The sequence below is a fragment of the Lycium barbarum genome, chromosome 9 (genome assembly GCF_019175385.1).
Source record: "Lycium barbarum isolate Lr01 chromosome 9, ASM1917538v2, whole genome shotgun sequence".
NCBI classification, from domain to species: Eukaryota; Viridiplantae; Streptophyta; class Magnoliopsida; order Solanales; family Solanaceae; genus Lycium; species Lycium barbarum.
The window spans coordinates 101,927,862-101,999,950 of NC_083345.1; the positions used below are offsets into that span (position 1 = coordinate 101,927,862).

The 72,089-nt window shown below is 37.0% G+C and overlaps 4 protein-coding genes and 2 long non-coding RNA genes across 12 annotated transcripts in view; 2 read left to right on the top strand and 4 right to left on the bottom strand.

The window, feature by feature from the left end:
• Positions 1-22,232: 22,232 nt before the first annotated feature.
• LOC132611311 (protein TIFY 5A-like) lies at positions 22,233-24,032 on the bottom strand. The gene is made up of 3 exons (XM_060325739.1): positions 23,602-24,032; positions 23,397-23,496; positions 22,233-22,707 (listed from the first exon to the last, which is right to left on the bottom strand). The coding sequence occupies exons 1-3, from the start codon at positions 23,694-23,696 to the stop codon at positions 22,519-22,521; spliced, it is 384 nt and encodes a 127-aa protein (XP_060181722.1). The 5' UTR covers positions 23,697-24,032; the 3' UTR covers positions 22,233-22,518.
• A 24,597-nt stretch (positions 24,033-48,629) lies between these two features.
• Positions 48,630-50,069, bottom strand: LOC132609195 (protein TIFY 5A-like). The gene is made up of 3 exons (XM_060323068.1): positions 49,857-50,069; positions 49,674-49,767; positions 48,630-48,978 (listed from the first exon to the last, which is right to left on the bottom strand). The coding sequence occupies exons 1-3, from the start codon at positions 49,946-49,948 to the stop codon at positions 48,790-48,792; spliced, it is 375 nt and encodes a 124-aa protein (XP_060179051.1). The 5' UTR covers positions 49,949-50,069; the 3' UTR covers positions 48,630-48,789.
• Positions 50,070-51,872: 1,803 nt separating this feature from the next.
• LOC132609196 (uncharacterized) lies at positions 51,873-56,031 on the bottom strand. 7 transcript variants are annotated; one of them, XR_009570760.1, is made up of 4 exons: positions 55,242-55,662; positions 55,029-55,131; positions 53,755-54,816; positions 51,873-53,219 (listed from the first exon to the last, which is right to left on the bottom strand). It is a non-coding gene; the product is annotated as an uncharacterized LOC132609196 (long non-coding RNA). The 7 variants fall into 7 exon arrangements; XR_009570758.1 differs by having other exon boundaries at positions 53,755-55,131; positions 55,242-55,659; XR_009570757.1 differs by having other exon boundaries at positions 55,029-55,659.
• A 7,489-nt stretch (positions 56,032-63,520) lies between these two features.
• On the top strand, positions 63,521-63,961 carry LOC132612084 (uncharacterized). The gene has a single exon (XM_060326427.1). The coding sequence runs from the start codon at positions 63,521-63,523 to the stop codon at positions 63,959-63,961; it is 441 nt and encodes a 146-aa protein (XP_060182410.1).
• A 323-nt stretch (positions 63,962-64,284) lies between these two features.
• On the top strand, positions 64,285-65,643 carry LOC132612085 (uncharacterized). The gene is made up of 3 exons (XM_060326428.1): positions 64,285-64,524; positions 64,972-65,166; positions 65,248-65,643. The coding sequence occupies exons 1-3, from the start codon at positions 64,285-64,287 to the stop codon at positions 65,641-65,643; spliced, it is 831 nt and encodes a 276-aa protein (XP_060182411.1).
• A 4,946-nt stretch (positions 65,644-70,589) lies between these two features.
• LOC132609198 (uncharacterized) overlaps positions 70,590-72,089 on the bottom strand; it is a 5,653-nt gene continuing 4,153 nt past the window's right edge. Inside the window, exon 2 of the long non-coding RNA XR_009570761.1 lies at positions 70,590-72,031. This is a non-coding gene — a long non-coding RNA (uncharacterized LOC132609198). The remainder of the gene's footprint in view (positions 72,032-72,089) is intronic.

The following is a 72,089-nucleotide window of genomic DNA, read 5'->3' on the forward strand; positions in this document are numbered from 1 at the left end:
TCCCTCCGTTTGCTTTTACTTGTTTGATATTTTAAAAATATTTTTTCCATTTATTTGTTCATTTGCTAAAATTAAGAGAGATTTATTTTTTCAATTGTAAACCCTTGTCATGTAATTATTTCTCACAATTTATTAGAATACTACTAAAAAGTTAGATTTCCAAATCCAAATTAATATGTACAACTTAGTAAAATAAGTACTTAGAAACTTATCATTGTGGAAGCCCCCAAAGAACTGAAAATATTTTTTTAAAAAAAGGATAAAATATATGCAATCTATAAGGTTTCGAACCCCTGACCACGGTTCACTTAACCGCACACCGGACCAGGCAAGCTAGATGCTCTTTTCGTTTAGCTATATCAGCTTATATTATTTGTACGGATTTTCTAATGTTTTCATACTAATTAAATATGCAGATTTAGTAAATATTTCCGGTGAAGGGGTGTCGGATGACACCCCTAGAGCCTACGTGTGTTCAACCCTGTTAGGGTGGGTGGCGTCCACTAGGGGTATTAGAAAAAGTGAAAGCAAACGTTTTTAATAGTACAACTGTATATGCTAGTTGATGAAAGGGAGAGAGAGTATGTTAGTTGATAAATAGAAGCTTTGAACACGAAACTCACAATTCTAAGTTTTTTTTGCGTGAGTTGCCCTTCTTTTGGCGTGGTCTTTAAATTTTGCCCCTCATATTTGTGGTCTTTACATTTTGCCCCCCATATTGCTGGTCTTTAATTTTTACCCTTCGCGTTGTAACCCTGAGATTCGCGCAGAAATCACGAGGTTCTGGGTTTGAACCCCCGCTCAAGCATAAATTAAAAAAAAATCGCAAGGTATGGTTTGGATCGCGTGTATGCCGAACCCGGCATACACTTGTTAAGGAATAACCAAAGTTATGCCGGACCCGACATACTCATACCTTATGGGCAGACTTGGCATAAGTATGCCGGGTCCAGCATAACTTTGGTTATTCCTTAACAAGTGTATGCCGGGTCCGGCATACTTATGGGCAGACTTTTAGTTAATTAAGCCTTAACTAAAAGTCTTTTCCTAGTTATGCCGGACAGACTTTTAGTTAAGGCATAACTAAAAGTATGCCCCCATAAGGCATAACTAAAAGTATGTCTTTCCTTAAGATATAGACTTTGCCTTATAAAGCAAATTTTTAGTTATGCCTTAAGGAAAAGTTCCGCCTTCTGGGGCATACTTTTAGTTATGATATCCATCTTTTTTTTTTCTAAATTACTTGATCAAATTGTCGATCTTCATTAACCTTTTCAGAGAGGATAAGGGTCCAGTCCTTTGGGTTTGAAAAAAATCAAATGAAAACGACATTAAAAACCTTTTTAATTTTTTTGAATAAGCTCATGATTGCACATGTTGTGTTTTAACTTATTTTCTTTACTAAATAATTATGAAGGTGTCAAGTAATATGAAAAATGTACGTTCAAGTGGTTAAGACTTATACTAAAGACCCTAAGTATCATAGCTAGGACTAAGCACAAAGATACAAAGTACAATTTTACTATAAACATCACAGCACATAAAGAAATCACTTTATAGTATATCTCAACGCACAAGATGGTAGTTGATCCCTTAACAAAACCAATACCTAGGGATGTGTTTATTGAACATGTCAAATCTCTAGGCTTGCCCAGGATATTGTAGAATGTTGTCAACATCTTGAATATGATATATGCATGTTTTCTAAATGGATGCACAAGTTATTTTTCATGATTATTTTATACATTGTTATTGATTGTCACATACACAATATTAGAGTACACCATACAAGTTGAAAAGTTTGACTTTCTCACACGAGCAACTGTCTTAGGCGCTTATGGAAAGCGAGCCAAGATAAGAATTGGTATTCTTAGTGTTAAAAGGCAATTAACAGGCGCCACTGAGCCTCACGCTTTGTCCTATGGGGACGTCGGCAATACCAAAGTCGACGCATTGAATAGAGAATCACAGACAACAGTCCACTACGATCAACGAGAATAAGGATGATATCAATGAAACTAGGGAGGAGAACAAAGAGAAGGATATAGAGGGGGAGGAAAACATGGAGAGCAAAAAAGCTGAGATCACTGGAAGAAGTACTAGGAAAGAAAAAGAGGACAAATGGAACCAGATTGACAAAAGTAAGGAGAAGAAGGAAATGGAAACCAACCAAAAAGAGCATACCAAAAATTAATCCAAAGAAAAAATAAGAAACAGGAGGAGGAGGAAGGAAAGGTTGAAGTGGAGAAACAGCAGGAAGGCAAATAACATGCAATTTAAGGCTGGATCCTCACAACAAAATAAGAAGGAATTGGTGAAACGTAAGAAAAAAGAAGAAGTACAGAAGAAGAAAATGCCAAAAAAGAAGAACATAGTGATGGTTTCAGCAGCTATACCCTAAAATAGGAAAAAAAAAACAAAGGAAGATTGCTAAAAATGAGGAAGAAAAGAAGAGTTCAAGTGATGAGAAGAACTCTACTGATCTGAAGAAGGATACTATAAACCAATCCAGTAATGATGAGAATAAGGACGAGAAGAAGGATCATGAAGAACAAAGTTAGGAAATGCAAGAAGAATCTATCCATATATGTAACACTAAAGATAAGGATAGGGAAGGGCTCGATGAATGTGAAGATTGTAACAATATTCAGAACAACTCCAAAGATGAAGAGCAAAACACTGCTCAAAACAATAAGACAGTGAACATTGGGGAGAACAACGAGGATGGAGATGATGAGGAAGAACAATCAAGCTGCTTACCATCAGAGATAAAAATATGAAAGGTATTGAATTATTTGTGGAACTAAACTGTTCATGTGAACAGATTCCTGAAGACACTCAAATTCAAGAAGACGGTCAAAGAGAAATGGATCAACAAAGAGAAGAGGACTCTTTAGAATCAATGACATAGAGTAAGAGCAGTGATTAGAGTCAAAACAAAGATGAAAATACTAGCAGAAGAAGGAGCAGAAGCAAACATAGAAGCAAAGGAAGGAAGCATAAACAAAAATATACCACCGATGTCAGTGACGTGAGCAATGGAAAATCAATTTTCTTTTCAACATATGAATGAGGAAAACCAGACTATAACAAGAGGAACGGGCAGAAGTAAGAAAAGGGAGAAGACTGATAAAGATAAGGCTAACTCTTCCCTACAAAGAAGAGACGGGAGGAAAATCTCACCATCTCCTAGTTTCTGATAATTAGTACAATGTTTTGAAATATTAGGGGGGTTAGATCAAAGAAAGCAATTCACAGGCTTAAAAAAATGCTAACATCAACAAGATGGTTTTCGTAATCATACTTGAACCTTTTGTTGACAAAATGAAGACAGATGGTTACAGGAGATTTCTGGGATATCACTATTGTGTTGCCAACTCTAATGGTAAAATATGGTGTTTTTGGAATTATATAGATCACTCAGAAATTATAGAAGAAAGTGAACAATACATCACTCTCAAGATGAAGACTTATGCTGCAGACAAAGGACCTTATATTACTGCAGTATGCTAAATGCATTGCTAGAGAAAGAAGGGGTCTTTGGGACAGCATTGACAACCTGAACAACTCCTGGGATGGACCATAGTGCATTAGAGGGGATTTCAATGTAATTATGGACCCTGAAGATAAGTGTGGTGGTAAACCTTACAGAGCTAGTAAAACTTTTGACTTTATCAGTATAATGAAGGCTTGCGGCTTTACAGTTATTGTTTTTTCTGGTCCAATGTTTACTTGGTGTAACAATAGGAGACCAAGAAAGAGGATATGGAAAAGAATTGATAGTCTTGGTCGGTGATCAATGTGTTCAAAACTTCAAGAATAATTTTGTTAAACATTTGGCTAGAATAAGATCAGATCATAGACCTTTTTTGATGAATTCTCATAATGACCAGCAGCAACATATCAAATATTTTAGGTTGCTGAATTTTCGGACCACTCAACCAGATTTTTTGGAGGTAGTACAAAAATTTTGGGAGACTAGAATTGAGGACAATCCTATGTGGCAACTTCAGTCCAAACTGAAACTGTTGAGCAGGAGATTGAGTCGATGGTCTAAAGAGAACATAGGTGATATACATGAAGAGGTGAACAATTGGGATCTCATCTTAGAGGATATGGACCTTCAAAACAATATTGAGCAGGACAGATAAGAACTCAACAATGTGTATGCTGAATATGTTAGGTGGTTGGGGCTAAGAGATAATCTTCTGAGACAAAAAACTCAGATCAACTAGTTTAAGGAGGGTGATTACAATTCCAGATACTTTCACAGCATATTAAGAGACAGAAAAAGAAGACTTCATATCTCCACAGGATCAAGAATCATAGAGGGAATTGGATTCAAGGTGAGAAGAAAATTTCTAGAGCTGCGATCAAAAATTTCAAAGGCTTCTTCAACCTGAATCAACAAATAAATAATCACAGAATTCTCAACGGTATTCCTATCATTGTCAATGATGAGGATAATACGTATCTCACTATTATGTAATAGAAGGAGAAAATAAAAGATGATATATTCAGCATGAGTGCAGAGAGGAGAATTGTGATGAAACTTGCTATTGAAAAATCTTATGACAGACTCTCCTGGCCTTTCTTATTCAAGGTTTTGCAGAGATTTGATTTTAGTGAGGATTGGATTGATATGATTAGAAGAATTTTTTCTAATGCATATTCCATCCTTATTAGTGGTATCGGACATGGATTCTTCCACTCTTCTCAAGGGATCAACCAAGGTGATCCAGTCTCCCAAGCTCTATTTATTTTAGCAACTGAGGTATTGTCTAGGTCACTGAATAATATCATCAATCATAACAATTTTATTCCTTTATGAACAAGATGGGTCCTCATATTAATCATTTAGCTTATGTAGATGACATAGTCATCTTCACAAGTGAGAACTCTAAGTCTTTTAAGCTTATTATGAGGCAAGTAAGGAAATATAAAAAAGCTTCTGGTCAAAAGGTTAATGAGAGTAAGAGCTTCTTTGTCACTGGACCTAAGACCAGTCCTTACAGAATTAATAGGCTGAGGCAATGTACTGGTTACTTGGAAAAGTCTTTTCCATTTACTTATCTGGGCTGCCCAATTTATTCAAGAAGAAAGCAAATAAAGTACTTTGATGGCATGGTGGCTAGAGTAGTAAAAAGGATGAATGAATGGCAAGGGAAGATGCTCACAATTCGTGGGAGAGCTGTTTTGATCAAGAGTGTCCTACAGTCCTTGCCTACTTACACCTTATCTGCTCTTAATCCTCCTAAGGGAACTATTAATCTTATTGAAAAGCATAAGGCAAGATTTTACCGGGGTTTATCTGCAGAAAAAATAAAATATCATTGGAGTTCTTGGGCTAATCTAGGCTATCCCAGAGATGAAGGTGGTATTGGGATTATAAGCTTATTTGATATCTCCAACATCTTATCTATCAAAGGATGGTGGAGATTGAGAATTAAATATTTTTATGGGTTGATTTCATGAAAAGAAGTGCTGTGCTAACAAGAACATTGCTCAGAAGAAATGGATATCAGAAAATTTCAAGGTTGAAAAAATCTGGTTTGGGCCAGAAATAAAGCAGAAGATCATATCAGATGGAATGTCAATGCTAGTAATTGCAACTTTTGGTGGGATATTTGGACCAAACATGTCCTATTGGCTCTGATCCCCTCCATATATTGTGATGGTTTACTAGCTAAATTTATTGCTAAAGACTTCATTCTTAACATATCTTGGGATGAAAGGACTCTTTCTTGTATCCTTCCTCCTAATATTATCCAAGGCATCAAGGGCATAGAGATTGGACCTGAAAATTAAGATGACGATCCAGTATCGAACTGCACAGAAGATGGTATTTATTCTAACAAAATAGTCTAGCATCTTATCAGAAATAATAGGCAGAAGGATGATTTATTGAACAACATTTAGCATAAATCTATCCCTTTGAAGGTGTCGTTCTTGATATGGAGACTATATCATGGAAAGCTACCTTTCAATGAGGCAATTAACATATTAGGCATCTACTCCAATGTCACGACCCATTTTATTTAGGCTGTGTGGGCACTTACCTTCCCACCTCCGTAAGCGAACTCTTAACCCAACAATGAATAAATACACGAAAGAATGAATTTCAAACAGCGGAATATAACAAATACGTAAGTCTCACGATATATCTATAAATAAGCAGTAGAAAGTGCGGAAGACAATAAACACCCCCAGGGTCTAGTCTGAATAATACAAGAGCCTCTAAGGAGATTAATACAATCTGGAATACTAATACATAAATGTCTATGTCTCTGAAATAAAAATAGGACATATGATAGGAAAGTCTTCAAGGTCAGCGGACACTATACTCACCCTGGAAACTCGAGAGAAAGCTAAAGCGTCGATCAGCCACGGGTCACGAAAGTGAATTCGACCTGGTACTCTGCATTCATAAAAGAATGCAGCAAGTGCAGGTCAGTACAAACAACAATACTGGTAGGCATCATCGGCCTACTAAGCATAGTTAACACAATTCAAATAATAAAGCGGATAAACAAGTAAACCAACCAAGCATAAGACAATATAATCGCAACCGAGTATCTGTCATCGCCTATGTAAAGTATCTAAACCCAAATATGTCAAGTCTGAATATATCCGATCCAATCCAATCATCACAATCCTATCCAATCATCACAGCCCAATCACCAAGCATCTCAATCAAGTCATAATGTAATGCAGTGCAATAATGGTATGAATGCAATGCAATACCATGCAAATGAGGTGTACACATGTACTCCGAATGAAAATATCGACGTCTCGGTAGCAAACCCAGCGTGACTCGTGAAGTCTAAGTGCCACCCGTCCCGGATCTTTTCCCAACAGACAGACAGGACCCCGGATATTTGCCTACCGGGGGATTCTCACCGGCACCACCCTGGAGGACACGCGGAGTCTATGCACTAACAACGATTCTAGGATATCATCGGAATTGGCCATGTAACAATGATGTCGGAATAGATCATCGGACATCGGCCATCTCACAATCACTCAAGTAAAAGAGTCTGTCAAATATCAGTTTCATACAATTAACGATTCTAGAATTGATCTTCGGACATCGGCCTTTCACAATCACTCAAGTAAAAGGGTTTATCAAATATCAGTTTACTCACTCAATGATACCGGATTATCACTCGGTATCAGCCATACATCATGAATGTGAGAGAATGCGTGCAATGCGTATGTCAATTATCAACAATCAGGTTCAATATCACAAGTACCAACAATGGGGTACGCCAGCAATGTATCATATCACAATACCAACAGTGGTGTGCCAACAACATATCAATATCACATGTACCAACAGTGGGTATGCCAATCAACATATCCAAGTACGAATACCAACAACGGGTATGTCAATTCTATCCCAATAAAGACGATAACACAGAATTCAATATCTTCCAGCTACTCATGGCATCAAGCCAGCATAATAGAACAATTAAAGTACACATAACAGGGTGGCTAGTCCCAACACACATATCAGGGCCCAACCTAAGGCAATATCCAACCCGACTTCATACCCGAAGGTTCACATACTGTCTCCGACATTATAATCTAAATATGTGTTGCGCTATATGAAGTCTCACCTAAGGTAAGCCATAACCTACCTGGATTGTCGAACCGCAACACCAACAACTCACTCTTTTCCCTTGCCCTTCCGCTGAACCTCAGAATAAAAGTAGTCTAAGCATAATTGAATTCTATATTAGAAATCATGAAGAATGATACTAATATTGCTATTATTTTAATTTGGTCAATTTTAACCCTAGAAATTAGGTAAACGGGCCCACAAGAGCAAAACGGAAAATTCGGGGACAAAATACCAAATTAAGTACTAGGTAATCATAACCCAACCACTAATTATTGATTTAACTCAAGGATTAGCCTAATTTCTGATTTCAAGCAAAACCCCCAAATTGGGTATAAACCCTAAGGGCTCGTTTGGTTGGAAACAACTTATCCCGGGATAAGTTATCCCGGGATTAGTTATTCCACCCTCAAGGTGGGATAAAACAGCACTCTAATCCCGGGATAACAAATCCCGGGATTAGTTATCCCGAGTTTTTTTTTCCCAACCAAACGTGGGATAAAGTGGTACTAATTTTTATCTCAGGACTATTTTTCTCTATCCATCATACCAAAGAGCCCTAAGTCTTCAATTTCGAAATTCAACGCTAAAGTGGAAGATATATGCTTAATAAGCTTAGATTAGTTAATATCTAACATAAACATCACCAATTTGTCATTAATAATCCTAGGGACAATGTTCTTCCAAAACCCTCTTTGGATTCCCATCACCATGGGTTTATTAAGGGAAAAGGGGAATCTAACATGATAATGGATTAAAGGAAGAATGAAGAAATGGGCAAGATTTACCTCCAAGACTTTCTTCCAAATATCCCTAAGAACGGTTTCTTCAAGCTCAAATATCGAAATAGGACATAATGAGGGTCTAGGGGCCTTTAACACTTTATTAATGACACTAACTGCCCGTCACCCGCTTTAGCTGTACTGGGACCGCCCCAGCGCTACCGCTTCAGCGATCGAGGCCAAAATCCTCTTCACCGCTTCAGCGGCAGGGCTACTGCTCCATCGGTGCCGCTAGTGCCGCCAAAGCGGACACCAGACACCAGAAACTTAACTCAAGTTTCACCTTTCGATCCGATTTTTTGACTAATTCCCGAGGCCATCTGCTCGCATACCAAACACATAGACCCACATAAAAACGCGCTACGAACGCGTCCATGGCCTCAGAATTCCCAACGGAGGTCTCGTTGATAGACTCAACCCTCAATGCTTTAATCCCAAATTCTCAACCCAAGTCCCGAAATGCATCTAAGTGCATTGGGAACGAAAACGGAACCAAATACACACACATGTTCAAAACGACCATCTGGACCTCTCGGAATTGACGGAATTCCGATAAAGGTTCGTTTGCCCAAAAGTCAACTTTGGATCAACCATTTTTCACTTTAAGCCTATTTTTCCCAAAAGTTGCCCAAATCCGCTCCAGACACCTCGGGAAGCGTGTCAACAAATCCCCTCGGGTCAAAAGTGAGCTAATCGATGTTCGATAACGGGCGAAAATGCCTACAAGACTATAACGACTAAACGGGTCGTTACATCCAATGATGTATGCTTTTGTTGTATAAATCCTGTGATTGACTATATTACTCACGGTTTTACTCATGGTGAAGTTGCTAAGTATCTATGGGGATACATTCGGGCCTCTCTTTGAATAATCTACCAACCAAGTCCTATCAAAAGAGCTATTCAGAACCGGTGGAATCAGAAGACTAACAACAGTGTTCATAAGCTGATTATTCATGTTGCCCCAATTTGTTGAGAAATATAGAAACAATGAACTTCTTGCAAGTTTGGAGATCAATTGGAGATAAACAAGAAGAATATGAAGTATCATATTATTTGGAACATCATGACTGCCATGGTGTTCCCTAGTTGTAACATTACAGGGAATTGGCCTTCTGTTTGTGAGAAAATTGAAAGACTTCAGCCTGTGATCAATATCAAACAAGTTCCATGGAAATTTCTATATCATGGAGTGTTCAAGGTTAATGTGGATGGGAGGTACATCAAAGACCAAGGCTGGTATAGGAAGGATCATAAGGGACAATAATGGGGATTTTTATAAAGCATATTCCAAACCTATAGAATGTTGCAGCAACAACTACTCTGAAGCAAGAGTAGATAACTTTGCAGTCCATTGATGTATCAAAAATGGATTCAACAGAACTATTATTGAAATGGATTCCAAGGTAATTAGTGATATGCTAAAAAAGAAGACTACTACTAACATGAAGCTCAAAAATATCATTCAAAGCACCAACAGAGGCAATGAAAACAGTGGAGTTCATTCATTGTTACAAAGAGGCAAATAGAATTGCTGATTATTTTGCCAAACTAGCTTCTACCAGTGGAAACGAAGCATTTTATACCTCTTATCAACAACTGCCATAAGAGGTTAAAGGTTTAATTCAACTAGATAAATGGCATTTTCCATCCATGAGGGTAGATATGACAAATGTAATACTCCCTCTGTTTTAATTTATGTGAACCTATTTCCTTTCTAATCTGTGCCAAAATGAATGACCTCTTTCCTAATTTGGAAACAAATTCACTTTATGAAATGATTTATAGCCACACAAATATTCAAAACTTATTTTGAACCACAAGTTTCAAAAGTCTTTCCTCTTTCTTAAATGTCGTGCCCAGTCAAATGAGTTCACATAGATTGAAACGGATGGAGTATCTTTTTAAGTTGAAAGTAAATAATTACTAATTAGGGAAGGGTATGGCATAGGCTTAATCCTTCCTCTGTTTTTTTGGAAATATATGTGCAGATATCCTTTGGTTAGAGGTTTTAGTCCATGTTCCCCTGTAGCATATGTAATTTTTTGCATTAATAGACATGTTTGGAGTCAAATCTAATCCCCACACCAAAGGATCACAACCTAAGGTGATGGCTTATATATAAGAGGGACTAGAATGAAATCCAAAAGTATCAAGTACGAGGATCAAATTATAGATTCCCAGCATCCATAATACCTAGTAGCCAGATATGAGATCTCCTCTAAAAGTCCAGTTGAGTGATAGAATTATGTCAAGTAAATGATTTACTTGGACCAAGATCTGTATGGTATAGAAAAAAGTCAACATACAGTCTGACAGAGTCTTCAGTGGTGCCCTTATGACTTTGACAATATCATGAACGGACCTTGCTTCATTGTCGTGTGAGACCTAGAAAGGAATAAAATCCTTCCACTGCTGCCATTCTGACTTTGACAATATCATAAGGTGATGGGTTGCTATATGCTACTTTAGTATACATCCAAAGGTTATGATAATACACTTTAAAGGATTACTGCTAAGAATGCAGTTAAGTCTAATTGAAGTGTTAACTAGGTGAAAAGAAGACCATGTCAAATATATGAGTCCGGAGCCTAAAGGGTATAAAAATACACGGTTTTATCAAAAGGGAACGTCTAAAAACCAAAAAAAAAAATTAACCTTGTCAGACGATTGAAGCAAAAACAAAAAAAAAAAAAAACAATTACATGTATAACGTGGACTGATCCACGTTATACAATTTATATTGTATAACGTGGATCAATCCACGTTATACAAGTAAAAAAAAATTCCGTTTTCCAAACACTCACTCGGTAAGACGTTGCCTAGATTTAAATCATATTCGGTTATATTTTTAATAAAAGAAATTTATTGATTTTTTTAATTTTTAAAGCATGATTAACTCAAATAAATATTTTAACACATGCAAATAATTAAATGTGTTATATATGCGAACAAAAATAAAAAATTAAATATAAGTTAAATAAACGTCACACATTAACTGAGTAATAAATGTTAAATTACATACTAACTATTAAACTGCACAAGACATGTTATATATTCTTGGAAGAGTACATAAGGAAACAACAATTGTACAAGTTAAGAAAAAACATAAAAACCAACAAGTAACAACAACTATTGATTTCTATTGGGGCAGCGATTCTTGTTATGACCTGTTTGTTTGCACTTACTACACTTTCTAGCCATGCGAGCAAGAGCTATATCCATTTCATTCCTCCTTCTAGTTGTACTCCGCGCTCCTGAAGTTCGCTCGTATTCAGTGTTTGTAATTAAACTGAAGGGAGAAAGTGGCCAATATGCCTCATCACCCAACGGTGAAAAATTTTCACTGTACGTTTGCTTATAAAACCTGCAACTGTAGTACTTGCTAACATACGTCTTTGGTTGAATTCCGCGAATATCACAAAATTTAATTGCATGTGAACATGGCATATGGTAGTTTCTCCACTTTCCACACGAACACTTTTTCCCTTCGGTAGAGACTTTATGTATATTTCCGCCCTTACCTTCGTGTGCAAATGTCAGAATCTCAAAGACCCCTTCAGTTGCATTGTATTGCTGCATGTCAGTATGCTTTAGGGACCTCTCCCAGTATTCATCAAACTTCTTTTCAACAGCGCGCGGCCAAAACTTTTTATCCGCAATCAACAAATCAGCAAGGGTGCTTCTCTCAACAAACCGATCAACAAGATTTTTAAACGTATAACGGACCATGGCAGTAACGGGAAATCCACGAGCTTTCTTCAATAAACCGTTGTAAGACTCGGAGACATTCGTTGTCATAGCCCCCCACCTATGACCGTTGTCCTTATGCAATGTCCATTTTTCCTCCGGAAGAGCTTTTAACCACAAATACGCTGGAGATGACATTGTTTTGATTTGTTCCATCCTCATTTTATACTTCTTCTTCTGGTGCTCTGTAGCCGCCAACCACATTAGCTTCTCAAGGTCACTGCTGAGGAACTTTTTATTGAGGTTGTTTTTCAAATGCCGAACGCAAAACCTATGGTATGTGGATGGTGGTTGTAACCAATCATGTGTTTGGACACATTGCAAGATGCCCTGATGACGGTCAGAAATAAGTCCAATTCCTTGTCTCTCACGAACAATATGTCTCCACAACAACACAAGGAACCACGTCCAGGACTCAAAGCTCTCACGTGCAACAATAGCATATGCAAGTGGAAAAATGTTATTGTTTGCATCAATTCCAACAGCAATTAGCAGTTTCATCTTATACTTACCGTACAGATGAGTACCGTCTATTGAGATGACAGGCCTGCAACTTTTGAATCCATCGATGCTTGGTTTATAAGCCCAGAACAGAAACTTGAAGATGTGTTCACCTTGCATTGTAGTTGATTGGTGCTCCCACTCAACAATGGTCCCCGGATTGAAATATTTTAAGGCAGCCATGTATCGGGGCAATGTCTTGAAAGAGGTTTCACAATCACCAAATACCATTTCAATAGCTTTCTTACGCCCCTTTTGTGCTTTTCTATAACTAGGAGTAAACAAATGCAATCCTTTTATTTTTTTCTGAACTGACTTAATACTGATGTATGGATCGACCATAATATATGGTATCAACATAGTAGCAATTAGGTGACTGTTCAAATTGGAATGATCCGTTTTGTAATCATCCGTCAGACAACTGTGGTGGAGATCCGCTTTGCCTGCCTTCCACATACTACTTGAAATTTCTCTAAAACGGATCATCCACTCACACCCCCAACATATGACGCTTGCAAATAACCCTCCAAAATTTACCTTTGGACTGATCACAAATGAACTCTTTCTTTTCTTTGAGACAATATTGTCTCACTGCGCCTTTCATTTCCTGCTTGTTCTGAAATAACATACCTAATTGCATAGTACCAGGAAAATTATCAACCCCTTAAAAATGGTCCAACAAATAAAGATAATATTCATTGTCACCATACTAACCTGATCTGATAAATTCAGGTTTTTTACAATCCCAAAGTGCAGATCGAATTGGACCGTCATCTCTCATGAAGGCAAAATCATCCGGGCCTTCTTCTGTGTTGTCCAAATATGGAATCACATTAGAATGGTAGCTAACATTACCATCACTCGGAGTAGTAATGTCTTCATAAGAATGACCATCACCATCAGATGAGTGATCATCGTCTGTTTCTGTGTGATCTAATGGGATATCACTATCTGACTTATCGGAGTGATCATTAGCTACGTCGTTATTGATCACAATTTGTGTGAGCTGAGTCAATACGGGGTTTTCTTCAAAATCGTCACACCTAAATTAACCCCAAGGACAAATTAAAAATAAAAAATAATCAAAATAACATGCTGATTCCAAAATGAAAAATAAAAATAAAGTTATATTATAAAAATAGTACATGAGAACTAAATAACATGTTGTATTCTTTTTATTTTCCATGGATGAACAATGAAAGAGGTTAGTTAGAATTTGCAGTATAATAATTTACATAGTTATCCTGAAAGTTATATTATAAAAATGGTACATGAGAACTAAATAACATGTTGTATTCTTGTGATGGTTAAACGCACAAAGACATTGAATAGAACGTAAATGAGAAAGTTTTCATAAATCATCTGTCACGACCCAACCCCGTGGGCCGCGACCAGTGCCCTAACTGGGCACCTATACGTACCCGATACCCAAATTAGCATATTATCAGAATAATAATATAATAATAACATTAGTGGATGCTACAGAATTTAGCAGAAGAGCAGACTTGGCACACAGAAGCCGATAAGGCTGTCATATAACAAAACATCCCAAACATATGTACATAACCCACACAGATGTATCCACAGACCTCTACAGAACATATCGCAATCATAAGACGGGACAGGGCCCCGTCATACCCTGAACAAAGTACATATCCAGATAGCAGTGACAGACTGTACCAAAAGATGGGCTCTGTAGAAGAGAGCGCCCCAAAATAGCAGAAATGGGATCCTAAACGTGCGGATCAGCAAACCTGTCGTCCGTACCTGCGCGGCATGAAAACGCAGCCCCCGAAGAAAGGGGGTCAGTACGAAATATGTACTGAATATGTAAAGCGGAATCACAGAAGTCAAATCATAATGATTACAGAAAATGGGTACAAAATCCAGAGTGTCAAATGCATATTTCCAAATCAGACAGAATGTGTACAGAAACATATGTCATATCATATCATATCATATCCGGTCCCTGCCACGGGACTCGGCAGATAGAATGTGGCCACCCTCCCGACGCTGGTGCCACTATACAGAGGAATCAGAAAAAGGGGCGTGGCCCCGTATCATATAATGTCATATCAAAATGGCCATAACAGATCAGATCAGAATAGGCGGACATGGCACATCATACTCCACAGACCCATGTACGCGTATACCTGCCCCCTCACATCGGGACGCGGCGAACAATGCAGAGAATTACGCTTGACAACATATCCTGGCCCGGGCTCAGTGTGGGAAACATTGGGACATCCACGAATGGAGTAGTGAGAGACTAATGCAATTTAAAAATATCATAAATAGTTTCAAAGACTCGATGAAGCGTATCAAAGCCAAACAAATCCAATGGAGTCGGACGGAATCAGAACTAATACAATTCGGATATCATAATAATTTACAGGAATATAACCTTCCTGAAGTCATTCCGAGTGTCAAAATAATTTATAAGATTTAATAGAATATTTAAAATAATATTCTTTAAGCGATTAGTAAGGTAATCAAAACATTTCTTTCAAAAATCGCTTAAAAAGTAAGCTTTAGCATATTAGGGGCAAAACCGGAAATAGTGGGCCCGCCTCGGGACAAATAAGGCGGCGGGCTCAAATTATGCCCTCTAAGCTTATGGTATCACCTAAAAAGGTTATACAGACATTCTATGACTTTCCAAGTAATTTGGAGCAAAGTTGCATAATTTCAAGAAATAGCGTATCAAAGATGGTTCAATTCTACTGAAGGAAAAACTGAAATTTTGTCTTGCGGATTCCGAGGGCCAAGAGGTCCTTCGAGGCCCGGATCCGACTCTAACACACTAAGGGCATGCCAAGGGAAGAATTGGGTTTGCTTTACATACCTTTCACGCTCCTTAAGCCTTTCCAAACTCACTTCCCGTTTCGTCGAAAAACTGCAATTGGTCAAGTTTACCAATTGTGAGTTATTAATGCCATTATTACAACTTTAATCATATTTGGCTACCGAAATTTCGGCAGCACTTCCCCTATACATATGGCACCCCGAGAATTCAACTCGGCTAGAAATCATCAACAACAACCCAAACGACGACATTAACATCAACAAAGAACATTAAGAACACAAATATCCTTCAACAAGACATTTTTCTCACAAGTTGACATAACCTTCATTTCAATCCAAACTTTCACTAATATCAATAATTTCACATTCATCAACAATCAAGATCATCACCATATAGTTCTAGATACATTTCATATCGATTGCCTTAAGATATACACTTGATATACATAATATACAATTGTCCGCCAAAGTCTTAACTTATGCAAAACATCAAATCTTTGGCATGCAATTCCATAACAAGTTTCCAACTTCCAAATTCATCAATGATTATCACCATTAACAACCAAACAACTTCATTTCCTTAATGTCGGAAAATCATACTAAAACGACATAAGTTTCTACATTCCAATTCAATACAAACTTATATCATTCTAACTTCATTTCTATGCCAAGCATTACAACAACACTCCAATACACTAAACAAACTTAATCAATTCCACTCCATAGCCAACATACCACACGGCCATATGCTTATTTTTCCATATCAACTAAATTCATCCAACTTTCAATTCCCACATGCATTTCATCACAATCATAACTAGAATATAACATAAATTCAATACAATTTGGCTATACAACATGCATATACACACGGCTACAAGCCATATACCAAACCCACATTGCAAACTTCCATTTCTTCATACAATCAACACATTTCCATATACTACAACACAATCAAAACTTCACAACACAATAAAAAGGTAGAAATTCATACCTTTTCTTCAAGTTTCCTTCACTTGGAGACGTAGTCACTTTGATGATTCTAATGCTCCCCACTCCAATCCAACTATACCAAGTTACAAAGGAACCTTGACTTAGTAGGAAATCAACAAGAAATAAATTTTTGAAGCAAGATTTTTGGTACCTATTTTTTCCTAGCAAACCCGAAACCCTCTTTTTTCTCCTCTTCTATTTTTTGTTCTTGGTTATCTCCTTTCATACTTATCATAGTCTTCAATTATATAAGTATTGAAGTGCTTGGTCACATGACCAAGCACATGACCCATAAAATGGGCTTGGACCAAGCCAAAGTGGCCGGCCAAGCACCCCATTTTGGGCCTCACTTTGCTTCAATTATTTTTTGAGCCCAATACTTATGGATCACATTTTGTAATTCCCGAAACTAATTTCCAAAATTCCAAAATTACCCTTAACCTTGTCCCACACTTTCATGACTCTATTCTTTCATGCATAACTCCTATGTTCAACAAAATATCAAATTGATCTTATATCTCAAGAATCCAATGTAATTCAAGTCTTTCCAAACGTGTGAAAACACGGGTCATAACATCATCGTTATATTTACCTTTCTGTAAATTACTCTACTTGAGTAGGGTGATATCGAACTATACTCCCGCCACCTAATTTAGTTGTATCTGGAGCACTACTCGGTCCAGGAATATCACGGCTCTGCATAGTCCAACCAAAGTTATGTGACTGGCTACCAACTCCTACCATTATTTCTTGTTGAAGTGTACCTCTTTGAAGCCCAATATTCATAGCGATAAGATACGTAGTACCCCGAATATCAAACTCATCGTCAGTGGGTGCTTCAATATTAGTAGAGCGTTCAACAGTTGCATACATGTCAAGTGAGGTTATACTGATATGATTGCTAAATATATCAGGACTTCGAAGAAATAATGATAAGGAGTCATCGTCCGAAATAAGAGTTTCCTCATAAATGGGAAATCCCCTAGCCGTAATTGATGTTGGATATCGTACAGTGATAACCACCGAAAGGTTAGGATCAGATATGGCCATTTTACTTATGAAAACATGTTGTAGACGATCGTATTTGAGGGAAATTGGAAACCTTTGTACGGCTTCCGGACGACGGTTATATCTAACTGAACCTTCTTCGTACACAACTTCCCCACCCCAATATAAATTAACTCTTACATAATTTTCCGCCATATTATTTTCAACAGAATACAAAAGTAAAAATTAATAGAGAGTGCAAGAGAGAAGTTGAGAGTTCGTAAAAAATGAAGTCTACAATAGAGAAGTGTAGAATTCAGTGAAACATACAAATCTGCGATTTTATATAAAACTAATGATTCACGGATTTTACTATTTGATTTTACGCAAAACACGCTTGATTTGACGATTGCATGGCAGATTCGACGACTTCATGCATTCTGCGATTTTACACAAAAAATTTTACAAATTATTGATCGTTTTTACTTTTACAGCAGCATGCGTGATTTGACGACTGTAACGATTCTCTGGCGTAAAAAAAATTTCGCCAATCAATTATTGCGCGAACAAATTATCGGAGGAAAAACGTTGGCAGCCAACGTTGCAACAAAATATGAATTGTTGCAAAACGTTGGCTGGCCGACGTTTTGCAATTCATATTGTTGCAAATACCTGGCCATCTATTAGGTTGTCCAATACATCCCTACATATGGGTAAAACATCACGTGCCTCATTTTCGTGGGATTTACGATGAGTCCACCTTCGTGCAAGAGCCGTGTGTGGCGGAAGAGCCCTCCGTGGTGGCTGCATCAGTATAATGCGCTCCCAAGCCCAACCCTATATTAAAAAATTAAAATAAATACATAAAAACCTTATAACTATCAAATAGGACAACCAAATAAAATTATATAATTTTAAAGGTCACGTACCTGCAATAAGGAAATGAATCCACACACATCCTTGGCTTTCCTCAACGAAGCGCGGCATAAACAAGTATATAAATATGACAGTGCAGCCGCTCCCCAAGCTTGTCCACTCATTTCTCTAAGGTCACGCATGTCAAGCAAATAATCTAAATTAAGTAAGTCACCGGACTTATCCGGAAATATCGTGCCGCCACAAAGCCATAGCAAGTATAACCTAACCCGCTGTTGCACATCAATTTCTGGGGTCTGATCTGTAATGTCATCTAAGCCTCTAATATATTCAATTAATTTATGTACTTCTAACCTACTAAGACCATTAAAACAATCCAGACCGGGTGCCCAACCAGTAAGCTCATGGATCAATTGTTGCCACCCACCAATATCTATATATCTAGCATTAAGATTATTCAAGGGATAACCATCAACAACCAAGCCAAACATGACCTCGATATCTTGTAATGTGATGGTCGCCTCACCTGTACGCAGATGAAAGGTGTGCATCTCAGGACGCCATCTCTCTATAAGTGCAGTGATGACTGCCCAATCATATGATACACATCCTACCTCTATTACTCCCCTAAATCCACACAGGCCAAAGTAGTCAAGGATGCGAGGATGAAAAGGATGACGCCTCACATGCTTCCAAAATTCAGTATCCGCGCGCCGAGGAAACAAGCATCCGGTCGGTCCTCTCAAGGAACCATCCCACACATCCTCTGATCGATGCTTCTCCTGGAGTGTTAACACATCGTACACTTCTGGCCCCGGATGTACGCATACCCATGGAAACTCCATACCTTATATATAAAAAAAAAAATGAAGTCCAGATCAAGCTATTTGGAGTAACTCACTATTAAAAAAAATATATTATTCCAATTTTAGCAGAACAAATATGCACTGGCTAGATAAAGCCAACTTCCATACGCCTTATTTAGAAACCACTGATAGTGGACCACATTAATACCTATAAGGTATAGACAAAATAATTGTCTACCCACTTAGACTTAGGTCCCATATAATAAAGCATTATCATGACATTTTAAGTATTATTTTTTTTGGCCTACTGAGGCATCAATTAAGTTTCACTTTTCTGGCTATATAAATATCACATTAAAGGTACAATGAAATATATTGTATAACAATCCATAACAAAATATATTGTATAATAATCCATAACAAAATATATTGAATAACGTGGAACTGTCCACGTTTCACAATTATACCAAACTTCCGAGCATAGGGAAGAAATTACAGGTTTTACAACAACAACAGCCCAGTGAAATCCCACATCTTGGGGTCTGGGGAGGGTATAATGTACGCAGACCTTACTCCTACCAAGGTAGGATGGCTGTTTCCGAGAGACCCTCGGCTCAATAGAAGCATAAAAAGGGGGTCAGATAAGGTTAAAAGATTTAACACGATATTGCAATGAAATAATGCAAGCGACACAGTAAAACAGGATAATCAAGGAATTCAAAGCGATATGGAAATGCAAATCACGAAAGCGGCACAGATAAAATAGAGTAATCAAAGTACAGAAAGTAGCAAATAATAACATAAATCAAAGCACAAGAAATTATAATGCGCTAATGCGCCTACTAATAAGGAAAGATAACGAGACTTATATACTAGCCTTCTACCCTAATGTGGGTCCTCCACACCTTCCTATCTAAAGTCATGTCCTCGGTAAGCTGTAACTGCGTCATGTCCTGTCTAATCACCTCTCCCCAATATTTCTTTGGCCTACCCCTACCTCTTCTGAAACCATCCATGGCTAACCTCTCACACCTCCGCACTGGGGCATCTATGTCTCTCCTCTTCACATTCCCAAACCATCTCAGTCGCATTTCCCGCATCTTGTCTTCCACCGAGGCCACTCCCACCTTATCCTGAATAGCCTCATTTCTAATCCTGTCGCTCCTAGTGTGCCCACACATCCATCACAACATTCTCATCTCGGTTTTGCAGTCATAAATTACTATGGTAATGCATAAATACATCAAACAAAGCAACATTCACAAAATGGGAGGAAAAAAAAATCGATCGTTTATGACACATTTCACAATTCTTTTCTCCTGTACCGAAAATGTCATCATCGGTCCATTATTGGCAATATCCACAGTTCCACAATGTTTTAAGATAGTGATCTATACTTGTAAAACGTGGATTGATCCACGTTATACAATATATTTTGTATAACGTGGATCAGTCCACGTTTTACAAACATCCACAAAACTAACAAAAATAACAGCAAAATAACAATCCATAGATCTTTTATAAAAGAATCCACAAAAGTAACAGCAACATAACAACAAATTTTATTCAGATATTTTATATAACAATTCACAAAAATAACAGGAACATAACAATAAATTTCTTCAAAAGTGCTACTAAACAAATCGGACCTTTTATATAATAATGCTTCTAACAATCATATTTTAAGTTCAAATTAAAATAACACAAATAACACAAACGTATTAAAATAACACAAATAAAAAATAACAATTAAGATATATAAGACAAACAGATCTACATCTACTATAAATATACAATATTATATGAGTTAGAAAAAATACCTTAATTTAAATAGCAATAATAGATAAAGATGAAGAAGTTGCTCCAAAAATTAGACTGTATTGCAGGGTTTAAAAAAAATAGAGGAGAAGGAAAAGGAGAAGGAGATGGAGGTTCTGCAAAATATTTGCAATGGAGGAGAATGGAAGAGAATGGAATGAAGCGGCGGAAGAAATATTTTAGGACAGATGAAATATTTTAGGGCAGAACGGATCAGTCCAAGTTAACAAATAACATGTATAACGTGGACTGATCCACGTTATACAATATAAATTGTATAACGTGGATCAGTCCACGTTATACATGTAAAAAATTTTTTTTTTTTTTTTTTTTTTTTTGCTTCAATCGTCTGACAAGGGTAAAAAAATTTTTGGGGTATATCGTGGATCAGCCCACGATATACCCCTTTTGGTATAATAATTTTTAGACGTTCCCTTTTGGTAAAAACCGTGTATTTTTATACCCTTTAGGCTCCGGACTCTCAAATATATATAAAGCGTATTTTAGACGGCATTCTATATAAGTATGGTTTGAAATGAGAATGGCGAAAGAGTCACAGAAACCATATTTATAAAGACAAGTCTAGGGCATGCATATGAGACACTTATTAGTAAAATATTATAAGGATATAAATGATCAAAGGATAGCAGACCCATATTTAGTGCTAAGTGGTCATGGCAACACACTTGGTAAGTGGTCATGGCAACACACTATGTAAGAAATTCAAAACAATGTTTGCTTTCAAAAGATTTACGTGATTCATCTTATTATATGTGAGTAGGAGATGTTAGAACTCTTTAATGGAATTGAAGTTATGTCACATTAAGGGAATATAACTCTTGAATGAAGGAGTTAGAATATCACATTTCTTACCTATAAAAAGGAGTGGTTTGAGTCATTCTCTACACGTCCGAAAACCTTTAGGATAAAGAGTGTATCCTACAAGACTCCATAATAATCTTGTAGGGAATCACTAAGGTAATTGATGATGGTAACACATCGATCCTAGTAGAATGTATGTTTAATTCCGCATTAATCTCTGATCTCGTGTTTATACTTCACATGTGAATAAACTGGACATGTTTAAAACAAAACGCCTCTGCCCCTTAATCTTATTTGCCTCTTACACTCGCACTCGACAGTTCCTCACTCTCCAACCCTTCCAATGGGGAACCATGCGCCATTCATGATCCGAGGTTTAGTCAGATTGCAATAACAATATTTAAAACCCATTTCCTCACTGAGTAACAGTAAAAAAGAAAACTACTCCTACTATTTTGTCCGGAGAAGGAATGAGATAAGAATAATTAACAAATTTAACCAAGCTCAGATTATTTATTGCTTTGTACCACAATACATTTCAGACCTTAGATCTGGTTCTATTAAGTTAAAGAGAGAAACATGAGAAAAGATTGTATTGCCAAAACTGTAAAAATAAGTGATCCACTAGTATTGTAATCCATCTAGAAACTATTAGTAATAATTTCTAGTTCTCACAGAAACTATTCAATTGGCAACACCAAAATACAATTTATATATACAAAAGGAACTAAACTAAGGCGAAGTCCATCAAAAACCGCTAGTGATGATATGGCAAAGTTGTTTGAATTCTATTTTTTCTCTTTTGTAGAAATCTTTGTAGAGATCTCTTCATGAAAAGGCCAGTTTGAGGTTGTAACAATGGTGATGACGGCTTTGATATTGGTGATGGAGTCTTCTTTGTTTTCTCCTCTATTTCTCTACTTGCAAGATATATTATAGCTTTCGCCTGGATTGAGAAAAAGAAATAAATGAGGATTCTGAACAAAACAACTCAATTAATATCATATTTCATCTTTTTAAACCAAATTCATATACTTTGTTGTCAACCCGGACCACCTACCCCCTGCCCCAAAGAAAAAAGAATGAAAGAAAGAAAGAGAAGAGGACATCGTATCTTTTCCTTCTTGGGTATTAATGCTTTGTGAAAAAAATTCATGAAATTATATTTCAATTCAATAATCTTTTACCAAATTGAATCACTTTCTATGGAACATGAAGATACCAGGAAGGAAGTTGCATGAATGGTGAAAGTCGTACTTTTTATGGTCAGAATCTCTGTGATCAAAATAGTATCTTCTGCCTTTTAGTTTGTTACTAATATATATATATATATATATATTCTCGTCGCCCACCCTTCTTGACCAGAATAGAAAAAGGATAGGGCATTCATTCTTTCTGGGGTCCAAAATCAGAGCTTTACGAGAATTGCTTAGAAATTTCATTTCAATATATTTTCTTATCAAACGAGATCACCAACCATGAAAATACTAAGAAGTTGTATGATCGATCACTAGTAACAATGGTACCAAAAGACAAAATTCTACATAACATTTGCAATTCAGTGAGCAAAGGGAGCATAGCACAATAAAGAAAGATACAGAAATTTAAAGTAGAAAAAACTGAAGATAGACATACCTGATGCTCGGTAGCATCTGAAACCACATGTTTGCCATTGTAAAATATGGTTAGCTGCTGTTGTGCTAGCTGCTCTAATTCTTTGCTTTCTTTGTCCTCCCTATAGTAAATTAAAGAAAAACAAACATATACTCAATACCTTATACATATTACTAATATATACAAGGACTATTATGTGAATGGAAATAGAGAGAAAGAGACTTACATTGAGAAGTAGGGAGTAGTGCAAATATTCTTCGGAGAAAAAGCAGAGAGAGAAGGAGGCCTAAGCCTGAGTTCCAAGTTACAATTTCTTCTCATTTTCTTCAAAATCTTGGAATGAATGAATGGAACAGGGAGAGAAAGAATCAACAAACAAATATTTGGTGATAATCAAGATTGAGTCAGAAGTTGGATCAAGTTGTGATAGGAAGAGAGAATGAAGAGAAATGAGGCTTCGAATGAAATATATGAATCCGCCACTTTTGTAGCACAAAAAAAAAAAGTTAAACCAAACTAGCGCAAAAAAAAAAAGAAAAAAAAAACATTACTAGGTTTCACGCACTAATTGTCCAAACTTCAAAAATGCAACTTGGGCCTTTCATGCACGAATTTCGTGCGTGAAGGAGGGCAACAAAAAGCCGCCCCCTCATTCCCCGCCACAGACCTGACAGTGACACCCCCACCCGCCATTAATGACGATTTCAGGTGGTCCCCAACCCCCAAAACGCTATTTTCTTATTGTTTTTCAATCCAAAACTCAATATTCTTGGTATATTAAAGTGTAGGAACAAGTTTTTAAGGTTAGATTTTGGAATAGAGCGGCGCGGAGCTCATTTTGAAAACTCAAAAAACACCTTCATTCCAGGTATTTTACTGCGAATTTTTTATTACATTGCTAAATATATTATTACCTTACGTATGGTGGGAGGGATCTGTGGTGGATTGCGCATTTTTTTGCGCGTTGTTGGGCAGTCCGCACCCACTGCGACTGCCCCCTTTTATTTTTTTTTTAATTTGTTTATCTATTATCAATTAGTTAATTATTTATTGCTTGTTTATTTAGTATTTGTTAATTGTTCGATTAGCGACTTAAGTATTTATTAATTGTTAGACTAGCTATTTCAATTGTTAGATTGGCTAATTATTTATTTAGTTTTTGCTAAGCCAATTGTTTATTTGTTAATAATTTCATAATTGTTTCATTAGTTAATTAATTGTTTATTTGTTAAATATATGATAATAATTTATTAATTTTTTGATTAGTTACTTAATTGTTTATTTATTAAATATATGATAATAACTTGTTAATTATTTGATTAGTTAGTTAATTTTTTATTTATTAATTATTTATAGGGAAAATACATTAACCCCCCCCCCCCCCCAACGTATAGCCAGATTAATTATGACGCACCCAACCTTTGCGGGCGACCTATTACCCCCCCCCCCCCCCCAGTCTTAATTTTTCAATATTTTAGTGACCTTTTAGCGCTCATTTTTTGTGACCCCCAATTTTTTATCTTACGTGTTGTACACGCACCTTTTAATTTTCCAATTCAGCATTATTTTTTTAACTCCCTCTTCATTTCACCCTTAAACGTAAACAAAATTAAACTTAAAATCCGCTCCCCCCCTCTCTCTCTCTCTCATCGATTTTTACAGATTTTGCACTGTTTACCTTGATAATATTCAACCGATCTTCCACCACATACATTAATTCGCGTAATACATAGTGATTTCTAGGGTCGTTTTTGCATTCCCAAGTTTGGTGAAGTTTGTTTTGCTGAAGAAGGCTATCATTCGTGAGGTAAATGTAGGGTTTTGACACATTTAATTATTTGCTTGCATTCTAGGGTTTAGAATCGGGTGTTTGTTAATGTAGGGTCATTTGTTAGGGTTTTGACAAATTTAATTATTTGCTTGCATTCTAGGGTTTTGAATCGGGTGTTTGTTAATGTAGGGTTTTTTTAGTAGAATGAGGTAAATGAACGAGTAACTTTTGCTGCTGATTTTGTTAAAAAAACATATGTTTCCCTTTGATGTTGCTTGTTGGTGAGAAGTTTTGTTGATTTGTAATTTAAGGGTTTTGTTAAGTATTGTTGTTTTGTAACTGTCAGGTATGGCCGATTTTATTTATGTTACGTTGAGATGGTTTTATGGTGGGGTATTTGATTTAAGTAGTGGTGTGCCAAGATATGAGGGTGGTAATTGTACAGAATTCTTAGATGTTGATGTTGATACATTGTCATATTTTGAGCTTAGGGACTACATAAAGGAATTAGGATATAGTCTAAGTTGTGGTTTTAAGGTGAAGCCCCCTAATAGTGACATTCTTGTAGATGTACTTACTGACAAGGATATTTTGGACCTTTCTCTAAGTTTGAAAGATGGGGACATTGTGGAGATTTATGTCTGCCACATGGTAGATGAACCAGATGTGCCCCCATTGCCTTTGGAATATATTGTTCCCAACAACCAAACAAAAAGTGATGCTTTTAATAAAGTTGGTGAGGGTATTCAATGTGAACCAAATGTTTGTCAAAGCAACCCTAATGAGAACCCAGCCACTGAAAATACACCACTTGAAACTGCAGCAACTACTACTTCACCCTCTTAATTTCCCACTAATTCTTCAACCCCACAAACAGAAGCTGCTGAAAATTCACCCAAACAAACTGAACCTGAAGATGGTGAAAATGCAAAGCAAGTAAGTAGTGACCATGTTGACTCTCAATCAACAGATTCTGATGTTGAATCAGATGTTGAATGCGATGTAGAATCAGACCATGTGGCAGTATTTGATGGTCCAGATGGTGATGATGGATCTGATGTACATGAGGAAGTTAGAACATTTAGGGCTGAAAGGAGGGCTTATAAGAGAAGGAATAGAAGAGAGAAAAAGGAGCAACCTAACATTGATGATGTACCTTTAGGTAAAGTTGAACAAGACATAGGATTTGATGAAACAGAACCTAATGAAAGAGGTTTGGAAGGAAGGGTAGGTGGTGATGAACCCTTTTACTTTAGTTCTGATGCATATAGTTGTACATCTGATGAGGATGATGCTGAGGAGGGGGTAACCTTGAAACCTAGAAGGGAAAGTAAATACATAAGGTTTGACCTTACATGTAAGAAGGTAGTATGGCAACTTGGTATGATTTTTCAGAGTGTTAATGAGTTTAGAGATGCTGTGACTAGATATTCACTTCAGAAGCATATTCAGTTAGATAAGTTTGTCAATGAGCCTTCAAGGGTGAGGGTCACATGTAGGGATGGTTGTCCTTGGTTAATTTATGCTAAACTGGACAATTCAACCAAGAATTTTCAAATCAAAACATACTATCCTAAACATAGATGTGTTCAGACCACAAGGAACTATATGTGCAATTCTAAGTACCTAGCCACCCACTACAAAGATAGAATTACTGAACAACCAAACATCAGAATTTGCAAACTCCAAGAGGCAATTAGGAAGGAACTTGGTGTACATGTTGGCAGGTCCACTGTTAGGAGAGCTAGATCTAAGGTTTTACTAGAGATCATGGGTGATCAAGAAAAAGAGTTTGGAAGAATACTTGATTACAGAGATGAAGTGTTGAAAACAAATCCAGGAAGTACTTGTGTGGTGAAAGTGTCTACTACAGAATTTGATGAAGATAGTAGGCCTTGCTTCTTAGGTTTTTACATCTGTTTTGATGCCTTGAAAAAGTCATTTTTGAGTGGTTGTAGAAGATGCATTGGGTTAGATGGTTGTTTCTTAAAGGATTGTAGCAAGGGTCAACTGCTAGTTGCTGTGGCTAAGGATGGCAACAACCAGATGTTGCCAATTGCTTGGGCTGTTGTGGAGTGTGAGAACAAAACCACATGGACTTGGTTTTTGAAATATTGATTGAAGACTTGAACTTAGGCTATGGGACTGGTTACACAGTCATTTCAGATATGCAGAAGGTACTAAACTGTTGATTTTATATTGTTTATGTTGTTACACTTTGCTGATTTTATACTGTTCCTTTTCAGGGGCTTCTTGCCACTATAAAAGAGCTCCTACCAGAAGTGGAGCAAAGGCAATGTGTTAGACATATCCTTGCAAACTGGTCAAAAGATTGGGGAGGCCTTGAAAGGAGCTGATTTTTTAGAAATGTGCTAGAAGCACATTTGAGGCACATTTGAGGAGAAATTTGGACAAATTAGAGCTGCTTGGTGGTGAGAGATTGTTGAGGATTTACTCTACTACAAGGAACACACTTTTTGTAAGGTATACTTTAATACTGAAACTAAGTGTGACATCATTGATAATAATATGGCTGAAAGCTTTAATGCTTGGATCTTGCCTGCAAGACACAAGACCATCATAACCATGCTAGAAGAGATTAGGATAAAGGTAATAAATAGGATAAGCGTGATGAGGTCTTTTGCAAACACTTGGGTCACAAGAATATCTCCAATGGCATTAAGGACATTAGAAGAAAACATGGGGAAGTCAATGAACTGTAATATTGTGTTTAATGGTGAGCATGGGTTTGAGATTCTTGATGGTCCATATCAGCACACTGTTGATATTGTCAATGAGAAATGTAGTTGTAGGTCATGGCAGCTCAAAGGAATACCATGTCCACATGCCATTTGTGCCATGTTGTACAAGAAGTATGAATCTATTAAATATGTCCATGAATACTATAGCAAGAAGAACTGGTTCAAAACCTATTGTCACTACATTCAACCAATGAAAAATATGGCAATGTGGCCTAGGTCTGCTAATCCTGCTATTGCACCACCAATCATCAGAAAAATGCCAGGCAGGCCCTCAAAAGCAAGAAAGAAAGAGGCCAGTAAAGCAAAAACAATTTGGGAAAATGCCAAGAACAGGCATGTTGATGACTTGCAGCCAATGTGGAGGTAAAAACCACAATAAAAGAGGCTGTCAGAGGGTATGTCCTTCCTACAATTTTGTTGACTTTGCACTGCACTATTGAATTTTTATGACTTTGCATTTTACTTGTAGAGGGGAACATGGGCTGCTTTTGCTACTTCTCAAGCTAGTACTACTTCTCAAACATTTGATGCTTCTCAAACATTTGCTGCTCTCGAGCCAGTACTGCCTCTCAAAATAATGATGCCTCTCAAACCTTTGCTGCTTCTCAGAACAATGCTGCTTCTCAAACAACTGTTGCTTCAAACAATGTCCCAAGGCCAAGGGGGAGACCAAGAAAAACACATGTGGTACTTGAAACTCCTCCAAGACCAAGGGGTAGGCCAAGAAAAGATCCTAATGTGCCTAGTGCTCCTCCAAGAATAAGGGGAAGGCCAAGAAAAGAACCTGCAGTTGTTACTCCAAAGCCTAGAGGAAGGCCAAGAAAAGAACCTGCAGTTGCTACTCTAAAGCCTAGAGGAAGGCCAAGAAAGGTAACAGAGGTTGTTGCTAGTCCTGCACCTGCTGTTCTCAAAAGAGTTGATTCTGAGGGTCCCCATTCTTACCCAAATAAAAGATCTAAAACAGTTGGTATGGGAGTCTTTGTTGCTGAAAGTGGTTATACATCCCTGAATGTAAGTTTAATATTTTCTTTACAATGGCATTGGCATGTGAAGTTGTGAAGTGACTAATTTTTAAATTTGTTTATTGCAGCATGGTATGCCTACTAGTAGAGTGCTGAATTTTGGTGGTAAACATCAAGCAAGTCAGCCTATAAGTTCTGCTGAAGTCACAGGAGACCTTGGTCACAAGGCACGGCAAGGGATGAGGTACAAAGGAAAACCATGCTGCTCAAGAAGCATGCTTGATGAGATTAGAAGGGACAAACTCAACAAGGCCACTAGCAGCAAAGAAAAGAGGCCATGGAAGTGATGACCATTACTTAGATTACTAGAATTAAGTTGTTTTTTGGATATTAAACACTTTGTATGAATTCGGCAGTTTGGAAGACTTGAATTAGCAGTTACAATGACTTAATGTTTTCTGCTTAATTAAGTGTTAGAATGACTTATTAATCATACTTGTTTGTGTCCATTGTTTGTGCTCTGTTAGCTGTGGTACTGTGATTTGGGCAGTGTGTACATTGAGCACTAAAGTTAAATGTGCAGTCTGTGCACTGTGCCGTGTGTGTACATATAAATATGGGCAGATTTCTGTGGCGGCTTGAATTCAGGTACATTGACTGAAATGAATTCAGTCAGTCTGCATTGGACGATTCAATTCAATCTAATTGAATTCATGCACATTGACTGGTAGTTGGGAAGGCTAATGAGAATTGTAACCATTCAATATCATCAGCCTATAAATAGCCTATTAAGCTGTCCATTTCAACTCATCCCTACACCATTCCTTCTTATTCAAACAACGAATTTCATAGCAAAATGCCTCTAGGTGAAGATGAACTGATTTACTTCGAGAAGAAACTAACCAAATCATACGTTGACAACGATGACTTTGTAAGTGTTATTTTGCAAACTTATTTCAATTGATGTGTTTACTTATTCATAATGCCTCGTGCATTTTGTGCAGATCCTACCTTCTAACATACAAGATTTTCTTCCAAACACAACTACACAAGCTGTTGTTTTCTACGAGCTGCGTGAATACAATATGATGTATAAGGTTGGCGCGCATACCCGCCTCTGCCAAGGGTGGAAGGATTTCATTGATGCATACCTTCTAAGGGAGGGACACGTCTTATGCTTTAATGGTTGTGAACATAATGAGAAAGTAACCTTCTTTGTTAATATCAAGAGGGAGGTTATCGAAATAGATTAGGTTTCTCCCTATTATGTAAAGTTTATGAATTATCATCAATTAAATCTATATCTATGAACTTTATCTTTATCTATGGTTTTTCTTCTCAAGTTGAATAAAGATAACTTTTTAATTGAACATCCATGACAAGAAACTTCTTCAAATTACATACATAAAGTGAATAACAATCACTTAAACATCCTTCAACATACAAACATGTAATCCTACTATGGCAATCGACATTGGTAATGCTTGTTCAAAAACACCCAATAAACCAAATAACAACACCAAAGAAACACAAAAACAAAATCTTGTTAATAGTAATGCATCTACCCCTCTTATCTTGTTCAAGCTTCATCACTTTCATCTCTTCTTCAAGCTTTGACACTTTCATCTCTTCTTCAACCTTTAACACTTTCATCTCTTTATTTATAGTGATATTCTCATTACCGATGGCCATTTCACTATTGTCATTACCAATATCTCCATCAATGCAAGAAGACTCCCCTTCTTCCATTTCATTTGTCAAACCAACTTCTTCCGCCATTTTCTTCTTCAATTCCACTATTTGCTCTTCCATTTTCTTCTTCAATTCCACTGCTTGCTCTTCCATTTTCTTAATCAATTTGTGAATAACAAACTTAGACCTTTCATCAATAGGATCATCCCTCCATTCAAAGAACTTACATTTCTTAGCCTATAAAATAAATTCAACTCATGTTAGGCACACTGTAATGTGTGGCAGAAATAAGGCACGCAACATAAAAAAATATATTTATAATCATACCCCATAGAATGGGCATGTCCAAAATCTTCTTCCGGGATTATTGGGAGACCAAGAAATCTGCATTTTTAATAATACTCCGTGCTGGCATTGCACTTGACGCTTCATCTTTGGATCGTCATTTTGACTACAAAGATTGTTCAACTCCGATTTGAACTCTTTCATTAAGAACCCTAGAAAAAAAAATTAAGTGAAATATTTCTTGGTCTATAAATAAAAGATGAGAATAATAATGAGTTTGGAGAAAATATTACTTACCACTAGAATGCATGGCACATATTTCAATTTTTTTTTCTTCAAGCTTTGGCAAAAATGGAGTCAAGAAAATGAAGAAGAAGGAAGAGAAAATAAAGGGGGAGGGGGGTGGGGCGGGTTTTTCCCGTTATTTTTATCCACGTGGCAAAAAATAACAGGTCAAATTCCCCCCTCAGCGCTAAAATGTCACTAAAATACTGAAAAATCAAGACTAGGGGGGGGGGTAATAGGTCGCCCGCAAAGGTTGGGTGCGTCATAATTATTCTGGCTATACGTTGGGGAGGTTTTAATGTATTTTCCCTTATTTATACTAATTGTATGCTAACTAATTGTTAATTATTTGACTTATTAATTTTTAATCTTTATATTTTAGGATTGAAAACCCTTAGTTTAGGATTCATAACCCGTAGCTTAGGATTGAAAACCCTTAATATAATTTTCGATAAAAGATTACATAACTAATATTACTTGTTAATGATTTATTTAAAATACGTAAACCAGATGGGTCACCACAATCCTTAATAAAATTTTCGATAAAAGATTACATAACTAATATCACTTGTTAATGATTGATTTAAAATACGTAAAACAGATGGGTCACACAATCCTTAATAAAATTTTTGATAAAAGATTACATAACTAATACTACTTGTTAATGATTGATTTAAAATGCGTAAAACAGATGGATCACCACCCTTTTGATTTGAGGCTCTTCAACCGAGAGTTACTGCATCTTCAGCCCGAGCATAGGTCGCAACATATATGGACATCCGACCTGCAGCCTGAGTCTCAGGTCCGTACCCGGTTAGGGGACTCAGCATGGGAGATCTTAGCTGCTCGCCCCCCACATCCTCGTGTCCTGGATATACTACATCCGGGCGGTATCTATCGGTGCGTCGAAGCTGGTCGGGTACAGCACGATAGGTCGCTAGTGACGGCATTGATTGAGAGGTGGCGACCGGAGACGCACACATTTCATCTCCGCACCGGTGAGGCTACTATTACCCTTCAGGATGTGGAGGTCATTTATGGGCTACAGGTTGATGGACGCCCATTGTATATTGAGGAGCCTCCGGTGCTGCCGCCTTACCGGGATGAGTTGACTAGGCTCACCAGTTTCGCGGCTCTGGATGGTCACATTTCCGGCCAAAGTCGGCTTTTGTTGTCGGCCCTTTACGCTCACTTGCGCCTCACAGACATGCAGCATCCGATTGGAGAGGACACGCCTCAGGCTGATGTTGACCGACGTGCGCGTCTATACCTACTCATCATATTCGGGGCCGTCCTGTTCCCGAACTTCGGGTTCGCATTTGAGCTTGAGGTATCTTCAGTATATCGACGATCTCGCTGAGATAAGATGTTATAGTTAGGGCGCTACTGTGCTGGGCTACATGTATCGAAGATTATGCCGATGTTCTATGGGCACGAGGGTAGAGGTCCCTCTATTTTGCTCGCTCCTTCAGGTAATTTATTTAAGTGTGTGTAATTAAACACAAAATATTTTTTTTTAAAACGACGACTAATAAAATGTTTTTTAAATGACTATATAATATATGGGTGTGGACTAGGTTGAGACCTTTTCAGCCCATACCAGCTCACCCTCCCGCTGACTATCTTACTGTGCCGATGCCATACGCGGGGAGATGGTCGCGAGGCGTACGCCGACGTGCGGAGACGCATCACATCCTTCTCCCGCTTAGGGATCAGCTAGACCGCATGACGGCGCAGACGGTATGTTCATATTTTGGATCCACACGCTAGACCACATAGCTATTGTTTTAGTCTTTTATTGTTAACTAGTTCAATTCTTTTTACAGGCTTTTATATGGACGTCGTATGATCATATTTTTGATGAGCTGCCGGCGTTTTGTAGGGCTGGTCAGCACATGTGGATGTCGCGGTGTCCATTGATACATATGGATATCATTAAGTATCACGCGCCCGACCGCGTGTTACGGCAGTTTAGGTGTGTACAGAATATACCCGCAGCTACGGTTTGGGAGCATGACCACTATGCGAGGGACGAGCGTGCGGGCGACGATGATGCATGGCGACTCTATATGCAGCAGCAGGTCCAGAGTTGGGATGTGAGGATGACGAGCCTAGCGGTGTTCGGACATGACACTCCGATCCATGTGTACATGGAGTGGTACATGCGGATCACTCGCATCATTATTGGGAACCCCTCTAGGCGTCGTCCAGATGGCCTGGGATATGTAGCTCTCGCAGGAGCGTACGAGGCGCTGGTACGGACCGTTCAGACGATGCGCTATGAGAGCACTGCCCGTGTGGTGTATTGCGTTATGGCATGCACAATATCAACGATGATGAATCTTTGAGTGATTTTTTGGGATCGCCGGAAGAATATCGTGATTTAGTATTCATTAATGTTCTTGAGATGTATGTTGGAAAGATACCTCGAGAAGAAGTCCCTCAAGTCCAGCCTATTCATGGTAACACTTATGGGGACTTTAGTTCTTATGGAGACATTTTAAGTGGTCAAGTGTCGTTGGAAAATCTAAGCCAGCAATTTAATCAAACTTACAATGAAAATTGGTAAATATGGATTTTTCATATTATTATTATGTGTAGTTGCACGTGTTTGTTGTATGAATTGCTAAATAACCAGTTTTCAAATCTTTATAGGAACTATTCTCAAAACTCGCCAGTGGTACCAAATATGGATGTTGGTCAATCCTCTCAATTCGGTGGAGTTGATCGTTCTCCACACCATGACAGTGCTTATGAACAACAGTAAGTTCATCACCTTGATATTAAATTATCTGTATATATATATATATATATATATATATATATATATATATGATGTTGGTATTTAAAATATGTTACTTTTCGTGTAGGAGGATGAATGCACTTGATAATGAAGATTTTCCTAATTATTATGAGTCATCATCAAGTGATGACGATGAAATAGCTAATAATGCAGAGGTAACCGATGATGAAGATGATGATGATGTTCAAGTTGGTATGACCAACAATATTCCTCAAAGCCAAAACCAACAAGAACCAATGCACCACCACGTACCACCACCGATGGCTGAAAACCCAACTTCTGAAAGCCCAATTCAGTGGCATTCTAAAAATATCCCTTATCTTGACATCCTGCAGGGTCATGATGATGCATTTGTCTTCATAAGAGAAGATAATGATAGTCGCCTAAAAACCTGGATTGAACTAAGGGATCTCAACAAAGATCGATGCTACCTTGCAAAGGGAATGTTGTTCGCATCCAAAAAGGCGTTGCAACGGGCTGTCGAAATTTATTGTTTTAAGGACATGAGGGAGTTTAAGGTTGATCAGTCAAACACAAAGATATGGAGGCAACAAGAACATGCACTTGTGGTAAGTGGCAAACGTACCACATGCCGTGTTCTCATGCTGTCAAGCGCTTCGAGAGAATGAGAAAAACGGTAACAAGTTATGTGACGGGGGAATACAAGGTCCACAGTTACCTTAGAGCATATTCCGGCCAATTCCACCCACTTGGTAATGAAGCTTATTGGCCAAACGAGACGTTTTCGATGGTTGCTAACAAGGATTACATCAGGAAATTGGGCATTAACTCACGGAGTCGTAGACCCAATCAAATGGATGTTAGTGAAAGAACTTACTCTCGCAAGTGCTCTACATGTAAGCAATATGGCCATGGCAAGCGTTCGTGTGGGCAACAAGGCCGTGGTAGTACAAGCACGTCTCAAAGTAATAGAGCCTCTAGAACTTGAAGATTGTATTGTTCTTGTAATTTATTATTGTATTGCTTTGAATTAGTATTGTAATTAAATGGAATGAAATACTTTTTAATTAGTATAAAACTCTCGTATTGGATGAATTATTATTGAATCAAATATTTATATTTGTACATTCAAATATAATAAAACACTTAAATCAAAACCCTATAAATATGACAAGTTTCAAAACTTACTTCGGGGCACTTTAGAACCCCTAAAACGACGATCCAAACGTTCAGGTGGACCTGATGTAATGAGTCGACATTATTGTACGCAAAAAAATATATTAAGTTTTATATAAAATATTGATATTTTGGGGTTTTGAAACATGACTAATCTTTGCCCAAAGTATGAAAAAAAAATGTGATTTGAAAGGTAACACCCAAAAAAAAAAAAAAAACAGAAGACCTCCTTCACGCACGAATTTTCGTGCGTGAAAGGCCCAAGTTGCATTTTTACAGTTTGGTCCTTTCACGCACTAATTTGGTGTGTGAAACCTAGTAATTTTTTTTTTTTATGCTAGTTTGGTTCAATTTTTTTTTTTATGCCTAAAAGTAGCGGATTCGAAATATATATTGAGGATGTATGGTTCTCTTGGATAGTGGGGTGGGGTGGGGTCCACTAGTGGGGGTATTAGAAAAAGTAAAAACAAACGTTTTAAATACAGCAGTACTATAGTTGTTGATAAAATAGACGCTTTGAACAGGAAATGCACACTTCTAAAATCGACATGTGCATTGTACAGAACGGCGGAAAGATGGCGTCCCACATACACGCAAACAAACAGCTAACTTGGCTACGTATTAACTAAAACACGTGATCAATACATCGACATTTTGAGTGGTTCTGCTGCTTTTGCGTTCATTTATTATATAGTGACACATATATCAGTCGCCTTATTATTTAGGAGTATTTTTTATTACTTTTTCATATTTATTTATATATATATTGTTATTGTTCTTTTTCACTTCTTCTATTTTTATTTGTCCACTATATTAAAAATAAATATTCATTTTTAATTATTCAGTTTAAAAAACTCAAGAGATAATTTATCATTTTATACCTATCTTACTCTCATATTATTAAGTACCACTAATTATTTTTAATTTGTTTTCAATAATTGCGAGGACTCATAATAATTAAGGGTGATATAGTAAAATTACTCTTCTATATATTACTTCTTAAGAGGTGTGTCGAGTCAAGCATAAATAAGTAAACATGAACGGGAGTATTTTACAAAATTAAACTGAAATTAAACAATTTTGTCTCGTTTTACCCTTATTATTAAAGCAATCGACATTGCTTAAAGCATAAAAATTATAAACTTGAAGAGTTCAAACAAGTAATTATTGGATGATATCATGATTGATTATTAGCTTAGCCTTATTCTTAAATAGAGTGTATATTTTTTTAAAGAGATAAAAATAAATTAATAAAAAATATTTTTTTATTTATGATTTCTTAAGGAAAGTGCAAAAGATAAAAAATAAAAATAAAAAAGACAAATAATATGAGATAGAGGGAGTACCCATATAAAAGAAATGGAAAATTACCGGTTGTCAAATATATATATGTCTTTTTTAAAAGCTAATACAATATTTATACTTTAAAATAGATTTTATTACTAACTTAAAAATTTTTAAGTTGTCGATGAGTTATGAAGAATACCGAGCCAAAAAAATTCTTTTAAAAAAAAACAAAAAAAAAATTGCCACCTAGGAGTGCAGGAAACAAAATAGAGGAGTAGGAGCAAGAGACTTTTATGTATTGGTTGGAGTATAGAGGAAGAGCAGAAGAATGCCATAAGTTAGTACACGTGTCCAATCAAAAGAAAAAGGAGAGCTGCAGCACAGCACGTCTATTAAATACAGCTTTGGGAAATTTAAAAATAGAGCAATTTGACAATGTTGCCCTTGAACGACCATCTTCACCTTTCTTTTCTATACTAGTTATGTGAGGCCCGTGCTAAGCCCGGGCCCAAACTCAAGATATAAAAGTAGATATTTTAACTAAAAAAATATAATCTGTGTTAGTACAAGTGTACAACAACAACAACAACAATCATATACCCATTGTAGTCCCACAAGTGGGTAATTATATAAAAGCAAAATTTTCATTCCACTGCTTTAATATTTTAACTTCCATTTTGATAAAATTATTTACTTCAAATCAAATGCGGAGCCAGAATTTGGCATTTATAACTTATGTATCCTAATTTTCTAAAGTTATTTAGTTCTAAATAAATAATCTATACATAGTTAATGAACTTTTAAGACAAATACATAATTTAACGTGTGCAGCGGATGGAGCTGCTCCTCTCTTAATTAGGGATTAGGGGTTCGAACATGGATATGGAAAAAATCTTTGGAGGAAGCGTTCCCTCCGAATAGGCGCGATACAGTGCTAATTATCTAGATTAATTGGGCTTAAATGCGGATATCGAGCACGAACCAGAAAATCAAAGAACATGAAAAATGAGGTAGAAGGTTCGATAGCTTTTGAAAAGTAGACCTTAAAAATAAAAAATAAAAAAATTGACTTAAATAAATAAGATTAGGACCTAAAAGTAATTAATTAATTTTTTTTTAAAAGAATTAGAAATTATTGTGAGGACTACAAAAGTCCCCAGGTTCGATAGCTTTTGAAAAGTAGATCTTAAAAATAAAAAATCAAAAAATTTACTTAAATAAATAAAATTAGGACATAAAAGTAATTAATTAAAAAAAATTTAAAAATTTGGGAAACTCTTGTGAGGACTACAAAAGTCCTCACATTCCCTCTTATATTATATAGTAATAATAGAAAGAAATAAAGGTTGGAACGTGATTAACACCTTAATTTTGAAACAAAATGAATTTTCTAGATTTGTGAAATTATTCTTCAACTTTTACATGTGATTATTTGTCTTTTTGAATGGGCACAGCCACCATCTGGTTCACGTTCTTCTATGAAGATATGTACTCTCTCCATTCCATAATAATTGTCTTCCTAGTCAATTTTTTTTATCTAATAATAAGTGTCATCTTAAAAAATTAAGACATAAATTGATTAGTTTTTTTCAATGCTACTCTTAGACAATAACGTAACATCTAAATGATGATTGGAAAAGTCACAAAGTAACTTGGTATTGTTGAATTTTCCAATGTCAAAAGGTTTACTTCTTGTGCATGCTCTAATCAAAAGGTACAAGTAATTTATTTTTATTATATAGGGATAATTTGGTAAACTTCACATTACATCATTGATTTCTTAATATGCGTATTTTTTGCTAAGATAACACTTATTATGGGACGGAGGAAGTAGTAAATACTCATCATTAGGCAAAGAAAACCATGTTTATTTTGTAAAATTTGTAATATAGGAACCTTTAACATATATATATATATGACCTGATGGGTGACTTCGAAATTCTAGTTCATATTTTAGTTTAGGTATGATCGGCCAATTTTCAATTCAATATAACAACAATTATAATGTTGTTAATGTTATAAAGTAATATTAAAAGTATTTAACATATTTATGTGACTTGATGAGTGACTTCGAAATTCTAGTTCATATTTTAGTTTAGGTATGATCGGCCAATTTTCAATTCAATATTACAACAATTATAATGTCGTTAATGTCATAAAGTAATATTAAAAGTGTAGGAACTCAATTCCTTGATTAATCATAATGTACAGTAATCAATATATACAAAAGCTAGGCCGTAATTACCTAGGCTATCAATGATATAATTACCTTATTCTAGGAGATATTCTAGATTCTAGGAGATATTCTAGCTGTACATAATATTCTAGGAGATATTATAGCTGTATATAATAATGGCTAATTACAACAGTTATCACACCCCCGGATAACTGTTGTAATTAGCCATTATTATATACAGCTAGAATATCTCCTAGAATATTATGTACAGCTAGAATATCTCCTAGAATCTAGAATATCTCCTAGAATAAGGTAATTATATCATTGATAGCCTAGGTAATTACGGCCTAGCTTTTGTATATATTGATTACTGTACATTATGATTAATCAAGGAATTGAGTTCCTACATGGTATTAGACTAGGGTCTAATTCTCCAACCAACCTAGCAGCCACCACTCTTCTCCTTCTTTCGTTCACCTTCTCCCTCCCTTATCCTTCATCTCTTCTTCTTCGAAGCCACCATGTCTGACACAGGCGCAAAGTTTCACTCTACCCTCTCCATAACTAATGTCAAATCTCTCGTTCCCTTCACATTGGACATTGAAAATGGTCCATATCATTCATGGGTGGCGTTGTTTAAGGTGCAAAGCCCGAGTACACAACCTAATGCAACACATTATCCCTCCAACGGAGGCCGCGGCTAAGGCCAAAATTGATGCCTTACGGGTAGCTGATCTGGAAATCTATAATCGTCTTGATGCGGCAGTCCTACAGTGGATATATGGTACGATCTCTCCTGAATTACTTCAAGACATATTGGTGAAGGATGACGCCGCGGCGAAAGCTTGGCAAAGGTTGGAGGCCATCTTTCAAGATAACAAGGGTTCTAGGGCAACCCATCTCGAGGAGGAACTTGCTGCTGTCTCTCTCGAAAAAAATTTAAGTGCGGATGCGTATTGCAATCACGTGAAAACCTTGGCGAACAGACTGGCTGATGTAGATGCTCCGGTGGCAAATAGTCGCCTTGTCTTGCGGCTCATTGGTGGTCTTCCAGAGGCCTATTCTGGTACGGTGGATTTTGTCCAAAATCAAGACCCATTACCACCATTTGAAAGCGTTCGATCCCGAATAAAACTGGCAGAGCGTACTCTAAAAAAATCGCCTCTCCAAAGACGCCGCCGGGAACGCTGCTTTTATTACCTCTACTGGCGGTGCCCAACCAGGTAATATGGACCATGCTAACTCCAATCATCAGCATAATTATTCTTCAAATTATAATCATAGCAGAAATAATAACACCAAGAATAAGAAGAAAAATAATTATGGGAAGAACAATGGGCAAAACCGCAACACTGGCCGTGGTGAGGGTGGCCAGAACAGTGATCGCGACACCAACCAGTGGCAAACTGGCGGTAACAGCCAGTGGCAGCCACGTCACGTCCTCGTCCCACAGCCATATCCATACCCCCCGTATGGACAGTGGCCGCAACAATGGGCTGCCCCACCATGCCCATATCCAACTGCTCCAATGCAACAGCAACGTCCAGCAATGCAGCCCGGTATTCTTGGGCCCAAACCGCAATAGGCCTACGCAACCTCTATAGCCCAGCCCCATATTGGCTACACTCCAACGGATATTGAGGCGGCAATGCATACACTTTCTATCGCTCCCCCAGATGGAAATTGGTATATGGATACCGGTGCAACATCACATTTGACCTCGGACCAAGGTACACTCTCATCTTATTTTAATTCGAGCAATAGTAATCATCGCATTGTTGTTGGTAATGGGCATGTAATTCCAATTCATGGTTACGGGAACACTACTCTCTCACCTCCAAACCCCCCTCTCACCTTAAATAATGTGTTGCATGCACCCAAGCTCATTAAAAACCTTATCTCTGTCCGAAAATTTACCATTGACAACTGGGTTTCTGTTGAATTTGACCCGTTTGGTTTTTGTGTGAAGGATTTCCAGACGGGAAACAGACTAATGAGATGTAACAATAGTGGGGAACTTTATCCACTCTTCACCGCCATCCAGGTCTCACCTTCAAAATCTCATTCCGTCTTCACTGCTTTGTCTCCTGATTTATGGCATCGTCGTTTAGGGCATCCGGGAGCCAATACTTTACGCTCTCTTCATAGCAAGCATTTTATTGAATGTAATAAGTGTTGACACTTAATTTTGGCTCGACGTGCTTAAAATTAACGTTTTGGGGGGCCTTGATTCGTTAAAGAGCACGAAATACATTTTTTTTTACACATTTTTACATTTTTTCAACAATTTATTGATGATTATCCTTATTTTAGGAATTTTCTCAATTTATTGTCATTTTTTTCAAGAATTATTATTTTGCACATGTACAGCATAATACTACAATTTTTTGTGTAATTAATAATTGTTTCTTAATTTTATAGCAATACATTTTTCATATCATAGACATTAATGTTTATATTTTATACTTGCGTTATTATTTATACATGTATTAATTAACTATATTTTAGTACAGTCTGACAGTGCAGAGAAAATCGGAGTAATTAATTTTTAAACGCAGAGTAAAATCCGATCAAGTCAAGGTTTCATCACCTTTTTTTAAAAAAGGATTAAAGTAAGCATTGAGGAGACAAAAGGGTATGACTTCATTATTTTTGGGCATAAAAAGGGGTGTTTGTTTATATTATAAGAAAAGGGGGGGGGTTAATTTAATGATGGGATCCAACACATTGGACACACCACACTTAATTTTCAGATTTTTGGCTCTCTCTTCCTCTAAAAAACCTAAACATTTTCCTCCCCATTTCTCCCTAGCCGCCGCCGCCTCCACGAGCTCCGGCGACGCTCCGCCCACCCCTTTTTCCCTTTTCTTATCCAGCCAACACAACCACCAGTCGCAAACCACCATTGCCCCATCACTTCGTCTCCCACTCTCTCTCACCCACGCCACCGCAAACAACAACACCCACCCGCACACCTCCACCAAACAACCGCGAAACAGCAGAACCACCCCTCTACATTGCCCATCTCCCTCTGTTCTCCGCCATTCTGCCACCGCCGGAGTCAATCACCGGACGGCGACGACGAACATCAACCACTGCCCACCACCACAACGAGTAAAAACGAGTGAAAAGGGTGTTGAATAAATGAAGACAAAAAAAACAATTTAGCCGCAAAGACAAATGTCGGTATGAGTTTTCTAAAAACAAACGACGTGCATAAGCAATTCTGTACGCTTTACATGTGTTTTGTTTGGCCAATGTATGTAAAAGGGCGATGGGAGTTAGGAGAAGAGGTTTGGATGTAAATGCAAATTAGAGAGCAAAGTTGTGAAATGGAATATGTGCTTCCATTAACGCATTGAAGTGCGGACCTTATTGGAAAAGGATTGATTCTGCGCCTTTTTTTTTATTTTTTGTTTCACAGTGAAATGTGAATATCCCAACATCATGTTTGACCAAATCATCTTTTTCAACCCGTCGAAACAGGCAAATTCGTACTCGTATTTAAATTAGTTGATGTGACATATAGGTACAAATTCTTTGTACATAGTTTTTTCAATATTATACAATTATATTGATACACAAATTTTAGTGGACAACAGCGTTGCATGCTCACAAATAAACCTGTTAATCGGTTTGAACCGGATCGGACCGATAACAGGTTTGAAGCGGACCGAATTGATAATTGGTTAAAAAAGTTGGCCGATGAAGAAATTTCCGTTGATTTTCAAGGCCTTCCATGTACAAAGACGGGTTTTTATTTTAAGTTTATTCATTATTTCTTTAATTCATCCGATAGTTATTTATTTTCTTACTAACATTTTTATTAAGTCTCACGCAGGTATCCGGAGTTACTTTTTGAAGATGACACTCAAAAGAAGTTCAAATAGCTTCTTAAATTCTTTGTTTATATTTTCTTTTACATTCTTAAATTATGCAAGCATAAAATATAGTGAAACTTTACTTCTTAGGGTGTAGGTTGGTTGTATTTATTTATGATCTGCTTAGGTGATTTAAATTTTATGTGTTTTAGACAAATTAATTTTAGGCAGTTATTATTTTTGTAGCTAATATTCTTATAGTTATCATGTTTCGCTAGAGTTTTAATTCAATAGCTTAGCACACTCAAGTGAATAAATAGGGTGATTTGCCTCAATATTTAGGCTTTAGAATGTACTCTCATAATTAATTGATTAGGCGTACATACTTAACTAGTTAAATTAGTTAACTCACTTCGAGTGCAAAATAATTTCATGTCCATTTTCTTTTTATACCTTTGTCACATACCCAAGTTTCTAAGTTGCACATAACCTTTTTTAAAAAAAGTAATTATTATATCACATATGTAAAAAATACATATTGCACGATTATTTATGTGAATAGTCATATTAGTTATTCTTTAGTCTAAATTCTACTAATTTTTGTAAGTAATAATCAAGCCTTTTTACACATCCTCGAATAGTTAAATTGGTTCAGCCGGGAACCACATTTGTGGATTCTGAAGGATGCCTAACACCTTCCCTTCGGAATAATTTGAACCCTTACTTAGAATCTCACTTATTTTCGTAGACCATGTTAAGCTGCATATATTAATAATTTATAGGTACCCTAGTATACCTTAAATGCTAGGTGGCGACTCTGTACATAATTAATTATTTCAGAGCTCCATAAGTTGTGCTTTGTTTAGCCTTGGTAAAAATGGGGTGCAACAATAAGAACAAACAGTTATTTTGTTCATCTTGTCCTTTCGGAAAACAAATTAGATTACCTTTTTATGAATCGATGTCATTCACTGCTTTTCTGTTTGATATAGTTCATAGTGATATTTGGACGTCGCCCGTAGCTAGCTCTAATGGGCATCGTTATTATGTGCTATTTCTTGATGATTTTAGTAAATTTTTGTGCACTTTTCCCATCTCTAAAAAGTCTCAAGTTTACTCTCTTTTCACCACATTCCATGCTCTTGTCAAAACTCAATTTGAAAGGCCCATTAAAAATTTACAATGTGACAATGGGAAAGAATTTGATAACGGGCCACTTCACTTATTTGCTAAAAAACATGGGATGCAATTCCGACTCTCTTGCCCTCACACATCTCCTCAAAATGGAAAAGCCGAACGTCACATCCGATCAATAAATAATGTAATTCGGACCCTGCTTACTCATGCCTCGATGCCCCCCTCATTTTGGCATCATGACAACTCGGTCCCGTAATGGCATTTTCAAACCCAATTTGAAATATTCCTCCAACCTTAACACCGAGACCACTACCTCTATCTCTCCATTACCCAAAAATCCTATAAGTGCTCTCTGTGACTTAAATTGGAAGAATGCCATGATGGATGAATTTAATGCTCTAATTGAAAATAAGACATGGGAGTTAGTTCCTCGGCCTGCTAATGTTAATGTGATTCGGTCAATGTGGATTTTTCGTCATAAAAAGAAATTTGATGGTTCTTTTGAGCAGCATAAAACCCGTCTTGTAGGTGATGGCAGGTCTCAACAGAAGGGTGTTGACTGTGAGGAGACTTTCAGTCCGATGGTCAAGCCGGCATCTATTCGCACTGTGCTAAGTATTGCATTGTCTTATTCTTTGCCCATACACCAGCTTGATGTCAAGAATGCTTTTCTTCATGGCAATCTCTCTGACACTGTGTATATGCATCAACCATTGGGTTTTCGGGACCCCAATTTTCCTGATCATGTCTGCCTATTGAAGAAGTCTCTCTATGGCCTGAAACAAGCCCCTCGGGCTTGGTACCAGCGGTTTGCCGACTTTGTCGCCGCCATTGGCTTCTCACACAGCAAGTCTGATCACTCATTATTCATTTATCGCAGAGGTTCTGATATTGCATATATACTGCTTTATGTTGACGACATCATTCTTACGGCCTCTTCAGACAATCTCCGTAGGTCTATTATGGCATTTTTGAGTGCCGAGTTTGCTATGAAAGATCTTGGTCCACTGAGTTATTTCTTGGGTATTGCTGTTACTCGTAATGCAGATGGCTTATTTTTGTCACAGAAACAGTATGCCGAAGAAATCCTGGAACGGGCAGGTATGTCACATTGTAGCCAGTCTCCTACACCTGTTGATACGAAGCCAAAGCTAAGTGCTTCGAAAGATGCACCATTTGATGATTCGACTAAGTATCGTCAACTTGCTAGGGCCTTGCAGTACCTTACATTCACCAGACCAGATATCTCATATGCCGTCCAACAGGTGTGTCTCCACATGCATGACCCTCGTATTGAACATATGGCTGCTCTTAAGCGTATTCTGCACTACATTCAGGGGTCTATTGACTTTGGTCTGCATCTCTACAAGTCTACTGTCAACAGCTTAGTCTCCTATACAGATGCAGATTGGGGTGGTTGCCCGGACACTAGGCGCTCCACCTCTGGTTATTGTGTCTTTTTCGGTGACAATTTGATTTCTTGGTCTTCAAAACGTCAACCTACACTCTCTCGTTCTAGTGCCGAAGTCGAATACAGGGGAGTTGCTAATGTTGTCTTCGAATCCTGCTGGATCAGAAATTTACTTCTTGAGCTACATTGCCCGATTCAACATGCGACACTTGTTTATTGTGACAATGTGAGTGTGATATACTTATCAGGTAACCCGGTACAACATCAGCGCACTAAACACATTGAGATGGATATACACTTTGTTCGCGAAAAAGTTGCCCGTGGCGAGGTTCGTGTCCTTCATGTTCCGTCCCGATATCAGATTGCAGACATTTTTACAAAAGGGCTTCTGCGCGTACTTTTTGATGACTTTCGGGACAATTTAAGCGTTTGTCAACCTCCCGCTTCGACTGCGGGGGTGTGATAACTGTTGTAATTAGCCATTATTATATACAGCTAGAATATCTCCTAGAATATTATGTACAGATAGAATATCTCCTAGAATCTAGAATATCTCCTAGAATAAGGTAATTATATCATTGATAGCCTAGGTAATTACAGCCTAGCTTTTGTATATATTGATTACTGTACATTATGATTAATCAAGGAATTGAGTTCCTACAAAAAGTACACGACAACAAGACTCTCATCTCATGCTTCTTGCCTCTTCCGACTCTGATTGGGGTGGTGATCACGATGATCACTCATCCACTACAACCTACTTTGTATTTCTTAGCAGTCATCCTGTCTCATGGAGTTCTAACAAACAACGAGATGTGGCTCGCTCTTCGATAGAGGGAGAATACAGGGTCATTGCCTCTATCACTGCTGAAATTTGTTGGGCGCGTAATCTTTTCAAGGAGTTATCTGTTATTCCCTCTCAGACGCCGGTCATCTACTGTGATAATCTTGGTGCTACATATGTTTGTGCTAACCATGTGTTCCACTTTCGCATGAGCACATTGAACTTGATTATCATCATGTTTGTAAATTAGTCCAGCAAGTTATTCTTCGGGTTTCACATGTTCCATTGAGGGAGCAACTAGCTGACACTCTTCCAAGTGGTTCTTTTAAGTTGTTACATTTCAAAATTGGTATCTCTGATCAATCTTCCATCTTGCGGTGGCATACAACACCAACACCAACAACAACAACCCAGTGAAATCCCACAACGTTGGGTCTGGGGAGGGTAGAGTGTACGCAGACCTTACTCCTACCAAAGTAGGACGGCTGTTTCCGAAAGACCCTCGGCTCAATAAAAAGCATAAAAGGAGGTCAGATAAGGCTAAGAGATTCAAAGCGATATGGAAATACAAATAACGAAAGCGACACAGATAAAATAGGATAATCAAAACACAGGAAATAACAGATAATAGCAGAAATCAGAGCACAAGAAATTATACTGCGATAATGCGACTACTAATAAGATTGGATAACGAGACTATCTACTAGCCTTCTACCCTAATCTGGGTCCTCTAAACCCTCCTATCTAAGGTCATGTCCTCGGTAAGGTGTAACTGCGCCATGTCGTGTCTAATTACCTCTCCCTAATACTTCTTCGGCCTACCCCTACCTCGTCTGAAACCATCCATGGACAACCTCTCACACCTCCGCACTGGGGCATCTGTGTCTCTCCTCTTCACATGCCCAAACAATCTCAATCTCTCTTCCCGCATCTTGTCTTCCACCGAGGCCACTCCCACCTTGTCCCGAATATCCTCATTCCTAATCCTATCACTCCTGGTGTGGCCACACATCTATCTCAACATTCTCATCTCGACAACTTTCATCTTTTGAACGTGAGAGATCTTAACTGGCCAACACTCCGCCCCATACAACATAGTCGGTCTAACCACCACTTTGTAGAACTTGCCCTTAAGTTGTGGTGGCACCTTCTTGTCACATAGCACTTCGGAAGCGAGCCTCCATTTCATCCACCCTGCCTCAACACGATGTGTGACATCATCGTCAATCTCCCCGCTGCCTTGCATAATAGACCCAAGATACTTGAAAATACTTTTCTTCTGGATGGCCTGGGTACCAAGCCTCACTTCCAAGCCAGCCTCCTAAGGTGCTTCACTGAACTTGCACTCTAAGAACTCTGTCTTGGACCTACTTAGCTTAAACCCTTTAGACTCCAGAGTATGTCTCTAACCCTCCAGCTTAGCGTTAACTCCGCTACGAGCCTCGTCGATCAGGACTATGTCATCCACGAAATGCATACACCATGGCACCTCAGCCTGAATTTGCCGCGTCAATCCATCTATCACCAAGGAAAATAAAAACGGACTAAGAGCTGATCCTTGATGCAACCCCATCACAACTGGAAAGTGCTCTGAGTCTCCTCCTACTGTCCTTACCCTAGTTTTGGCTCCCTCATACATGTCCTTGATCACCTTAATGTACGTCACAGGTACACCTTTAGCCTCCAAGCATCTCCATAGGATCTCTTTTGGAACTTTATCGTAAGCCTTTTCTAGGTCGATGAATACCATGTGTAAGTCCCTCTTCCTCTCCCTATACTGCTCCACTAGTCTCCTCACAAGATGGATGGCTTCTGTAGTTGAGCGTCCTGGCATGAATCCGAACTGGTTCTCTAAAATAGACACGCCTCTCCTCACCCTCATCTCTACCACCCTTTCCCACACTTTCATAGTATGGCTTAGCAGCTTGATACATCTATAGTTATTGCAACCCTGGATATCTCCCTTGTTCTTGTATAGAGGGATCATTAAACTCGACTTCCATTCTTCGGGCATCATTGCCGTCTTAAAGATATATCTTAGATTGATTGTAAATTATATTCTCTCCTTATTTACAGATTTAGGAATTAAGTGATTTAGGATCAAATGGGGGTGGTCCACGTGGTGCATAGGTTGCATGAAGGGAGTTTGAGATGGTTCGGACATGCGCAGGGGAGATGCGCAAATGCTCTAGTGAGGAAGTGTGAGAGGTTTGTCATGGTGGGCCTGAGAAGAGGGAGAGGTAGGTCAAAGAAGTCTTCAGGAGAGGTGATTAGGTAGGATATGACGCAACTTCAGCTTCTCGAGGACATGACCCTTGATATGAAGGCGTGGAGGTCGAGTATCAGGGTAGAGGGTTAGTAAGTTATTGTGCATATCTCTTTTCCGTAGCGGGAGTACTAGTAGCTTTTACTCTTAAATCTCTATGATACCTGCTTATTCTTAGATCTTCTCAAGGGCTACCTGCTTGTTGTTGTCATTTTGTTTATCTTATTACCTTGCTGGTGATACCGTCTTTTATTATTGTTACCTTTTCATCTTTTCTTGAGCAGAGAGTCTATTGAAAACATCCTTTTTACCTTTAATTTCCTAGATAAAGATAAGATCTGCGTATACTGTATCCTTCCTAGACCCACCTGATGAGATTATAGATTTAGTTTCATAATTTTAGCTTATTCTTGACTATAAGGATTATCATTTATTTGATTGGTTGTGTGGATCTTCCAAAATCCATATGGATCCACCTCTTTGTATAAATACCCTACTCATTATCAATAAAGAGACACTCTTCTCCCTTCTGTAAACTGTTTTACAGAGAAGGAATGAGATAGCCATAGCAAATTCACCCAAGCTCAAAATAAATTCGCTGTAGCTTTGTACCGCGATAGATTTCAGACCTTAGCACTGGTTCGGGAGAGTTCTTTTAAGTTAAAGAGAGAAAAATGAGAAAAGATTAATAGTATTGCCAAAACTGTGGAAATTAGTGATACACTAGTATTCTAATCCATCTATCCAAAAAATAAAATTACTTTCTAGTTCTCACTGAAGATACAAAGATATATGCACAATGGAACTAAACTAAGGCGAAGTCCTTCAGTAGCAGCTAGTGATGATATGGCGAAGTTGTTTGAATTCTATTTTTTCTCTTTTGTAGAAATCTTTGTAGAGATCTCTTCATGAAAAGACCAGTTTGAGGTTGTAATAATGGTGACGACGGCTCTGACATTGGTGATGGAGTCTTCTTTGTTTTGTCCTCCATTTCTCTGCTTGCACGATATATTATAGCTTTAGCCTGGATGTAGGAAAAGATATAAATTAGGATTACGTACGAACAAAACAACCATTTATTATCAGAAAGTAAAAACATGCATCTTTTAACCAAATTCATATACTTAGATGGGACTTAGTTGTTAACTCTTCAGCACCTACCCCTGCCCCAAATAAAAAAAGAAACGGTTGTCAAATTCATCCTTCTCTTTTCTCTCTTGGGTCTTAATGCTTTGTGAAACTTTTCATGAAATTTCAATTCAATAATCTTTTATCAAATTCGATCACCTTCGATATATGGAACATGAAGATACCAGGAAGGAAGTCGAATCTATGATGAAAGTGACACTTTTTATGGTCAGAATATCAGAATCTCTTTGTGATCAAAATAGTATCTTCTGCCTTTTAGTTTTTCAATTTCATAAATAAATATATGTACATATATTCTCGTCGCCCACCCCTCTTGACCAGAATGGAAAAACGGGTAGGACTTTTATTCTCTCTTGGGCCCGAAATATAGAATTTTACGAGGAAGTTTCATTTAAAAATATTTTTTTAATCAAATTAGATTACCTTTTATGAAAATATGAAGAAGTGGCGTCACAAAAGACAAAATTCTACCAACATTTGCAATTCAGTGAGCAAAGGTTGCACAGAAGGTCCATACAATAAAGAAAGATACAGATATTAAAATTAGACAAAACAGAAAATTACACATACCTGAAGCTCAGTAGCATCTGAAACCACAAGTTTGCCATTGTGAAAAATGGTTAGCGGTTGCTGCTTCTCTAATTCTGTGCTTTCTTTATCCTCCCTATAGTAAAGAAAAACAAATATACACTCAATACCTTATACACATATTACTAATTACAAGGACTATTATGTGAATGGGAAGAGACTTACATTGAGAAGTAGGGAGTAGTGCAATTCTTAGGAGAAAAAGATGAAAGAGAAGGAGGCATAAGCCTGAGCTCCAAGTTACAGTTTCTTCTCATTTTCTTAAAAATATGGGAATGAATGAATGGAGGTTTAAACTCAGATCGGTAAATCTGTATATTTTTTGTATAAGCAAAGAATCAACAAAGTGTTAAATGAAGAATTAATGAAGAAGAAAAGAGCAAATTGAATGAATATATATACAAGATGGTTTTCTTGGAAACTTGGGTGGGTGGGTCCACTAATTAAGATGGTTTTTTGGATACTGGGGGTGGGTGGGTCCACTAATTAAGGATGGTATTAAGAAAAAGTAAAACCAACGTTTTAAATACAGCAGTACTATAGTTGTTGATAAATAGACGCTCTTTGAATAAGAAACCATCACTTGGCAGCCTTAGATTAGCTGAAAAAAAGTGATTTTTAAGTATAAGTATTTAAATTATTTTTTAAATATTAAAAGTTATTTTATAAATAAATAGTTACGAATTTGAATAAAACGTTTAAAGAATTTCTAAATATAAGGATAATATTGAAATTAAAAAGATAAAATTATTGATCAAATTAAAATGACTTTTAAGTCAAAAAAATAAGTTAAAATTGAGTAACTTCTTAGTTTTAATTTATTTAAAGTATTATTTAACTTAATTTAAATTATTTTTTATTTTATCAAACACCCAAATAAATTAAAAAATGACTTATAAACTTATTTGATCAACTTATAAGACAATCCAAATGGACTCTTACAAGAGGAGGTGTAAAACGACACACGTACATTGTACAAAAACTTTTCGTCCCCACTTATATCACACAAACACACGGCTAACTAATAACCCGTGATAATCCCTATTAACAGTGATGATCGATGGACCATCCACGCATGTGTGTCAGTGGGCTTATTATTTAGGACCATTTATTATTACTATTTAATACTCCCGTCTCATTTTAATTATCACTTTAGTTCTTTTCACACGTCCGTTAAGATAACCAACATATACAAGAAAAATAAATACTCCTTTCATTTTAATTTATGTGAACTCATTTAACTGGACACGACATTTAAGAAAGAGTAGACTTTTGAAACTTATAGTTCAAAATAAGTCTTAAATATTTGTGTGGCTGTAAATCATTTCATAAAGTGAATTTATTTTCAAATTAAAAAAAATGTCATTCATTTTGATACGGACTAAAAAGGAAATAGGTTCACATAAATTGAAACATAGAGAATATTAAGATATAATTTACCGGAGATGACAATTGGGGTAGGGCACACCCTTAATGAGTCATGGTAGGAGATTAAACGGGCTGGGCAGGGCGTGCAGGACAAATTTTATTTTTGAAAATACATGACGAGGCAAGGCAGATATCGAGCCAAGTTAAAGTGCAGTTTTCTCGGTGGTAATTTACAGGGCTTGGCTTTTCATGAACACTACTAGTGGGGAATCGCCCGTGCTTAATATTTAATTTTTATTTTGTGCTTCAATTGAGATCCTATCGGTATTTTATATTTCAGAGAACTTGAAGGGTGCGTTGCGACCATGCAGGGGCATATTAATTACCAATTAGTATTGGTGCGAATGGTGTGATGCATTTTGAGGAGTTTTGATTACTCTGTGTTGAAATAAGATTGTGTGGGGTTTTGAACTGTTTAATGGGTAATATTGGATTTTGGAATGGGGAATCCGTAAGTTAGTCTTTTCTCATTCGAACATCCAACTCCTCTTCTCTTGAAGATCATGTATTCAATGTCCAAAATCTCTAAATGCTTGCAATCTCAGCATTTAGAGAATACAGACGTATCTTTTTTTGAACCTCACCAATCCAATCTTACTTTCAATAGAGAAAATAAGGATTTCTAGAAAAGAAGTTGACATTTAGACGTAAATATATTAATACAAAAATAGTACTCATTACTAAAATCAAGTTAACGCAATGACTGATCGCTTTCAAAAAAATGCAAGGCAAAATGAATAGTGAGGTTCAGAATAAGTAATAACAGTGATTTTGGTTAATGAATATCTCAGCAGTGTTAGAAGAAGTACATGAGTCAACAAATTCAAAAAAGTCGAAGCACTTTGACCTGATAAATCAGCTGAAGCAATTCCAGCATAGTACCCAACTTGTCAATGCTTTTTTTTCTACTTCAGCAAGCACGCAAATTAGGAAAATGTTATGCTGTCAGCATATGCATAGCAATTATCCAGCAAAAGACTCAGCCTTCACAGGGGAATGGTGCTTTATTTACACAATATCATCATCCGTTACAAGCTCAGCATTCCAAATCAGGGGAAGTAGCTCAGCATTCCAAATCAGGGGAAGTAGCTTCGTACTGCAACATGTTAGAAGCTTTAAGCCCCATAAACATTTTCAATCAGAGTAATCTTGAAGGACGTAAGTAAAGTAAGTCTGTCCCGTTTTTAACCCAAGCAGATAATTTCATCTTGTACAATTATTGTTGGAAATGAACGGACTGGTCTTTGCTTTCTGTTTGGTGGAATTTCTCCACTACCGAACTTTGCACATCCACTCTGTAGTTAACAGCGTTACTGCTTCGATAGTAAGCCTCCGTTCCATTGTGATAGTACAACCTACATACCGACACATTAACATTTGTGTTTTGAAAAATAGGGCTCTTACATAGGATCTCTTTCAAATCTAGCAGGGTCCCTACATTTTCCTTTCAATGAAATCATAATTTTTATGAAAATTTAAATACAAGTTCTAAAAGCATGACAATAAAGGAATGCAGCAATAAACCTAACTCCTAACTATGGAATTCATTTTAAAAGTTCAGCCTGAAATATTTCAGCTAGCCAATAATCTCACGTCTCATGATTCATGAAGATTCGGAAATGAATTGAGGTAAAAATTTGAGAAGAGAGCCTCCCCAGCATCCTAGTACAGTTAATCACCTTCTGCTGTGCTGGACATGGCAATGCTCGGGATTAGACTTGCATTTAAGCTGTCTTCATTTTGTGATTCAATCAAATGCTTATTAAATTCTCAAGCAGCAAAATTGAACAGTGATGGTGGGTAGTTCGTCAACCACCTAGATTCCACTTGTTACCTTTTTCCTGACTATTATTTTTCTCCGAGCTTAGGAGCTGGTGTTTCCCCCTCAGAAGCTGAGTCGGTCTGACCCTGTTTGATCCCAAGAAGCCCAAGATCGGAAACTATGGTATTCTTGGATCCGGCCATTTTGAAGAAGGCTGATTAAGACCCTCAGTAGGTCTACTATAAGTCTTCAAGACATCATCTGAATGAGCCAGTGGATCCACCTCCACACCGAGCCAAGCTAGTCTTGATGTCTCTCCTACTTGAACATTCAAGACCCTGCATACATTTGGCTAATTATTAAGCAAGCAAAAATCAAATCAAATGAGCATCAATTAACCCTCTAAATCTAAGACATCACATCCTTGTATCCTTCAGTTCTTAGGATAACAGAAAATACTCCTCTATAACCAAGGCTAATGTAGTTTTAACGGATTCCCTTAAAGAACTTATGTCCAGCTAGACATAAATTGAATTGTGAAGAGTAAAAATTAAAGACCATCCCATTTGAAGGGCAAACCATGTAATTTCCTCCTGTACATCTCTATTTTGGGTAGAATACATCCTTAGTGTAAACAACAAAATTAAAAATTGGACAGCATACCTAAATTGATACTTTAATATTATAATTTTTGCGTTATAATCTCTGCATAACATATAGACCAAACGACACATAATAATAGTATAATGAGTTTTACATTGTCAGATTACTTAAAAGTCAATTACCAATAAATTTTATTGAAAACAGGTGGATTTGTTACCTGTTGAAGATAATAGCATAAACATCTCAAATGGAATGTAGCTGAAGACAAACCTTGTCCAAAAATTTATCTTGATTGTTGATTGTTGCTGCCTGTTAGCCATTTGCACAGCATAATTCATGGAGGAGGAAGAATGCTCCATACTATTATAAAAGAAGGCAGACCAGATGATAAGTATTTGATAATAAGAATTTCTCAACCAAGAATTAGAGTTAGATCTTGTGATTGGTCGATGAATCGGAATGGGAGCATTGCTAGCACTATCCGCATTCTTGCAAGAAGTAATTGGAAAGATCAAAATTGTTAATAAAATTGTGAGAAATCGTATATCCTGTAACCAAAAAAAATTCAAGAGTTTGGTCAGTTCTGCGGTCATTTCTGTTTTGTAATTTATAAGGCTAAGTTAAAACTGAATGTGTACATACATTATTTGAAAATGGTTTCAAGCACTTGAACTTTGAAAAATTCTAAATGATGGTACCAATTCAAGTCACAGTAAAATAACATTATCTTTTTCTAATGTTCCAGTATATAGTATTCTATTACAGAAAGAACATATTCAGGCCTTCATTGCACACCAAAAATGGACTCCGCAAAAAAGGAAGCAGAACCGTGATAGTACCAATTCAAGTCACAGTAAAATTCCTATACCTGTATGTCAAGCGATGCAGCTAAGCAAGATACTTGCAGTAAAATGAGCCATTCAGAAGATGGATATCTTGACTGAATAGTATATTATGCTGCAGCCAGTTCAAAATGTTAGGCAGAGCATCCCGCTCGCAAGCCTATAAAAAAGAAGAAATTCGAAACTCTCCCAACAACAAGGTTAAATAAAATTGGAGGACTTGCTTATTCCAAATAAAATGAGCCAGAATTATTATCGAACACCTTTGCTACCCAAGGTTCAGGTGACATATGCAGGAAACAAAGTCACCCCTGATCACAGAACAATGTGATGTACATATGACATCACATAATTGTTGCCCAAAGAAGAGGAAATAGGCATCTGATCATACATAAACCTTCAGCAGGTTGGATGTGCAGTCACTTTGTTGGAAAAGGGGAAGTATATAACTCCAGTTCGAATGCAGTTGACGAACACAAAACCATTCTAACTGCACCTTGAAAGAATTATAACACTTTAAAGTGAAGAATAAACCACGAAGAACAGAGATGTAACAATTAATCACCAATTAGCTTAAAAAACTTAGGCAAAAGTAAGCTAAAGAAGAAAACAATCTTCAAATTAAAACTCAACACAATCTTAAAATCTAAATAACAGTGATAAACATGGAAGAGGAAAGGGGAAACAGGGAAAAAACCTTACCTAATAACTCTACAGGCAACGCACCTAAACTGAGCGTCCAATTCGAAACAGCATGGGCCCTAGAAAAGTTTACAGCTCTCCTTCACAAGAGAATAGCTGATAACTTTGGAAATTTCAAAGCGATGCTTAGAAATTACGAAGCGGTGTTTTCCATCTTGTAATATTTGGATGAGATGTCAATACTGGAAAAATCATAGAGGTGTATGCCTGTACCTGGTGATGCACACATGTTGACCCTCACCTGCCTGCTTATCCCCACTTATAGTATAGTACGACCGGAGGCAGGATTTTCATCATCTATATGAAATAACTTTAAATCTTTCATTAAATGTAATTTATAATTCAACATTACTTACTAAAATAGTAAATACTAATAGACAAAATTATGAGAAAAATATAGCAAAGATCTAAGACATTTAAAAATCTTTCATATGGTAAATATATGAAAATATTACGCATTAGATATTGTTACTCCCAAGTAAACTTATATATGAGTAGATGAAATATAAGGTTGCTGCAAATTTGTGAAGGATTAGAATTGTTTTTAAGCTTTCAAATGTAATTCTATAATTGTTGAACCAGTACAAAATTCTTGAGTAGCCGATGCTTAGCCTATGTGGTTCTTTTGCCTTATCAGTTAGGTTGCTTGTGGATTGTGCATGATATCCTAATATTTTTTAGGAACCTCAATATTTTTTGCCCTAGTTTCGACTTCTAATAGGATATAAATTCCTCACATTTTTTTTATCTTTTAAATGTAATTATGAAGTTATAAAAATTTGCACTAAATTTAGAGCAAGGATGCTAATATATTTTAAAAAATTCCTCACATTTTTTTTTTATCTTTTAAATGTAATTCTGAAGTTATTTATTATGAAAATTTACACTAAATTTAGATCAAGGATGCTGGGGGAATGAAAATTTAACATTGCTGGATTGTTTCTATATCCAGTGGGAAAAAGGAAGGATAATTTATAAGATAGCTTGACGCCAGACTTGTAATTGCACGTCATTTCTCACGTCGAATACTTATCAGTTTTAACATTGAAAGCGCATGTAAAGATGTCTTATGGAGAGGGAAGCTAAAGCAAATAAGATGAAAAAGAAAGGGCAAGACATAACCTCCAAAAGTAGAACTGCAGGAGGGAGCCACTCATTAAGAGCCCGTTTGGATTGGCTTATAAGTTGCTTATAAGCTGTTCCAATTTTTTTGAGTGTTTGGCTGGCCAGCTTAAAGTCATTTTGTGCATAAAATAAACCCAAAAAAATAATTGGGCCCGTTTGGTTTAGCTTATCTAAAACAGCTTATAGGCTGAAAACAGTTTATAAGTCAAAAAAAATAAGTTAGCCTATCCTAATTTATTTATTTTGACTTATAAACTGCTTATTTTAAGCTCATCCAAACAGGCTCTCAGACAACAAAAATTTAAAAAAGTAGGCACGGTGGTAAAATTGGTGAAAACAGTGATTTTTCAGTCAATTGACAAAAAAGTACAAATTTTGATGCGTCGCTTTACAAAACTCCTTAGCAACAATTATATTTAATTCCCAAATTGCCCTTATGGTGACACAGACATGTTGAGGAGCTTGAACTCGCTTTTATAGCATAAAAGAGAATATATAGTAGACATTATGATTATCATATTGATCTAAAGACTTATTTAATACATATCTATATAATGATTGTTGTGGTGCATGTTTTTGTCAATCTGTTCTGCTGTTTACATCCTTTATAATGTATAACATCGTTCCGATTTCAATTATAAGTTTGACTCACTCTTGGGTTGGGCTTTGAACTAGATGAGAAAGAAATTGTTCTTACTTAACCAAAAGGAGTATAATATTTCCTCCATATTTCTTCATTCAGAGCATAATAACTTTGGTCATATGTAGGGGTGTATACGAGAAATAAAAAATTCATTAAGCATAGAAAGTGTCACGACCCGAATTACGGATCGTGCGACACCTACCAAATTACTATCTAATAGGGAAACCCTTACCAACCCAACCCCTTCGTAATGCTGTTTTGAAACAAATACAATCAACAACAGAAAATAAAGTAAACATTACAAGGGCATTCTTTACTTATTTTAAAACAGTTTCACTTTCCCAAGGATCTAGTCTAAACCGGTACAAGAGCTTCTAAATTACTGAGAGATAACATAATTAAGAAGACACATCTTCCGCCTTCGAAGTGAGATGTACAGAAGCTGAAGTAAGATATCTGCCACCGCAATTAGAGAAACCTTTAAGCAACACCTGAAACACACCTACACCCAAAAAGGATATAGCAAGAGTAGTATCAGTACACCACATGTACTGATAAGTATCATAGGTCGACAAAGATTAGTTCATGCAACACGATACAAGATCAACAAAATAAACAGACGAGTGCAATCGTAACACCTCTTTAGAATTAAACCGTGTTGACTTACCAAGCTCCTAACTCATTACCAGGCCAAACAACTCTAAGAGTAAAGACCAACAGTTAACAATGATCATTATCTAGAAGGACTCCTTAGCCAATTTAACCATATTAATAGTACCGGATGGAACTCAACGTCCCTATCAACCGACACTCAGTGGGACCACCAGTTCTTATCATAATTCCCTTACTTTATCATACTTTGGAATTTAACGATTGGACTCATCCAATCCATGTCCCATAATGGACACCAGACCCAAACCACTTATCAAGTATCAAATAAGAATGGTAAGTCCATGCGGTCAATGATTACAATTTCATATAATTTTCCAAACACTTATAGCCACGCTAATAGGGTCAACTCAACTCACCTTACTTTATTTATGAACGGTTTCTGAGGTTAATTGTAAACTCTTCATTCTCACAATCAAGAGAAGATCAATTGCACTTACCAGAATAACTATAACTATATGCCATCCAATCGAGATCAGCCTTGCCACAATCACAAAATATGAACACACAAGTATAATACAGTCAATGTTAGTGTCATATCCGTACACACATGCTAAATGGTAATGTTTGACCCATTAGCCATGACCTGCAGAGGACCCATAGTGTCCATGTACCCTTGCTTCAGAATCTTACCTCAGATCACAAGCCTGAAACTTAGGTCACAACCTCACCCCCGTCAAATGTGCCTTTACATATTTATATATCTTTCTCATCACAATGTATTTTCGTTCTACAATCAATAAGGAATGTGAACAATCAAGAATCAATATCAGGGAACACAAGTCACCATATCATAAGTCATATCATGACTCAAAAATCAATTCATCAACAATCATGAATAAGGGATTACTCCAAGTCAACAGGAAGGGTATATATACACACTTTATTTATCTTTTCTTATCGGTGCATCGCATGAATAAATCAGTCATAGAATATGAATCATATCAAAATCAAAGATATGGTACCCTACCATGAACCATAACAGAACTTAAGAAATCACCTTCTTAACACTTGGGGATACTCTACGTAGATGCATACATTAAGAACATACAATATCAAGCAGCAACCATGCCCAGACTCAGACTCGACTCTATCAATAAGATGAATAAAGACTCACTCTGAAATCCACAAAGGAAGTATGTAATGACAATTCCCGCATGCTCAGTGCATAGAATAACGACAACAAGAATGCTTAATGGGGACACCTACAATTTCAGGAACAGGTCACCCACACGCATGTTATAACAAGAATCTATTTTGGCCAACGTGGTACTTGCACATACCCACCCTTTCACTAGATTAATAACCAACCATAATTACTAATCACTTCCCTTTCTTTATATCGACTACGCATCTGGTTTCACCTATTTACTTAATGGCACGAGGCCCACAGGAATCAACATTCATCTTAATCCTAACAACTTCCATCCGAACTCTGTGTCCGAGAACCTAATCGTGCTTTATCCCATCAATTCTATAACATATATATGATTTACTAATTAAATTCTAACTCAAGTAAACCATAACCTACCTCGTTGCCTAGCAGCTATCATGAAAGTTCATGGAATATCCACCGTCCCGTCTTGGATCCGGAATTTGTGATAGGAAAATCTTTAAGGAAGATAACCCGAAGGATGTTTGGAGAGTCACCTTTCCCATGTCACTAAGTGGTTTACTCTGGGAATACCCTAATGGCAGCTTAGAAAAGGGTTTTGTGGATAAAAGTTTTAAAATCCCAAAATAAAGTCATTAAACAAAGGTTCTGGTCCGCGTACACCGCTGTAGCGGATCACTTGTCTGCTACAGTGAGACCGCTATAGCGGTGGTTCACCCGTTGCAATGAAGGAACCCACCCTGAAGCCCACAACTTTTAAACTCTCATCTAGTCAATTACGAGCAAATAGTGCACTTAAAACTCCCCCAGTGACTAGATTTATGATAATACCCAGGGTTTTTATACACAAGAAGCGAAAGGTCCAATAACAACTAGGCTGGACGTTACAGAAAGATAAATAAAAAAAGTAGATCAAAGAGTAAAAACTTAAACTTGGCAGGGTGGGGCGGGTTTAGGCGGGACAGGGAAGGGAAAGACAAAATCATGAGGAAAAGATAAACGAGGCAGAATAGAGCGGGTTAAAATTTTAGTGGGTCAAGGCTCACCTCTCGATGTTCCAATTGACATCCCTGTAGTTTACTTAGCCAATCTTATTTCCGATTTTTTTGATAATTAAGCAATATGAAAAAGGCCTATTGCTTTAATGTCATGGGTATAGCGGGAAACAATTATCAATTTTAATTTTGAATTTTTAAAGTTACATTTATTTTGAGACAAATTTGTAAGGTAAAATGATAGTTAAAATAAGACAGAGAGAGTTTTGTAAAAGTTCTTTTTTACGAAGAATCAAAGGTTTGAATGTGATCAACCCCGTTAAGTTCAAAGAATACTTAAATTTCTAGATTTACTAAAATTCTTCAACTTTTACATGTGACTTTTTGTCTTTTTGAATGAGCAGCCTGGGCGGATCTATATAAGACCATCCGAACCCCTCGGTCGAAAAATCACACTACTTATGTAGAGTAAAAATTTTATTTTTTGTACATATACTAAATGCTGAATCTCCTCAGCACAAATTAAAGACTTAGTTCAGCGGTAAAGGGGGCGTGCGGGTTCGAGCCTCTGCTTCCAACTTTTTCTCAACTTTTTGGTTTCAAGCCTTTAATTCATTTTAACAAAACAAAATGACATCGTTTGAAAAGGGAACAGATCTGATTGGGATTTGAATTAAATCCCCAATTTCAAAGTCAACTAATAAACAAGACGCTCTCTACATTAAGTTTCCCTCTCTTACGCTTAATGTCCCCAATTTCCCTCTCTCTTACGCTCAGTTTTTTCTCTCTTATGATCAGTTTTTTTTTGGATCTGTTCCCTCCCTTGTTGATCGTTTCCATCGTCCATTGCCTTTTGTTTGTCGTCGGTTGTCTCTGTTCATGGTTTCCTCGGTAAGTTGCGCTTTGTTACACCTCAAAACAATTCGCGTCATTTGTGTTGCAAGTAAACTAAAGTAAGCTCGTAGAGGTCATGGAACCCTTATAAGGTTAATGAATACTCTTAACAAGTATTAAGCAAGTGCCTAAAGGTTCCGAGACCAAGCAAATCGAAGAAAATAATTTTGTCCAAAATTTTAAAAAAGTTAGCAGAATTTTGGGCAGATTTTTAGTCAAATTTGGAAGGGTATATCTCCTAGTACATTAGGAGTTTTAAGGTGTTTCAAAAGCCTAAAATGAATTTCATCGAGTCTAATTTTCAACGCAACAAACCGCTCATCAATATGATATTGGAGTAGAGAATTATGGACGTTACAAGTTAGGCTGACAGAGTAGAACCCTTATTTTTTTTCATCCAACACCTCTAAAACATTCCCCAACCCTCTAGAATATTTTCCCAACTTCCACCCACGAAATTTTAGCCCAAATCAAGTGGAACCAACCAAATCTTCCATCAAGAAAGTTAGAAACTACAAGAGTATCAAACCTATGGTGTTGTCTAGTGATTGAGGGTGAAGTTGAACTGATCTAGCTGTGATTCTTGGGTTGTATGCACTGCTTAAGGTATGTATAACACCCCTTTGGTCGCGTGTTGGCTTAAATTGATGTTGATAAAGTTGTTTGAGGGTAAACACCGCAAGACTACATCGAAATAAGTTAAGTTAAGTCACTGTTTTGTAGGGGCTATTTTGAATGTTTAAATATGACTTCTAATGGTTGTAAATTGTGGATTATAACTTGAATATATGATCACTACGATTATTGGGATTATTCATGTGTTAGTGGGAAAAATGGAGAAGAAAATATATGAAATCTATGAATAGAAAGTAAAGGATGAGGCGTAGGAGTATAAATTGTTTTGGAATACATTTAAGGATATTTTGAGCTAAGTATGATATGGTATATATATATTGTTATGAAGGGCGTAGGCTGAATTATGAAAGGAGCGTTAGGGTTGAATGACGTTTGTTATTCGTTAAACGAGTTTGCCGCTCAATATAATTCTTAAAGTAATCGAAGAGGGTTATATTGGATTATATTGTAGTTGTTGCCATTGTTGATTGTTGTTGTTTTTGTTGGGATGTTTGATGACCCTTAGTAATCTTTGGGATGTAGTATAAACAGGGGAGATGCTGCCCGAATTTTGACAGGTTCTAAAGGGGTTTAATTTGAAGGCTTAAGATAAGCATATGATGATAAGCCTAACAATAACATGAACTCTCTTGAATGTAGATTTATGAGCTTAGGAGGACAAGAGTTAGGTAGTTAAAGTTAAGGCGACCGAAAAGGTATGTTAAGGCTAGTCCCTTTCTTTCAAAAGGTATGATTCCTATGTTATGATTCCATACATATTTTCCATAACCTTCTTACTTCTAGAAGCTAGAAGTTTATGATTCTTAGAGGCTTCTTATGATGTTAAAGATGAGATATTTTCTATGATGACCATGTTGATGATGATTTTAATTCTAAAAATATCAAAGCTTATGATTTTAATGCTATTATGAGATGATCGAGCTTATTTCATGATTTCCTCGATTTTATTCATTGTTGTTGATCTCACATTATAATAATTGTTCCTTCAAGGTGAGATATAGCGATGATGATTATTCCATAATATAAATCGGAGGTTACCGACCTTACGTCACTCCGATAGAGTTGTAGCTTTTAATTGGGCTCCCATGCATGCTTTGTAAATATGTATGTATTTTAATAATATCGTGCCTACATGGCCAGGTAGTATAACACCACGCCGTCCTATAGGCGGCTGGGCGGACACACCACTGCAGTGGGCAGCTTACGCCCCGAACGCGGGCTAATGATGACAACACCGTGCCTATATGGTCGGGCAGTTTACTTGTATATATTTAAATTGTTGATTTAAAAATTTAAAGATTTAAAAAGTTAAAGATAGCCTGTTGGGTATCCGCTTTAAGAGGAAATCAGATGTACAAGTTATCTTTATCTCAGGTGTTCCAATATTCTTGTTATCTTGTTATTCATACCTTACATACTCGGTAAATTATTCGTACTGACATCTTTTCTTGTAGACGCTGCGTTCATGCCCGCAGGTAGACAAACCCGATTCTTAGGAGCTTTATCAGCGGAGTATCAGAAAGGCTCCAATTGTCCTGGAGTTGCAGCTTATTGGTACTACTTTTTTGTATGTACACTTGGGTATGCCAGAGTCCTGCCCCGTCCTTATGGATTCATGTATTCTATTTAGAGGCTCGTAGACGGTGCATGTATCTAGATATTCCGTAGTCTTAATAATATGTATTGATGTGCAGTATATTGAGACAGTCTTTTTGGCTTATGTTTATGGGCATGGTTGTTGATGATTACATGAAGACGTGCCATTATTTTGTGATACATGTCCTTACAGAGTATGATGCATATGCGCTAGCTTATAGCCCACCTGAATTTGATTATGAGGTGTAGGTTAGAGGTACTCAGTAGGTTAGCTCTGGGTGCCCGTCATGGCCCTCTGGTTGGGTCGTGACACGCTTACTCCTTTCTTTTTCTATTTTTCCAGAATTTTATATATTTGTTAATTGCTACTGTATTAGGTATAACTTTATAAGGTATTTATGAAGTAAAATAGGTTAGCTAATTTGTATATTCTCTTCTGGCAGTTCTAGGAATGAAAGACAAAAAATAAACACTTTCTCTTTTTTTTTTTGGGGGGGGGGGGGAGGGAAAAGGGGAAGGAGGTTTAAAATAGTGAAATCTTTATGTTAAAGAAAGACAAACAAATCCTACATATCACTGTTCAATTTTCTTTTGAAGATTAGCCCTAATTAAAGTGACAAACAAAGTCATCGTTAACCTAATTTGACCCATTCTCAAACTGTCTTGATAGAACTGTCATTGTCACTTGATGTGCTTTAACCAATCTAACAACTGGCCACATATGGAGCTTAAGTATTTTGCTGTTAACTTGTCTACATACCTGTTTAATTCTTTTAAGTTCTAACAGAATTCTTACTTTACAATTCTGTCTCAACGTTTAATGAAGAAGTATTTTACCAAAGTACCAAAATCAGCTTTGCTGTCACATAGTCAACCTAACCAGGATGCAGATGCCAACCATTCAAAAGTACCTCTACATCCTTCTCAAGAATTCGAATTGAGTTCTTTAAAGTATGATCCGGGTGAAAGAACTCTAATCTTGGACTATCATCCAAATCATCGTGATGTTATTAGAAGAGCATACCTTCAGAATGGTTCTTGTCAACCTCGGTTTCTACAACATGAGTATCCTCAAATGAATATTTCTGGATTAATGCGTCGTTTTAATTCTGAATGGTTTGATGATGTATATCATGATTGGTTGGAGTATAGTGTTAGTAAAGATGCAGTCTATTGTTTGTATTGTTATCTATTTAAAGACCATAACACTAATCAAGCTCGAGGTGAAGTATTTTCAACTATTGGGCTTAAGAGTTGGTAGAAGAAGAAGAGTTGGAAAACATATTGGTCTATCAAATAGCCCACATAACCACTCAAAAAAGAAATTTCAAGATTTATTGCATTTACAACAGTCTATTCAATTTGCACTTGGAAGGCAATTTGATCAATTTAAGCATGCGTATTGGGTTCGCTTCAGTTGATGTATTAAGACTTCTTATAACACAAGGATTAGCGTTTCGAGGTCATGATGAATCTAAATCATCACTTAGTAAGGGTAATTTTATTCAAATTCTCTCATGACGTGCAAAAAAGTGTGATAAAATTCGTGATTATGTGCTGGAACATACTCCTCAAAATGATCAAATGACTTCTCCAATGATTCAAAAAGATATTGTGAGTGCTTGTAAGATAGAAACAATTAAAGCTATTCCTGAGGAATTTAATGGTGACTACTTTGCCTTACTTGTTCATGAGTCTTTTGATGTGTTACACAAGGAGCAAATGGCTATTGTCTTACGATATATTAGTAGAAATGGATTTCCGTTGAAGCCACTTCTTGACATTGTTCATGTTCAAGATACTAGTGTTTTATCTCTAAAGAGGGTAATTGTTAATTTACTTGCTCAACATTCCTTGAGTCTATCATATATGCGTGGAAAATGTTATTACGGGGCAGGCAAAATTCAAGGTGAGATCAATAGACTTAAAATGTTAATTAGACAAGAAAGTAGATCGGTCCATTCCATTCATTGTTTTGCTCATCAACTTCGACTAACTCTTGTTGCGGTCTCAAAATAAATATTGAAGTAGGAAAACTTGTAGTATTGGTTTCAAATATTTTGAATGTATTGAGATCTTCTTTTAAGTGTATGGGTGAATTTCGAGATTTTCAAAAAGAAATAATTCAAGAGGCATTAGATTTGGGTGAGCTCACAACCGGTATGGGCTTGAATCACAAGCTTGGTCTTTCAAGTGCTTGTGATGCTCGTTGAGGATCTCATTTTAAATCTTGTAACAATTTTATTCTTTATGTTTGGCTCTATTCTTAAGGTTCTTAAATCACTTGTTCTTGATGCAAGACTATTAGATGAAAGAGCCAAGGCATTGGGATATCTCGAAGTTTGTCGAACATATGAGGTTGCATTCATGTTGCATTTGATGAGTGATATTTTAGGAATCTCAAATGAGCTTAATAATTGCTTAAAAAAGAAGCAATATTTGGCAAATACCATGCTACTTGTTGAAGTAGAAAAAAGAAGGTTGCATGCGTATAGGGATGATGGATGGAATTCTCTTATTGCTAAGGTATATTTGTTTTGAATCAAGCATGACATTTTGGTATCTAAAGATTGTTTTGGCGAAGCGACGACTGATTTGCTTCATGAAATTGCTTGTTTGAATCCAATTGACTCATTTTCAAGTTTTGGCATCAGAAAGATAATGAAAATGGCTAAATTTTATCCTGATGACTTTGATGAATTCAATATGGATACTCTTGAGATTCAACTTGCAAGTTACATTATTGATGTTCGTGATGTTGATGAAAGGTTCTCTAATCTAAAAGGGCTTTGTGATCTTTCAAAAAGATTAGTTCAGAAAAAGAAGCATTCAAATTATCCTTTTGTATTTCGCTTAGTGAAACGTGCTTTGCTTCTGCTAGTTGCCACTGCATCCGTTGAAAGAGTTTTTTCAGCAATGAAGTTTATCAAAAATGACCTGTAGAGTCAAATGAGTGATGTTTTTTTTAGCGGTTGTTTGGTGTCTTATCTAGAAAAAGATGTTATATGATAATATTTCTAATGATGCTATTATTAAGACATTTCAAGATATGATCTCATAGAGTGTCACGGCATATTTTTCCTAAGTCGTGCGGGCACTTAACTTCCCACCTTGGTAAGCGAACCCTCAACCATACAATGAATAAATACATAACAGAATGAAATTAAGCAACGAGATAGAATAATTACGTAAGTCTCATATATATATAAGTAGTAGATAGTGCGGAATGACGATAACCCCCCAGGGTCTAGTCTGAATAACACAAGAGCATCTAAAAAGGGAATAACACAATCTGGAATACTAATACATAAAATGCCTATGTCTCTGAATAGAATAGGACATAAAGATAGGAAAGTATTCAAGGCAGCGGACAACCATTCTCACCCCGGAAACTCGAGAATAGAGCTGAAGCGACTATCAGCCACGCGTCATAAAAGTGGATCTAACCGGATACTCTGCATTCATAAAAAAATGCAGCAAGTGCAGGTCAATATAAACAACAGTACTAGTTGGCATCATCGGCCGACTAAGCATAGCTAACACAACTCAGATAATAATGCAGATAAGAAAATAAACTGACAAGTACAAGACAATGTAATTAATTCCAAATATCCGTCATCGCCTACGCAAAGCATATGATCTCAAATATGCCAAGTCTGAATATATCCAATGCAATTTAACATCACGATACAACACCAAACATCTCAATCAAGTCATAATGTAATGCAATGCAATAATGTATGAATGCAATGCAATGCCATGCCAATGCGGTGTACACATGTACACCGGACAGAAATATCGAAGTCTCGGTAGCACAACTCAGTGTGACTCGCGAAGTTTAAGTGCCACCCATCTCGAAGCTTTGCCTAACAGATAGATGGGACCCTAGATCTTTTCCCAAGGGGGTTCTCACCGGCACCACCCTGGGGAACCGCGGAGTCCATGCACTATCAACAATTTCAGAACTAACATCGGATATCGGCCATGCAATCAATGATTCCGGAATTAATCATCGGACATTGGTCATCTCATGTCACTTAAGTAAAAGCGTTTTATCAAGTATCTATTTCACTCAATCAACGATTCCGGGATGAACATCGGACATCGGTCATCTCACGTCACTCAAGTAAAAGACTTTTACCATTGTCATTAGTATCTCAACATGTATCATGAAAATGAGAGTGCGTGCAATGCATGTATCAACATCTACAATCATGCTCAATATCACAACTACCAATGATGGGCACGCCAACGATATATCCAAAGCACAAATACCAACAGTGGGTATGCCAACAATATATTCGAATCACAAATACCCACAGCGGGTATGCCAATAATATATCCGTATCACAAATACCAACAGTGGTATGCCAACAATATCATAATCAAGATGATCAACAGAATTCAATATCTATCAACAACACACGGAATCAAGCCAGCACAATAAAATAATCAAGCACAACACAACGGGGTGGCTAGTCCCAACACACAACAGGGCCTAACCTAAGGCAATGTCCAACCTAACTTCATACCCGAAGGTTCACATGTTGTCTCCGACAATATAATCTAAATATGCGTTTCGCTATACGAAGTCTCACTAAGGGTAAGCCATAACCTACCTGGATGGCCGAACTGCAACACCAACAACTCACTCTTTTGCCTTGTCTTTCCGCTGAACCTCAGAACCAAAGTAGTCTAAGTATAATTGAATTCTAGATTAGAAATCATGAAGAATGATACTAATATTACTACTATTCATATTAGGCCAATTCTAGCCCTAGAAATTGGGAAAACGGGCCCACAAGGGCAAAATGGAAAATTCTGAAGCAAAATGCCAAATTAAGTTCTAGGCGATCATAATCCAACTACTAATTGCTGATTTAACTCAAAGATTAGCCTAATTTCTTATTTCAAGCAAAAACTCCCAAATTGGGTATAAACCCTAATTCTTTGATTCTGAAATTCAATACTAGAAATGAAAGATATATGATTAATAAGCTTAGATTCATCAAAATATAACATAAACATCATCAATTTCCTCATTAATGAGCCTAAGGAAAAATTCATCAAAATCCTCTTTCAACTTCCATCACTAAGGGATTATTAAAGGGAAGGGGAAATCATTAAAGGAAGAGTAAAGGAATAAGCAAGATTTACCTCTAAGAATATCTCCAAAATATCTCAAGGACTGTTCGCCAAAGCTTTAATTTCGAAATGGGAAATAATGAGGGTCTAAAGGATTATTTAAATCAAACTTAATGAAATAACGAACCTGTTACCGTCATGGCGGTAATGGGGCCGCTATAGTGGCTCCGCTACAGCAGCACTGCTACCATCAGGCCGCCATAGCGGTCTGTCCAACATGCACATGACTGTCCCAGCGGCCAACACATCGCAACAGCAGTGTTGCCATTCCGGGCACCAGGTACTAGAATTTCCCCAAATTTTATAAGTCTCAATCGAAATCCTGAGCTATTCCCGAGGCCATATGCTAACAAACCACATACACAGACCCATACAAAAATAATCTATGAACGTGCTCGTAGCCTCGGAATTCCCAACGTAGGTCTTGTTGACCGAGTCAACCCCCGATGCCTTAGTTCTGATTTCCAACCCAAGTTTCAAAAGGCATCCAAGTGCATTGGGAACCGAACCAAATATACACACAAGTTCTAAACGAACATCCAGACCTCTTAGAATAGACTGGATTTCGAAAAAGGTCTGTTTACCCAAAAGTCAACTTTGGGTCCACCCTTTTTTTCACTCTAGGCCTATATTTCACAAAAGTTTCCCGAATCCGATCTAGACACCTCGAGAAGCATGCCAACGGTCTCCTCGGGTAAAAAAAAGAGCTAATCAATGCTCGGGAACGAGAAAAAATGCCGAAAAGACTATAATGACTAAAGGGGTCATTACATAGAGTACAAAATTGTAAAACTCCATGGTCCTTGTGTAGTCTTAATTTCCACTCCAAAAGCTTACTAGATTTTGTTTTTGCTTCAAAAGCTCCCAAGATTTTGCTTTAGCAATATGGCATCTTCCAGTTGCCTTTGTTAATGGAAACTTCTTACTCTATTAGCTTTTACTTGGTTTATTGGCCTTCATTGTGGCATTTTATTGTGACTTGTGACTTGTGATTTGTGAAGCTATTAATTCTTGTGTTGTGATGGTTTACCCTTACTGAGTATGACTGATCTAATGCAGGTTATCTATGTATATTTGTCTGAACTATTGGGGAATGAGTTTATTCTAGAATCCGGGAGATAGATCTTCGTGTAGCCTTAATGCACAGGATCCAGGCATATTACAAGTTGTTCTTGTTGCAGGTTTGTACTTTATGGCTGAAAGACTGCTCCCGCCTCTGAAAGGTGGTAAGAGGGCTGTTGTAGAAACTGCAGGTGGTGATAAAGTTTGATTACACCCTCATTCTACTAAATTTTTGTCACGACCCAAACCGGAGGGCCATGATGGGCACTTGGGCCCTACCTGCCGAGCGCCACTGAAACATGCTTCCATAACGTAATCTTACTCAAGGGTGGACCACTAGGGTCATCAGATGGTAACCTGCTAGATCATAAGAGAATTATACTGAAAAGGAGCGAGCCCAAAAGGACATACATATATAGCCATGCTGGACAAAATTGTACGAGCCAATAAGGCCATCATAGACAACTATGCAACAAAATATAGGCTGAAGGGGCCACACAATATCAAACTACACCACAACTGTCCACAAGCCTCTACTAGAGTACATGACATGAGGTCGGAACAGGGGCCCGCCATACCCATATGTACAACAAAAATATACGTATCGAAACACGACAACAACTCTGAGGCAAGTTGAGTGCTCCAATATTAGCTGAAGGGCAACCTACTGAGGCGAGCTGTCAATTTGTCGACCTGAACCTGCGGGCATGAAAGGCAATGTCCCCCAGGCAAAAGGGACATCAGTACGGACAATGTACTGAGTATGTAAGGCATGAAAGCAAGATAAAGGAGACATAAAAGCACATAGGAAAAAAAGAATGCAACCTTAATATTTGAACTGCCTCTGAGGGCCAATGATATGCATAACTACTGTATATATGCATATATAACGTACGTGTATGTGTCTATATATATAACACCTGCCAAGCCTCTACGAGCATCCCATCGTGTCATATCGGCCTCTGTGGGCATAATCATCATCATCATATGACCGGATGATCAGGTGGTAGTGCGTATTGTTACGGTTCACGTTTACACGGGTGCATAAAAGCTATTAAGAGGTTGTTGGTGCTCTAATTGAATTTTATATTTTTTAGTGTCGCCACCTAATTAATTGGTAAACTAGGAAAACTGAGTTAAAAGGATTTTGTCAAACAAAGAAAAATCCTTTTTAAACCAGAGTTCGAGGTAAGGGTTCTGGTGATCCCCTAGGGAAGGTTTTAAGCATCCTAGTATTAAGAATCCGTAGAATATAGTTGACCTTTGAAGTTCAATGTGTGATTAATGTGATTATTTGCTAAAATATTTTCTTTCTTGCAAAAATTGTCATGCTAGTCTTAAAACTCACATTTTTTGGCAAAATATTCTTTACGGAGAAAAGGTTCATTTTTTTTTTTTAGGAAAAAGAGAGTTTTTATGAGGGTTGAAGTCATTTCATTTTCGGACCAAAACACACTTAAGATTTTTCCTTTAGTAGAGTTTCTACTAGCTTGGTTCAATGTCATATATATATATCCCTTGAAAATACAAAAGTTTTTATAAGTTTAATAAAAGAAGAGATTTTATTTATCTTATTTTTTCAGCTCATTCGGGTCAACCATCTTCTACTTTGGATCCCTTTCTCAAACTTGTATTTAAGCAAAATTCCTCTTGTCCATTTAGCTTTACGTGGGCCAAGGCTTAAAAACTGTTTTTGATTCCAGCTCAAACCATTTTTATTTTATACAGGATTTTAACTAGGTTCTAAAGGGTTTCAATAATACACAGGTATTTACAAAAAAACATGTTCATACAAAATCAATGGGGACATATAAAATAAACATGTTCACACAAAATAATGGAAATAGAATTTAGCTTTTTCGGCCTTGGGCCCAAATCCTTTAGCAATCGTATGCTCTTCTAGTTCTTCTATGCTTTTTGCAGTTCTTCGTCCCCAGATTCGCTTTATTTGTACCTCGCAAAATGAAGAGAAAATTAGTTAGTCAAAATGATACGCCACCCCATAGGGTGACATTTATGAACACAAAAATAATATCCCTCGGGCTCGTATCAAACTCTGAGAGCTTTGATCACAGAGGCTGAGATTTATGCTTCCGAATTTTGGCTAGAAACCAAGTCAAGTCGCAGTTGCGAATACTAGTTCACATCCATACGCTCTTCTATTTCTACCTTTTGATCTTATTTATAAGCATCCTATTTGCCCAAACCAAGGGATAACCTTTTCGGACAAGGCATGACCTCAAATTAAATGTTCTCATCGGCTCAAGTGTAGTATCGTGTTCAAATTCAGTGTTCTTCTATCAAGTATAGCAGATGTTCATTTCAACAGGCAGTAGCTTAATCGCAAAGGTAGCAGCAGCATAATGGTCTCAAAATGCAACAATGCATTAGAAGAGCAATCACAGTGGGCCAAGAATACAACAAACAATTCATCCAAGTGTTGCATCTAGGTACACCCTTTAAAGAATGCAACAATTCTCCCCAAGTGAGGCATCATAATGTAATGGCAAAACTGTAGAGCAACCACAAGCAGTAACCTCTCCTCAAATAGGTACCAAAATAGAGAATTTGCCTAGCCAAGTATAGCAAACACTTGCTGAAAATTTGCAGCAGCAAATTTACTCTAAAAGCAGTGTTTTCAGCGTCAAAATGCAGCAACAATTCAGCTCAGAACGTAGCAGAAATTTAGCTCAAAATGCAGCAGAAATTCAGCTAAAAAATGCAGTGATTCATAGCCCAAAAGTACAACAGCAAAGTGGATAAAATACAACAGTTCATGAGCCTAAGTCAAGCAGCAAAATGGCTAAAATGCAACACTTCATGGCCCAAAGTAAAGCAGCAAAATGGCTAAAAAGCAGCAGCAGTTTCAACCCCAAAACACAACAGCAAGATGGCTAAAATTCACCAGCCATTTTAGCCCAAAATAGGCATCAGAATTAAGCAGCCAACCCCATCAAATTATAGAGATTTTTACCTCAAGTGCAATGACTGTTTTGCCTTAAAATATGGCATCAAACTCACTAAGTGTGTCTCAAATGTAGCAGCTATTTATAGCAACAGTTTGCCTTAAAAAAAGGCAACGATTTGTAGTAATGGCGTAGCAATTGTCTTATCAGTAGCAACTCTAGAACATTTGAGATTTGAAAGTCCCCAAGTCATGCAAAGAAAGAGAGGGGGTAAAG

What these genes read in the sequence shown, in the direction of transcription:
- LOC132611311 (XM_060325739.1), bottom strand. Translation starts at nt 23,696, where the DNA reads ATGAGAAGAAATTGTAACTTGGAACTCAGGCTTAGGCCTCCTTCTCTC. An exon ending in ACTACTCCCTACTTCTCAAT is followed by an intron (nt 23,497 to 23,601) that starts GTAAGTCTCTTT and finishes AATTTACTATAG; the next exon opens with GGAGGACAAAGAAAGCAAAG. An exon ending in CAGATGCTACCGAGCATCAG is followed by an intron (nt 22,708 to 23,396) that starts GTATGTCTATCT and finishes TTCTCAATCCAG; the next exon opens with GCGAAAGCTATAATATATCT.
- LOC132609195 (XM_060323068.1), bottom strand. Translation starts at nt 49,948, where the DNA reads ATGAGAAGAAACTGTAACTTGGAGCTCAGGCTTATGCCTCCTTCTCTT. An exon ending in ACTACTCCCTACTTCTCAAT is followed by an intron (nt 49,768 to 49,856) that starts GTAAGTCTCTTC and finishes TCTTTACTATAG; the next exon opens with GGAGGATAAAGAAAGCACAG. An exon ending in CAGATGCTACTGAGCTTCAG is followed by an intron (nt 48,979 to 49,673) that starts GTATGTGTAATT and finishes TCCTACATCCAG; the next exon opens with GCTAAAGCTATAATATATCG.
- LOC132612084 (XM_060326427.1), top strand. Translation starts at nt 63,521, where the DNA reads ATGAAGAAGTATTTTACCAAAGTACCAAAATCAGCTTTGCTGTCACAT.
- LOC132612085 (XM_060326428.1), top strand. Translation starts at nt 64,285, where the DNA reads ATGACTTCTCCAATGATTCAAAAAGATATTGTGAGTGCTTGTAAGATA. An exon ending in GTGTTTTATCTCTAAAGAGG is followed by an intron (nt 64,525 to 64,971) that starts GTAATTGTTAAT and finishes TCTATTCTTAAG; the next exon opens with GTTCTTAAATCACTTGTTCT. An exon ending in ATACCATGCTACTTGTTGAA is followed by an intron (nt 65,167 to 65,247) that starts GTAGAAAAAAGA and finishes TTTTGAATCAAG; the next exon opens with CATGACATTTTGGTATCTAA.